The sequence below is a fragment of the Silene latifolia genome, chromosome 10 (genome assembly GCF_048544455.1).
Source record: "Silene latifolia isolate original U9 population chromosome 10, ASM4854445v1, whole genome shotgun sequence".
NCBI classification, from domain to species: Eukaryota; Viridiplantae; Streptophyta; class Magnoliopsida; order Caryophyllales; family Caryophyllaceae; genus Silene; species Silene latifolia.
Window position 1 is genome coordinate 73,118,469 of NC_133535.1, and position 72,089 is coordinate 73,190,557.

The window sequence follows — 72,089 nt, forward strand, 5'->3', positions numbered from 1 at the left end:
TGGAGTGTGTACCCTTAGATTGCTTCCCACTTAGATAATTTCCGCCACTTAGATGAGGAAAGTGGCTACTCTTTTGAAGATGCATCCATTACTTGCTTTTGTGTGCTTAATGATTGGATGCATGTATCGCCATTTTGGCAAGCCCACTTTGCCTTGCAAGAAGACATCTTACCTCATGGGTGTCTTGTTGTGAGTTGAAGGGGCGGAGTGAGACACGCTAATTGTCTCATATCGGCTGTGTTTGTAGGTTAGTTTAAATAAAGGTCATAGTTTTAGTCACCTCTTTACTCGGGACGAGCAAAGGTTCAGTTTGGGGATGTTTGATGTGACTCATATTTGAGCACATTTAGTCCCCGAATTAACCTCGTTCCCATGCTTTCTAGCATCTATTAGGGTCATTTCTTATCTTTAGTTCTCCATTTTGCATATTCTTTGAGGTTTTGTGTCCTTGGTAGGAGAGGATTGTTATCCTTGCATTTATGGAGCAAAATAGAGCTAAATGGATCGCATCTAATGACCAAGCATCGAAGAGGAGACCAACTCTAGAAGCCTAAGAAATAAATAAAGTGAATTGGGCAATGATGAAAGATCCGTGCGTCCCTAAGACAGTCCCCACGGATTGTTAGGGAGCCAAGAACATGAGAAGAACCCTGTCCCAGGATCCGAGTGTCCCAAGGTCAGGACGAGCGTCTCAGGCCAAGGATCCAGGCATCTCGATAGTCAGCCCAAGCGGATCACCTTACAGGACCAAGCATGCTTCAGGCCAGGACGCGCATGTCCCTGGAAAGTTGCTACTCAATCCGCGCATGTCCGTCGGGAGTTGCAAATTATCAAGCTTCTCTTAGGGTCTTAATCATCATTTCAGCCCTTAGTAACCCTAATCCTTGTACTTAACTTTAGTATAAATACCCTATTGTACTACCTAGATTGGGATCTTTTCATAACCACCTCTTAATCAAGTATTAATCTCTCTTAATTTAGTTTTAATCAAAGTTGTAATACACATTTCAATATTAATCACATCTTAGTCTTTCCTTAATTTCTCAATTGTTCTTAGTTTTAGTTGGGTAATTAGAAGATTATTTGGGGTTTATTGGAGGATTGACAACCTTCCATCAATCATCAAGTTTACTTCTATTATTATTTGCTTTATTATTTGGATCATCTCAAGTAGGTATAATCCCTTTTACCTTTGATTAATTATTGTTAATCACATCATTTGTTCATCATGTTTTGCTTTGTTAGTATGATTGACAACCTTATTAGCATGCTAAACTTGATCATGAGTAAGTAGTCCTTTAGCTAGGGTTAATGGGGAATTAAGGAAAACAATCATGGGAATTGATCTATGCTTAATCTAATATGCTTTCATAATCACTTGCTTTCTTGTTGTGATTTCAACCTATGCACATGTTATGTTTGATGAAATGGTAGACTATGAAACCTTGCATTTTTTACCCATCACTTATCTTTTCAATGAGTCTTGTAAGATATAAACCAACTCAAGCCTTGTTAGACCATGCATAGAGTTGAATAGGAAGAGACTAAGTCGACTTATAGGTGTTGTAAAGTCTTGATCGACTCGGCTCCGGGACCTAAATCTTCCTAGGAATTGTAAGATATTCACTAACTCGATTCCATCACAACAATAAGCTCCTTGCATATCTATTTGAGAACATGTTTGTATGATCTATTTCCATGATTCCCTTATGAGCCCATGACACCCTAGTGCTTTTAATCAATTGTTTACAAACCCCTTTAATTGTTTTATTTTGTTTTCATTAATTTACATTCATCTTGTTGATTAGTTTAGATTACATCTCATCTCAACTCATAATTTGTGACACCCTAAGACATAAACTACTTGCAATTAAAATCCTAAATCAATACCCGTCCCTTGGGATCCGACCTTTACTTACCACTCCACTAAAGAGTAGTTTGTAGAGTTAGAAATATTGTTTTGGTTGATAGCGTTAACGACAAGCACGATAAATATCCAGAACCAAAACTGTTTTAACTTGAGATGAATACATGATATTAATGTTATTCCAATTTGAGGTGATAGCTTGTTCTCTTACGATTCTAACGATAGATCGCATGCCCAAAACGATCAAGAAACAAGTGAGATACGATTGCTTTACGAAAACTGGACGGTGTTGAGAACTGCGTAGGGTACTCGATCAAGTACCCCATACTCGATCGAGTATCCCGCACTCGATAGAGTAACCCTAATATTTGATTATGCGTGCTTCTGATGTTCACCTACTCGGTCGAGTAGGCTGTACTCGACCTAGTAACCCTTGTTTTGGCCTTATCCTTATCTTATGACCTTTCTGCATATCATATTTATTTTAAAGACGTTCTTTTGCTTCCTTATGCATTATTTTACATATGTGTTGCTCCTGAGGCGTAAATTACCAGATCATATGACGTGGGGAGTACCACCTTATGATGGGTATGAGCTGATGGGGAGGACATGTGGTAATATGTGGTTGTGATGGATAGTGGAAAGAGGTAGGGAAGATTTATGAGTTTTATTAGGCAAATAGCACTTTTGGTGGGGTATGGTGAGTGATATATTCGTGGGTTTGAGTAGGGTAGTGATAGCCGTACATGGTCAGATGGGTAATGTAAGTCTAAGGAATGTGGAAACGAAACGATTGAAAGGAGGGATGTGAATGGTGGTAACTTGGGATGTGTAAAAATTTATAGAAGGATGGAAAAGAATGCTGTAAATTAAGCTTAGATCGAGTTATGCCGCGACGTGGATTTGTAGATAGTGTCTGAGTTTGGGAATTTGGATTACTAAGAGGTGAACCTAGTGTGTAATGCATTGGGCAATTAACGATATGAAGTGTACTTTAGTTTTCTAAAGATAAGAAAGGAAGATACAACTAATTGAAGAGTAATCGTTGATTGTGTGGACTTGATGGTTGCGAGTGTGAGCGAGTATCATGATGAGAGAGGATCATTGATAAGAAAGAAGGAGAAGATACTGATATGAATTAATGGAATTTGATTTTTGGGAGCAATGAGAAGGTAACTGGATTACTAAAGATTTAGGTAGTAAGAGTAAGGAGATGAATTATTAGTTGGTATTGTTGAGTGTAAAGGGAAAAGAAGGATGAGAGTAAGATGACAGAATGTTGACCAGAGTTGTGGGATATGAAAGTAAGGAATCATGGAGACATATGATACTATCAGGAGGGTGTGAGTTAAGGGTTATAGAAGAATTTCTGGACAACGTGCTAGTCGTGAGTTTTGAGGAACTAAGGGAGTAAGAAGTTGGTAGAGTATTTGTATGATATGCGACCTTGGTGGTGAGCTGAGTGACGATACAATTAAGGACAAAATTGGAACGAATGTTGAGGTAAATTTTGTTGATGGACTGGATGTTGGTTATTCGGGATGGTAACCAAAGATAGGAAAGAAGCTGTTATGTTTAGAGGCGATGGTAAGAGTGTAGTTATATGAAAGATGGTGGTGTCGTGGTGTTGTCACTAGTGGTTAAGGATGATGTCAAATAGGGAAGTTAGCCTTTCTAAAGAGGTTGATTTTGCGGAGGCCTGATTGATATGTATGGTTGTGAGGGAGTATAAGATGTCGATATAGGAGGTGTTTGCTAGTAGTTGGCTACTTATGATATGGTTATGTTTGTCGGGTGGTGATAATTATGCGAATGGGAGAATATGTGATGAAGGGCATCTGAGTTAAACTCGTGTGAGAGATATCCATTATCAAGTGGTAACTTACGTGATCAGGATTGGCTAGTTTGATTTGATTATGGGTCTATGATGTGTGTACGTGATTGTGTGAGGTTCTGACCTCATGAATAGCGGTATTGTATGATATTTATAAAGTTGTTATCTGATTATTCCGTGTAATATGTTGTGTTTAGTGATCTAATAAAGCGGTATTAAGGAAGTTTTCTTTTATCAAGGATGTTGTACTGAGTCAGTAATTATGAGATTGTATAAGTTGCGATAATTAACGATGTCATTGTGGTATCTTAGGTTGCGATCCGAGCACGGTATTCCGTGTTGCAATGCGAGTACCTTCGAACTGCGGTGCGGCTGTTGGTAGTGGTGTTGCGATGCCGTCATCGGGGGTTGATACCCGTCGTTGTGAGTACCAAAAATAATATTTATAATTTCCTATTAAGACTAACCTAGGCTAGTGGTAACAGGGTCGAACCACAGAGAGGCGGGGGAGTTATAGTTGCTTTTGTTTCGATCTATCGAATAACGATTGTGGGGGTTTTGGTTTGAGTTGATTCTAAAACTAATAACATAAAATAAATAAATAAATAAAAGTAAATAAGGATGTAAACAACGATGAAGGGAATGCTAAGACGGTCGGTTCACTATAGCTGCGATGGCACATAATCCTAGGTAAGTCCGAAATACAGTCGTGTAGGATGGGTAAAACAAGTCCTTTCGGTCCAAGTTAACTAGTAGCTCCTTTCGGCCTATGCTACCAGTCCCTAAGTCTCACTAATACTAGCTCTCGCCCTGAAAAGTGATTCTTAAAGCCTAAATTATATTATCTCTCGATCTCAGCAATTTAGTCGTCTTAATTCGTTAATTAATGCCCTTCCCTATCTCTCGATCTATGGGTCGGTCAAAACTAAGCATCTAACAAGTCTCCTCTCGGTCTCATTGCTAAAAAATGCACTTAACGAATCAAACAATGCTAATCAAACACGAAGTCATCGATCGACCGCTACCCCAATGATCGACCAACCCGCTTTCGATCGATCGACTGTTAAGCCATCGATCGACCAAGCCCTAATGCGGGGTCACCTGTTTTATTGCCATCTACGCCATAGATCCCCTACATCTTAGCAATGGTGATTTAGCTACTCATGATATTGACAATAACAGCAATAAACTTAACTAATAAAGCGATCGAATTCATACTTGAATTAATTAAATAAATAATTAACATAAACGAGAAATAGGCTTTGGGATCCTATCTAGCAATTCTAAACTACGGAAGAATTAAAGTAATGAAATTTAACAAAGAAAACAGAAGAATACCGTACGAAGAACTGAAGAGGAAAGAACCAAAGCTTAATGCGAAAAGTAAATTTTATTGTCGAAAGCTAAACTAAACTCATGAATGATAATTAAAAGGTAGGCAGGGGTTACGTTTAAATAAGAGAGTCACGTAAAACCCTACTCGAAAACCTAATTACAATTGGGCTTCTAATCTCGTCTTTAATGTGCGTCAGATTAAAATAGCAGTCGATAGACCACACAGGTCAGTCGATCGACCAACCTCCGCTGTACATTAGCTTCTGATAATCGTGCTCCAGTCGATCGACCAAGGTCATCAGTCGATCGACCAAGGGTGCTGTACAGAATTGCATTCTTTCGATTCCTGCAGCGCGCACCGATCTTAAAACAGCTGCCATTTCTTCGTTACTTGGTCAAATTAAGCGTTCTACACGGCGTTGGAAAGCTAAGAGGATAAGCTTTCACCTCCAATTGGAATCAATCGATTATCTGCTCTAGAACTCGAGATATAGCCATCTGAAGCAGCCTGCAAGGTCGAGAAGTGCTTCTTTGCTTCTTAAACTCGTACGCACCCTTGCTTTTGCTATCTTTAGGCCTTAAAACGCGCACCAAGCTCATTCCTCGAGTCAATACTCCATGTAAAATGCAATGCTAAGTACTTAGGGACGGATTCGGCTTATCTCCCGCTGAAATCTTCATATTCCTACAAAATCGCAAGAAAAGGAAGAAATGCACGAAACAAGGGAAATAGTAGCATAAACTACTCAATTGAGCTCTGAAATGCGTGTAAAATGAGGTGCAAAACATCATATAATAGACACGCATCAAACTTCCCCAAACCAAACCCTTGCTTGTCCCCAAGCAAGAACTAGACTCGATCCTAAAACCTAATGGAACGAGTTCAATCTCAGAGCGAAATGCAACTTGTCAAGCCTAAACCAATTTAATGCAATAACCAACAATCAATTAGCAATGTGAATCATGCAAACGAGTTATGTAGTCGTTAAAAACTGCTGAACCGTCAACTATAGAGACTTATCAAATCGGACTCTCACGGGTCGCTCAAATCACTCAAATAAGCACAGGTGAATATATGTAAAGATAGAAAGAAGCAATTTTGTGAAGACTCTCACCTAACTACGACCTATAAGAACATGCCTGCAGTCTAATATGAAAATAATCTCTACAACCGTACATATGCATTCCAACCAAACAAATGACCATGACACATGCCAAGGTATATATGGATATGTGAGGTAAAGGGTAAGAAGGGGCTAAAATGAATTTGGATATGAGGAGTAATAAGCCAAGCTAGTAACTTCAATCCAAACTATAAGCGAATCCCAACTTCAAACTCAATGTAAATATTACAAAAAGGTGCCAATTCAGGGCACAAAGCTCACAACCTCCATAAAATTGACTCCCCAAAGAATATAGATGATAACATGGGAGTGAAAATCACCAAATCATAATAATTGAAACATGTGATTTTTTCGATTTTTTTTTTTTTCTTTTTCGGGATGCAGTCGATCGACCATAGGGAGCAGTCGATCGACCAGCTTCTACAGTACTCGTCTCTTTTTTCTTTTCTTTCTTTTTTTGAATCATTTTTTTCTTCTTTTTTTTTTTCGATTCTATTTTTTTCTTTCTTTCCTTTTTCCTTCATCTTCCCAACATCATCTCAAAATGAGCTTATAACCAAATCGCAATAAAATATTCCCAAAAATACAAGTACTAGCTCGGATGAGGTAGGCTAATTTTAGACTGTAGTTTATGGGACAAAAGAGGCTAAATTTGGCTATGAGGGGTTCATGGGCAAAATAAGAAAAGGGAAACCTCTACCACATGTGTCAACAAACCACAAACCGAATGCATACAGGTATTAAGCAGATTAAGTTCATATTTATGCACATTTATGTAACATGTCTCATAAGGAGCACTAATCACAATCCTAGTTAAACTGGTCATGAATGTCACCAGTTATAGGCTCTAAATCTCAGAATGTATGATGTAGTTTGCCAATTTTCTAAGTCAAATCTCAAGTTCAGCAAGAATGTAACGAAAACTCGTAGATATGCATTTACGATTCTACTAATAACATGTTAATCTAGCAAGGCTCAGGCAAAACAGGTGCAAATGCAAAATCATCATAGAAATACTACCGTTCCGACTCGACCTATATGCTAAAATAAACGTGCATTTTTTGAAATTTTTGAAAGTTTTCACATTTTTTGGATTTTTGTATATATATAAGAAATGAAAGAAACAATGCAAGACAAAAATGTAAACGTGAATACAAGCAAATGAAATGCAACGCAAAACCCTTCCCCAAACCAAATCGCACAATGTCCCCATTGTGCAAAATCATGTAATGAAAGCAAAAGGAAATGGGATTTTGCGGGAAATAAATAAACAAGACATGAAGAAGAAATCAGGAACTCACAAGACTTTAAGCGCGACAAAAAAGGAAACCTCCCCAAACCAGCGTGAGCTAGGAGGTTTCAGTAGCCAGCAGTGCTACCATAGGTACCTAAAAAGACAAACAAAAGATACCGCGCATAAAACCGAGAAAACAATAATGAAGCGGCAATTATGTGCAAAAATAATAAAAACAAAGAAATCGAAAATTAAGCGGAGAATAAAGTGAAGGGAATACTCCCTTGACTCCGCAAATCGACCAAACACAGCAGGGGAGTGATCGAAAACAGGTACATCAGCTCTGGGCGGTCGATCGACCACATCACTCAGTCGATCGACCAGAGTGAACAGGAACAGAAGCTCCTGGAGATCGCAGCTCAGTCGATCGACCATACTAGCCAGTCGATCGACTGGAATAACTGCTGTAACTTTCTGATTTCGTCTAATTAGCTCAATAAAGAGAGCTAATATGGTCTTCAACCTGCAAAAGCACATAATAACGCGCCCAAAGTTGCGCAAACCCAAAGTAATAGTCTAAAGTATTAAAATCCTAAAAAAACCAATCAAAATGCGAAGTCTCGCGCACACGAAAGCAATAAAAAGTCTAAAAGCAGTAAAGAGTCTTTAAAAAGGTCTAAGAAACGCATAGATCAACGGAAACTGCGGAAAATCTCCGACCAAGGCTTCTGTCTACATGAAGTAGCTTCCGCAGTGCTCATCTCAGAAGCTGGGCTCCACTCTACTCCAACTGGGATGCTCAATGGATCATCTCTAGCATCTTCCCAAGCATGGCCATCATCTAGCTTCTCACACTCGAGATCTGACTCCGAAATTTTGACTGGCTCCTTTTTCTTGGGCTCCTCGTCAGGCTCCTCGTCAGTTGCATAGCTCAGACATCCCAGACCGCCTCTTTGAACAATGGGCTCCTTCACAGCTGGAGCGATTAGCGGTTCCTCCTTCCCCAAACCATTTCCTGCAATACTCAAAACAGAAGAATCTTCCTCCAATTTGCTCCCAATCTGGGGCGGAGGTGTCATAACAGGAATAGGTACAGGCAAGGGAGTAGGAGTGTCGATGTGACGACATAAGACTTACGAGTAGAAATCGCATTACAAGTCACAGGACACATAGCATCTTTCTTCCTATAAGTCTGGGCAAAACTAATGGACTGCTTCCCTACTTTAAAGGTCGGTGTCCCCGAGCCAACATCAATAATCGCACCAGCGAAGTGCAAAAAGGGTCTACCCAAAATGATAGGAATATGAGCATCCTCGGGTATATCTAGTACAACGAAGTCAACAGGGAAGAAAAACTTTCCTATTTGCACAGGAATGTCTTCTAAGACTCCTATACGCTGGACCGCAGAACGATCAGCCATCTGTACTGTCATATTAGTGACCGCAAATCTAGTCAATCCTAATCTCCTAGCAAGACTCAAAGGCATGACACTAATACTAGCCCCTAAATCACATAATGCCTTCTCAATTGAGAAGGTACCAATATTACAAGGGACTGAAAAACTACCCGGGTCAGCTAACTTGTGTGGGGCAGTGTGAGTCAAATAAGAGCTAGATTCTTCAGTCAAATTAACAGACTCGACCCTATCAAGTTTCCGCTTTTTATTTAAAAGCTGCTTCATGAATTTCATGTAAGCGGGAACTTGATTTACCAACTCAAGAAAAGGTACTTGCACATTAAGACCATGAATGACATTTTTAAATTTTTCAAAATATACCTCATCCTTCGTTGGTACTAGCCTCTCTGGATATGGGGCTGTCAGAAGTAGCTTGGCCCTCTCCTCTAGGTCTCTTATACCGGCATCAGTGGATTTAGGCTGAAAATCCACCACCTTCTCTTTGTTGAAGCTCGAACCTTCCTCAGACCGTCTCAGAAATGACCCATTAATCGACATCGGGTCATACTTGGGAACCGAGACTGACCCATCAGTACTCGGGTCTTGCCTCAATGAATTCGGAGTTGTCGTACCCCGAAATAAGTGATCCCTCAAGTTATCCGGGCATTGGAGGACGAAAAGACTCACCTCCTACAAAGCGTCGTCGGTCGATCGACCATGCATGTCAGTCGATCGACTGACTTCTACAGGAACAGTAGCTGCTGTATGTTGCGAACTGGTCGATCGACTGGGTATGTCAGTCGATCGACCGTGATTACTGCTGATCGTCTTTTTCTCGCCCTTTTTCTTCTTCCCTTTTTCAGCAGCTTTCTCGGGTTCATCGAGAGCAGACCCGCTCCTCAGCGTCATTGCATGTACGGTCTCAATACGCTGATTCAGAGAGTGAAACTGACTTGGTATCTCACCTGCATTCGATCCAATGTTGCAATATGAGATATCGGCTTCGCGATTAAGACCGATTCGCCGCATTGCTTTTCTCTCGTACCTCGACCATAAGCAACAGCACTAGACTCGTCAACTCTGCAACTTCGTTTTTCAACTCTTCTCTTGTGACGGAGTGGATGGTGGTGGGGCTTCATTTGGAGGCTCATATGGTTGATGCGGTGAAGTAGGAGCGTAATTATACGAATTGTCGAGCTGAAGTTGATGAAAAGCAAACATCTTCTCCTTAGGGTGCCCGCATGCATCAGATGTGTGTCCCGCTCCACCGCATCTCCCACAAAATGGATCCTGCTACTCCTTAGAATGGAACATGTGTGGATCTTTCTGAAGTGCTGCAGATAAACAACACTAAAGAAGAAGGTAAGAACTGCCTCAAGGTACTCAGTCTTCCCTTGAGGCGAAAAAACAGACTAAAATAAAGAACAACTAAAACTAGCGCTGCCTCCCCGGCAACGGCGCCAAAATTTGATACCCGTCGTTGTGAGTACCAAAAATAATATTTATAATTTCCTATTAAGACTAACCTAGGCTAGTGGTAACGGTCGAACCACGAGAGAGGCGGGGGAGTTATAGTTGCTTTTGTTTCATCTATCGGTATGATTGTGGGGGTTTTGGTTTGAGTTGATTCTAAAACTAATAACATAAAATAAATAAATAAATAAAAGTAAATAAGGATGTAAACAACGATGAAGGGAATGCTAAGACGGTCGGTTCACTATAGCTGCGATGGCACATAATCCTAGGTAAGTCCGAAATACAGTCGTGTAGGATGGGTAAAACAAGTCCTTTCGGTCCAAGTTAACTAGTAGCTCCTTTCGGCCTATGCTACCAGTCCCTAAGTCTCACTAATACTAGCTCTCGCCCTGACAAGTGATTCTTAAAGCCTAAATTACATTATCTCTCGATCTCAAAGAATTTAGTCGTCTTAATTCGTTAATTAATGCCCTTCCCTATCTCTCGATCTATGGGTCGGTCAAAACTAAGCATCTAACAAGTCTCCTCTCGGTCTCATTGCTAAAAATTGCACTTAACGAATCAAACAATGCTAATCAAACACGAAGTCAGTCGATCGACCGGCTACCCCAGTCGATCGACCAACCCGAATTTCGATCGATCGACCGTTAAGCCATCGATCGACCAAGCCCTAATGCGGGGTCACCTGTTTTATTGCCATCTACGCCATAGATCCCCTACATCTTAGCAATGGTGATTTAGCTACTCATGATATTGACAATAACAGCAATAAACTTAACTAATAAAGCGATCGAATTCATACTTGAATTAATTAAATAAATAATTAACATAAACGAGAAATAGGCTTTGGGATCCTATCTAGCAATTCTAAACTACGGAAGAATTAAAGTAATGAAATTTAACAAAGAAAACAGAAGAATACCGTACGAAGAACTGAAGAGGAAAGAACCAAAGCTTAATGCGAAAAGTAAATTTTATTGTCGAAAGCTAAACTAAACTCATGAATGATAATTAAAAGGTAGGCAGGGGTTACGTTTAAATAAGAGAGTCACGTAAAACCCTACTCGAAAACCTAATTACAATTGGGCTTCTAATCTCGTCTTTAATGTGCGTCAGATTAAAATAGCAGTCGATAGACCACACAGGTCAGTCGATCGACCAACCTCCGCTGTACAGTAGCTTCTGATAATCGTGCTCCAGTCGATCGACCAAGGTCATCAGTCGATCGACCAAGGGTGCTGTACAGAATTGCATTTTGTCGATTCCTGCAGCGCGCACCGATCTTAAAACAGCTGCCATTTCTTCGTTACTTGGTCAAATTAAGCGTTCTACACGGCGTTGGAAAGCTAAGAGGATAAGCTTTCACCTCCAATTGGAATCAATCGATTATCTGCTCTAGAACTCCAGATATAGCCATCTGAAGCAGCCTGCAATGTCGAGAAGTGCTTCTTTGCTTCTTAAACTCGTACGCACCCTTGCTTTTGCTATCTTTAGGCCTTAAAACGCGCACCAAGCTCATTCCTCGAGTCAATACTCCATGTAAAATGCAATGCTAAGTACTTAGGGACGGATTCGGCTTATCTCCCGCTGAAATCTTCATATTCCTACAAAATCGCAAGAAAAGGAAGAAATGCACGAAACAAGGGAAATAGTAGCATAAACTACTCAATTGAGCTCTGAAATGCGTGTAAAATGAGGTGCAAAACATCATATAATAGACACGCATCAGGGGTGGAGGAGGAAAAGAAAAGGTTGAGAAACGAATCTCGAGATATTATGTTCTGTTTGTTGTTGACATATAGATTGGGTCGTGTTTTAATAATGTGTTCCTTTAGTTTTAACTGGTGGGTTGTTGGAGTTTTTGTTCTCCACAATAGTGCATGATAATATTATTTTAATCGTTATTACCCGAAATGAATAGGAATATAGATTTGTTTGTAATTAAATACGATCTCGTATCGTCGTTTTGTAATTAATTAATAGTTTTATTTATTTTATTAATTAATGTATAATAGGAATAGCTATGTAATTGAAATCGTAATTGTTATTCTTACCGGCGTTTCCAAAAGACGGATTACATCGAGACGGAGTCTATTTTAGGAAGGTGTTCCAAATCCCGCAAGAAGAAGCCACTTTTGGAATGAAGAGGCAAGGGACCAAGGAGTTGGTTTCCGAAATGTAATAGACTAGTTTTTATTAACTAGGTGGCCATACTAGGATTTATTTATATGCTTACTTATTTGCTTGTTTTATTTTCGCGCATGCCAAAATCGTCATTCACATGCATTTTATCTTCGCGATTATCAATTCACGTCATTTGCATTCACCGACTTAGTTTACTTATAGGGAATTTATGACTAAATTGACAAGATCTCTCACATAACTAAAATTGAGATTAGCCTTACCAATTAGTAACACCTATGAATCTCTTGTTCATTAGAGCCACGCTCGCCCAAGCGGGGTGTTCTCTTTTTACCTTGGGTAAGTAGGGTGGTAAACGGTTATCACACGCTAAAATTGGTTGGACTCAACGGGATATAAGACGGTCTTGTGTTCCGGGGCTAGTAGATGTGTTTAAGGAAATTCGTCGACCAAGAGTTCTAGAGGTAGAAATAGTCAACGTGACTTACCGAATTTACACAATTACGGGATGTTTCGCCCTAGCGATGCTCATTTTGGTGTAATATTTGGGTCTTGAATTCGTTTATATAATTTAGTGGGAGATCATTATATAAATATTAAAACTTGTTAAAGATGTTTCACAAGTAAAATTAAAACATTGAATGTTAATTTTTCCTATTTTTCGTTCATTCTCATAAATGTATGACATCACGCACTACATCCTCCTTTCTCTATTTATTGTTATACTTGTTTCATTCTTTTATAAAAAGCGGTTTCTTTGAAGGAATTAATGATTGGTAACATGATTTACCAATTCACCTACATAAGCTTACAACGATTTTTGCGGTTATAATACAACTTAATTAACGACCATACATATTAAAAAGGGGTTTCATGTTGCAAACTCATATTACGAGTTTAAAAGGAAGTCACATTTTAGCAAGAGAGTCTTGATTTTGAAAGTGACACCTCCGTCATGATGATGACATATTAGTTTTAATTACTCAAGTGTAATTCAAAAGTTTGCGAAAAGAGTTTTCAAAAACACTTATAATACTCCATTATGATACCATCAAATGGCTCACTTCGAGAAAGGCCAAATCGATTGTTTATGCGCTAAAGAGTTTAGGCATATGATAATAATTGAACGGTTAGGTAGTCCAATTTCGCAAGAAATTGAGATTTTGCCACATGTTGCACTCACTTTATAGTAATTCACTCTTACTAAGTGTCTAAAATATCACGAATGACATGAAGAGAGGTCTTCATGAGATTCATTTTTGCTTGATTGAAGCAAAGAGGAATGTGAAAGTGAGTGGGAGTTAAGAAGAATCAACCCTAGATGTATGCGATAGAACAAAAGTTGAAAGAGACATCTACTCAATGGATAGGCTAGTTCCACTATCTTGGTATGAGATACCAAGTACGGGTAATTTCTTTGTAAAGAAGTTTACATGCATTGACAAAATGTAAGACGTCTATTGTAGGACATTTTTGTATCGAAATGCTGCTAGAGTAGCAATGATTTTGAAAAGGACAAATGTACCTAAATTTGGTTTTAAATGAATGTAATATTCTATGTTTATACATAGAATGCATCACTCATGTGATTTAAAACAAAATGTTGTACTTACTCCTATGATAACTTGGTGGTTGGTTTAGACCACTTAAGTTAGATGAATTTTACATTCTTCACGAAAACTAAATGTTATACTATCTTGTAGATTTTAAAGTCTCTAATCTGGTGAACCCAATTGATCAAACCTCAAGTAAATTCGTTCAAACGAATAAACGATAAGCACATCGAACAACCATTTGATTGAGAATCTTATGGTGTGTGTGCATAAATTATGTTTTCTTTTGCAGAAAAGAAACACAATAGTGAGGTGATTGACCATATACATACGGATGTGTAAGGTCGATAGTTGGTTATAAATATACTTCGTTACTTTTACCGTAATGTTAAGTAGATATGAAAACCTCATATTTATTTAATAAGATATAAAAGTGATTTTTGAAACGTGGAATATTTTCAAAATGAAGTAGTAAACCAAAAGCACGTCAAGATCAAGATGTTGATCGGAAGTTTCAAAGTAATGACTTTGAAGATCAAATGGGTAATATCAATTAATGACCTTGATAATCACTAAGAAGATTGTGAACCAGTTCACATAATACCTTCTTCTTGGGACACCATAGAGTATGGTGTAGTCAAGTATATAAACCGAACTTTATGAGATATAGTTTGAGGTTTTTCGCAATTTTTTGTAAGCTATTTTCTCACTAAAAGTTTAAAACCCGACTATAATAGCCTAAATGACTCCATATGAGATATGGATAGGGAGAGTCCCTAACTTGTCTTTTTATACATTTGGGACCATAAATGTTTATGTTCAGAACCAATTTATGTATTTGTGAGGGTTATCCAAAATTGAACCACTTGGTTTTTACTCCTCCAAAACGAGAACAAAGAGTTTGTGGCTCGTAATGCTGTCTTTCCAGAAATATTTTCATTTTCTGGAAGACAGAGTGGGAGAAATTTTGAACTTACGGAAGTCCAAGACCCACAAACTGAGTACAATGCAAGAAGATGTTCTTTATTGAGGCTCAGTGGTGAGTACAATGCAAGAAGACGTTCTTTATTGTGGCTCAGTGGTTATAAGAAGATAATTTTGCGATAATATTGCGTTACTTTTCAAAAGTGACGAATCTTAAACCCTCATCAAAGGCTTTTCTATAGTATGAACTCTATATGATGGTATGTCGCCATGCAATTCGAATTGATCTCCTTGCACACGATGCGATAAGGAAGGAAACACGAGATGTTTTTGAGACTTGATTTAAGGTGAATACTTTGGTTGGTTACCTTGATCTTGTCGTAAAGGTTATATAAGATGTTTAAAATTTGGGCTTGTTATAGAGAGTTTGTGACAACCCAAATATTACCTTTATCAATTTGTATGGTCTTAGCAATATAGCCTCTCATGAGGATGAGTTTAGGCAAAAGGATAACGAAACTTTCTCCTTGAATGTATCTTATGAAGGGAGAAGTTTTGTTGATGTTGTCAATGCTAAGAAGCCTAGCATGCTTGAAAGATCCCTTTTGTGATCTATATACGTCAAAGAGTTGGAACTTTGGGTTCAATCATGTAGTCTATCAAAACGGTATTACTCGAGTGTCGAGATAACATGATGATACATGGAGTTTAGTGGGAGCTAAAGTGAGTTTCTTAGTCTAAAATATGTGCTTGACATATTATTGACTAGAAATGTAGCTAAGGTGATATTTCTTAGTCTAAAATATGTGTTTGACATATTAGTGACTAGAAATATTCTCTGGTGAATACTTGAGAGTAGTATGGCGCATATTAAATATCCGGATCTAATGAGATAGCTCTCTATGGATATTAGCATTATAGTCAAGAGACTTATGTGATAATATTCTTGATTCGTTCAAGTTGTTGAACAATTAATATGATCTCTGCAGGATCTATTAAATATGCTAAAAGCTTCTCTCGTCGGGACTTATCATGTTGAGAATATAAGAAGTCATTACCAATCATTTCCTAGTGAGTGTGACTAGATGATTATCAAGAGCATCCTTGAGTACTTGAGAAGCACTGAGGATTTACTCTTGTAGTTTGGAGGAATTTATGAATTTTGTGTAAAAGGATTACACGGGAATATTCCTACGCTTATAAGATGTTATGGGTCTCGTTAAGGAATGGTTAGCATGTAAAAGTGTTATGTGCATAAAGAATAGTATGTATAAGAAGTTATACATATATGTATAAGGAGTCATACATAAAAGATGTGATATGAAGGATGTGTATATATAAGTGTTATACGTATAAATCATGAAAGAAAGCTAAGTACATTACAATATCCGATATTGTATAAGAGACAGTTGATATCCGGAATTTAATGGGACTAGAGTAGTTCTGTTAGCCGAATATCGTATCCCAAGAGACTGTGAAAACAGTGGGAGTGTTTGACTGGCTTTAGAACCAAAGGACGATTGCATAGAACAAAAGAAAATAGCAATGGAAATTAGAAATGCTCTATGTGTGAAAAAATTGCATAGAACAAAGGAAAATAGCAATAGAAATTAGAGTGATGCAACTGTTACTTATCCTCTAACCAAAGCCGTAGACATGATGGTTATGTCATCTCAATGTGAATTGAGGAGTATACCTTAATTTCTAAAGATCGTTATGTAAATATTGGATAGAGTATTGATATTTACATAAGTGATGATCGCATTCATTGTTAGAGTTTCTTTAAGAACTCAACTATTCAGTTTGACTGAAAACATTGAATACCTTGTTTATCTGAATAAGTTGTGGAGACAATGTTGAACACTATTCAAGTGAATAAGATGAACATTGTATTTTGTCCCTAGTCACTTAATGAGATGACGTCTCGGAGTTACTAGATTGTAAGTCGATTGATGGTTGTTCAACATCATAAGGTCATACGTGATGACTAGTCGATTACATAGGCAGAGTGTGTGACACTTTTCCGGACAGTGACCATTTATAGAGTCCCTAAGTTCTATTATAGACGCCTGGTCGTGGCGGGGATCTGTAAGATGTTCTAATGAGTCGATTCTTTTGACTGGAGACTATTATCTGAGCAAGTGCAGTTTTCGAGTGACTTTGGTTTTTGTCCTAGGTTGTGCTGTGAAAGGAGGCCAAAAGGGCATTTACTAGGTCATGGTGATCTGTATTGTGCAATAGGATAGATAGGGCAGACAGGAATTGTCCACCCACGTTGGGTTTAAACATCTCAAGGCCACTCGAGGAGTTATGACTACAAATGCGTGGCCACGCTCGGAAGTAATCTATGGGAGATTTTTCCGGTCAGGTAGTCACACTCCCGATCGAGAAACCACTCACGATATGTTCATGTACAAGTGCGACCTGAAAGACACCTTGCATTGAGTGGGAGATTGTTGTTAAAACGGACAAGAGAATTGGTAACACGCCCTTGTAGAGTACAAGGAGGATATTGTTGTGATAAGGAGTTATCCACAATTGTGTGTTATAATCATCCCACAACTTGTCTCGGACAAGTGGGAGATTGTTGGAGTTTTTGTCCTCCACAATAGTGCATGATAATATTATTAAATCTCATTAAGGAATATGCATGGGATATTCATTGGCAATACTAGCCAGCTGATCAACGTATATCGGTAACAGTTGGCCAACTAGGGTTTGACGTTACTGTCGTGAGACGGCGGTGTTCAGCTGATCCCTTTCGGTCACACCTAAAGGAACGAACCCCAACATGAAAGCTAATTAATTATATGAGATATAGTTTAAATTAGTCCCTTGATTAAATTGACTAAGAGTTAGTCAATTAAATTGATTTAGAGAGAGATCGAGTTGTGAACTCGAGGTGCGGAAATTATTGTTTAATTATGCGATAATTGAATAATAAATTATTTGAGACGGGAATTAATGATTAAGCAGTTAATTATTAAATTGGTACTAGTTGACTAATGTGATTAGTATTGGTACGTAAATAATACGTGTAGCGGTATACGTGTATTTACGAAGTGTTTTGAACAAAATTAATTTTCGAAGCATTTAAACAAGAAACGATGTTTAAATAAAATTTACACGTATTTGTGCGACAAATATAAGAACCAAAATGGACCCGTAAATGGGACATTGGAGCGTATAAATGGAGTGTAGTGGATGATCATAATCATTTCACTTTACTAGATTTTCTTCCATAAGTTGTCATGTGATCATTATGCATGTTATAATGGATTGGACAAAAATAAGAAAATCACTCCCTCACTCCACCTACTCCCTCCAACCGTGCTCCACTTCCTACAACACTTGTGTGTTGTTTATTTTTACACACTACTTCACTTGTATACTTTTGCATGTGAAAAATAATTTGTCTATCTCTCTAAAAATCATAAGCATCATTTTTACTAAGATTGTTAGTAAAACTAAACAAATACTAAGAGTGTTAGTATTATTCTCATAATATTCAAGGGTTATATGGTTGATTTCTAGTTAAAATTAATCATATGAGTTGGAGGTTTATTCTTGGGTGCAACTTAAAGGAGCTCTTCTAATTTGAAAATTGGATGATCTTGCCATTCTTAATAGTTCAAGAACAACCAAGATGCGTGATCTTGGTTGTGCCCAAATACTACCATTTATCAATGTAAGGAAAATTATTTTGCTCTTCTTTCATTTTTATGCTTTTATATTGCATGCTTGTTACATAGATCATCAAAATGATACATTATGAGATAATTTATTTTTTATTAGAGAGTGTAATATGGATTTATGATCTTTCATGGGTAAGGGAGTAGAGTCTATTATGGATGGGAATTGCACATGTGGTCGTTTTTGTCATAGCTACAGTGATAATCTGTGGAGGGAGCATAATGTGGGAGGTTGTGGGGGTGCTTTCGGTTATAAGTAAGATGAGGTATGTGTTGCCATAGTTGTGATAAGTAATTAGGGGAAATATGAGTTGTATTGAGCAAGAAGCTGCATGTGGTTTATAGTCCTTTATCGGGGCAGTAGGCATGGAATGTTCGGAATTGGCGTCATGTTAAGTTATGGACGAGTTTGGCGACAATAAAAAAAAAAGCGAGAATTTGAGGATCAAGGGGGGAGGCAGGGTGTACAATTTTGATCGTGAGTGATGTTGAGAAGATAGGCACATGAATGGAGATAAATTAGGTTGTGTGGTAATGTTGACGAGTTGAAGTAGTGGTTATGCTATGGATTTTGTGGTATATGTTAGGTGGTGCGCGGAATAATTGGAGGTGTGGAAACTATTAGGGAGAGAGAACTTTGGATTTGGGAATGGTTATCGGTGTTTAGTTTATAGTCGGCTGTCAGTGACATGAGATGGTAATACGCGGAAGGAATAGCTAAGGATCTAGTACTTGTTGGGTTACGAGGATGTAACATCTACCTTAAGAGGAGTAGGATGCGACCAAAAAAGAGTTTCATGTGCTGTGGTATACTTGGAAGTGTTGAGTCTTGGTGTAGAATAAAGGATGGACTTGTGGTTGATATTATTAAAGGTAAAAGTGGTTCTTGTAGTAGTATATATTTTATGTGTATGGTCATGGAGTAAGGTTGTAGGTAGATATGGTTGCGATAGTGTTGGCGATTTCGGGTGGTGATGTTTATGAGTGTGAGTAAACTTCGGGGACGAAGTTCTTTTTAAGGGTCGTAGAATATAATATTTCATTTTGGCTGTTGTGTTTTCTTGGTGATTTATATTAGTACTGGATTGTTAGTGAGTGGTATGTTGGTGAGATCGTGCTAGCAGTGCGTTTGGGTTAGTGTATGGAATGTTATACGATGTTAATAAGTGGACATTGTGAGGGCTAAGTGTGGATGTTTGATCTTGAATGGATAGTTGGGTTGTGAGCGGATGAGGGAAGTTTAAGTCGTATAGGGTAGGTTGAACTTCGGGGATGAAGTTCGTTTTAAGGAGGGAAGACTGTAATACCACAGGTTTCTGACTATGGGTTACTCGGTCTAGTAGGGATTACTCTGCCGAGTATGATGTCTCGTGTCCTGAGTTGGGTTCGGATGCGTTGGAACTCGACCAAGCTTGTTGTTACTCGGTCGAGTAGGGCGTACTTGGTCGAGTATAGTGAGTACTCAGCCGAGTAACCGGTCTGACTGGTTATTTCCGCGGTTTTGTTTATAATAAGTGGAGAAGTATATAAATCATTTCCTAAGTCTCTTGTCAATAGTTGGTGACGATGTTGTATTCTTGTACATTTGTATGATTGGTTGCAGTTATAGCGGATTGCGAAAAGGTAGGTTTTCCCTACTCAGTTGGCTGTATAATTAATTGATTGTTTGTTATTGAGTGTTGGCATGTGATCATTGGTTGGAACTAATGGAGGTTGGTTGGGTGGTATTGTTGGTTGGATGATTGTTGTGGAACTATGTCGGGAGATGCTTCCTTACCCATGTTTGCCCCTTGTGACTCCCGTCACTAAGGGATGTACACATTAATGATCTGGGTTCACTCGTTGCGATGCGCGAGGATTTGGTGGGCAAGGCTGTGGTCTCCCACTGGCGGTGTGGTTTACCTGTTGTGATGCGCAACCTGGCAGGGCTTTACACTTTAGTGTGTAGTTAATGATTGGTGATTGTTAGAGTTGGAGATCGACTGATTGTGTTGCTATATTTGTTTCCGCTGCGTATATTGATTTGGTGATATGGTTGACTGGCCCCGTTTTATGTTTCAAAACCGTGGTGATCCATTCGGGGATGGTGAGCAATTGCCTAGCAAGTGATGGATGTTATGACAGCTCGCGGGACATGGACGGGCACAGTCATCACTAATGTGTCGATTAGTTGTAGCTGAGTTTAGCTTTATGACTTTCGGATTTGGTTGTTTGGTTTTGGAGTTTAAAGACTTGTAACCATTTCTTTATAGTTGTTTTAATTAAGTAGTTTCATTATGGTTTCTATGATGTATACTACCTCGGGTTACCGAGATGGTAGCATCCTTATATGCTAAGGTGGTCCTTGGTAAGGCACTTTGGTATATGGGGGTGTTACACGTATCATCTCCAACTCCCCTCCACCAGCTAGGTTGTCTACCCCCACGTCCTACACTCTGAAGATGTGCCATCTCATGGACATTTCTCATGGTCAAATCATTATTAAGTCGATAGGTGAGCTCCATCACTTGCATACGTTGGTCATGGATATACGGGTGATGAGGGTACTGAGGATATCCCTGAGTGACAGCGGCATCTAAACCTCATGGGTCTCCAACCCGGGTTGGGTAACAGAACGACCCCGAGTCAGCCTCAGCTCCTCCATCTCAATGAGAACTCGGTCGGAGATAAGATAAGACTGTGGTGGGAGGTTTGGTATCTCACTGTCGGGATTCACATTATCAAAATGATCGATAACAAGGAGGTTTGCCCCCATCCGCTAGTATCATCCACTTCTTACTCTTCACCAACCAAGCCAAATGGTCATCCTCCAACCTACGAAGCCACTTGATACGCACCAAGTAATCCTCATCAAGTAAGGGAACATTCTTTGTCAAAGCCTTAAGATCAGTTCCGGGTTCAAAATTATCTACCTTCTCAGCCAAGCGGGTCACAATAACACCACAATTAAGTGATTGGTTACGGGATTTGGCCATATGGGTTAGACTAGCACAGATTACGGCCGACGCACTGAAATATAACGGGTCCTCAAGGAAAGGGTTAAGATAAGAAGCCAAAAGTAACACCTCATGTGAGTTAAGTTTGCTCAAACCCTTCCGTCCATAAAGTAAATAAGTCATCATACGCAGAAAGATTCTCAATGTCCCATGCTGCACATCATTAATCATCATAACACTCACCCTCAGGGAAGCCCTACCAGTAAATAAAGTTAAGAAATGGGTTGCCTTATTGGTAACAGTCACGTTATCTAGCTCACCGTCTGCCCCTTTTTCCAAGCCCAAATACACCGCCATTCTATCTAAAGTCGCGGTATTAGAACTGTTCAACAGACGGAAGTTAACGGTCTCACTCTCCACATCATTGTGATACGAAGAAAATCAAGAGTAAGAAAAGAATACGACATCTTGCGAAGCCGATACAAACCCATAATTCCAATAACCTCAAATATGTGACGGACATCCACCTTAATCTCCAACTCCTCCAACACATCTTTTCCACACAACACGTCGCTTTCATGGGCAATTCTATAACAGCAAGGAATGCGGTCCGTTGATCAAAGACCGCAAATTAAACCATGGGGTACTCCAGTACTGACGGGACAAGAGTCCCGCAGCTTGACTTGCATGTTCGCCTGTCGGAGTTACTCTCGCCCTCATGTTGCCTCTTTGGGGTCTCGTCATTGCTACATAAAGACAGTATACACAGCTTTGTTCTTAAAATTGGAAAAGAAAATTTCCAAACGTTTGTGTAAAATTGCGGTTTTAAGACGTATTTTCATCAATGATAGTCGAAATTAAGCAGTAGATAGTGAAGTATTAACATCAATTGAACCTTTATTGCTTTCTAAGATGGATTAGAGTGACAAAAATAAAATCTTTGGAACAAACCTTAGAAATTTCGGTCTACGAAATGAAGGAATTTGGGGTTTGAAATCAACTTTTCCATACTAGAGAACTATAGTTAAGAAAAGTTTTATCAAATTAACAATACTTAGAACATGATTTTAGGGAATGAAATCAAAAATTTTATATTCAAACAAGAATGTTTCCACTCAAATTATTATAGAAAGTGTAAAGCACTTTACCTTGAGTTTGGGATTAGGATGAATGCAAAGGTGAACAAATTGTTGAATCTAAGGAGTAATTTGCATAAAGATCTCCAAAGTTAAGGTTTCAAAGAGTGTTTGTGCAAGAGAATATAGGGTTTCTGTATTCTTTCGCGAAATTTAGCCTAATTTGGGCACTAGGTCGAGTGCTCTGGTGTACTCGGTCGAGTAGCCTCTAGTCGGTCGAGTTAGCTCGTGTAATCGGTCGAGTAGTCTAATGCAGATTAGAGCTGCAACTGTCCAATTGCCACTCGATCGAGTACACCTCGTGCACGGTCGAGTAATCCTCACGTAATCGATCGAGTACCCATATTTGGTCTGAAATGTTGTTCTATGATTGCCTCGTCGTTCCTGCAGCATAAGAAATTATGTTCGAAATCTAGGACGTACCTAGAACTCTTCACAAGTTAGATACTACACTACCATCTTATCTCTTACGATCTCTTAGTACTCTACTAGTCTCATTCTTCTATCTACTATACACAATGTTACCCAAACATATATTCGACAACTAATTCAAATATGCCTAAGCATACACATACTCAAGTAGCACGTTTACCACATCCACACTTGTACCTTTCTAGAATAATATTTATAGTTCACGTAATAGCAATAACAGACTCAAGCACAGAACCATGCACATGAACCCAAGGAATCATACTCATTCATCCTCGTACCTCAAGATATACATACAACTTCCAAGGAATAGATTACACATCACGCCTAAAGCATACTTAATCTCGCCCACACCTTTATCTTACCATGGAGTTACTGGCTTATGCATGTTAGAGCCGGGATTCTGGAACGAGGGCGCCTTTTCACCTAAAATTAAATATGAGAGGGCTCCCAACACAAATACACCAGCTTCATTTTATTAGACTCTCGACGTTCATTTGGTTCATTGGTTCAGATTCCAAAATCGTCGCTCTGATAACACTTTGTAACACCCCATTTACCAAGGAGCCTTTCGCAGTTTAGTAAGACCTTCGAAGTAAATAAGGGTGCTACCATCTCGGTTGCCCGAGGTAGTTTATATCAAACTAATAATAAAACAACAATTATTAATGTTTATTACAAAGCTTACAACGAAACTACAAAAAGGATACAAGTCAAATACTTATTTACTGAAATACGATTGATGGGATATCACTGATCTCTATAAAATCACATTCCGTGTCACCACGATCTCTCCGACTGACCCAAAAGCCAATCCAGCAATCATGACAGACCTAAAACGTCTCATTGCTCACCATTTTTCGCCAATATCCAATAGATCACCACAATGAAGTAAACGAAAATAAGGAAACCACACAACACCACACAAGGTCAGTAAAAGTGCATGATGAATGTAAAGATGCCACACGAAACACAATGAACAAACCACATAAAATAGTACCATCACCATTACCTTGTACTCTATAGTAACCGGTGTCTGAATCGCACCAATGGTTCCCATCGCAACAGGTAACAAACCTCTGCCGATGCCAGACTGTAGCAGTGGTCATCAAAATTTTCGCTCATCACAACGAGCGAACCCAGATCCTTAATGTTCACAACCCTCTTCTGACGCGAGTTACAAGAGGTGATACATGGTGGTGAAGTCCACCTCCCGACATGGCTTCACTATCAAAATCATCACTCCATCAACATCAATCATCTAACAACAATTAATCACAATAAAATTAACAATCACAACAACACAATTAAATCATACAACTATACTCAGTAGGAAAATCCTACCTCTAGCGAATCCTCTTGCAACCGCAGCCAATAACATATATAAGAATGTGATCCCGACATCATCGCCTACAACAATCAATTAGACTCTATCACGATCTACCATTATCACATGTTAATACTAACGATGATAGAAGCAACATACCTTGCCATGTTAGACTACTTCGATGGTTAAGTCCCGACATGCTAAACTTGTGCTCACTTGCTTGACCGTAAGGTATAGAGTATAAAGTAGATGGAAAGGGAGATGATAGATGGGGAAAAGAGTCTGACTTTTAGGGTTGGAGGAATGAAGGAAATTAGGAAATGAAATAACATAAATCCTGGCTCGCGGTCGTAAAATAACTGTTGAACCACCGACACTCGGTCGAGCATCACCCCCACTCGATCGAGTAAACCCCACTCGGCCAAGTACCACACATACAAGACCGACTATACCCAAATATGTCGAGTAGTCGAAGTTAGGAACGCTAAGTGGCTCTCGAGACATTCCCAAAATGGTTCCTTAGGCACGGAAAGTCATTCCTAAAGTCTTCTAAAAAGGCGAGTATTACAAAATATGCCTCTTTTTCATGTATAATGAGTGCCAAGTATGCCATGTACTCATGTATACCAACAATAAATCCCAATAATACATCAAGATACAATCCCCCCCATTAACATGTTTAAATACAAACCCACAAGCATAACTATCCTTTGAGACACATTTATACAACCACATGTTATAATGCAAGTCTAATTATCATGTACGACTTGCAACAACAAGAATGACATATGTAAAAATATGAGTAAGCATCCATGTTACCAAAATTGAGTAGGGAAACCCTATATTTTAGCAAACTTCGTAAGCAACTCAAGACAACCAAGAATCCGTCTCACAAAACCATCTCATCTTACATAAATCACATAATTATCATCACAACCTATCCTATACTCTTATATTATATAAAACTCTTATTATTACCCCTTAATTACCCATAATACTAAATAAAGCAATAATTAACATTATCCATAAAACCCCCTAAAGGTTAGGGTTTGGTGAAAGCATAAAAAGGTAAGATCTTGACTTACAAGGTGAAAGAAGATATGAGGAATGTGTAAGATCTCAAATCCATGCTCACACACCATAAGAGGAGGCTAAGGAGAGTTCTAAAGAGAAGGGAGAGAATTTGGAGGCTTAAAAAAGAGAGAAGGAAATGATTTAGGGTTAGAGGGATTTTAGGTCCCGACACTATTTATATCACCACTGTACAGGTCCATTCGGTCGAGTGCCCGATCAATCGGCCTGGTGAACCACACTCGGTCTAATGTCCAATCAATCGGCCGAGTGAAACTCACTTGGTCAAGGATCACTCATACTCGGTCGAGTGCAGTCTACTCGGTCCACGAAATCCACACTTCATCTAGCATGACTAATTACTTAGCTCACAAGTAGCCTCTCATCAATCTTAAGGGTCCTTTTACTATTCCCAAGGTTCCTTTAGATGGCTCGAAAGATCTAGGTATTACAGGAATAATCTATTGGTCGCGCCGCCCTGCACCGTGCTAGGTGAGGCAGTCTGCTGTTCTTATTTCCTCATTATTCGGACTCTGGTATGATCCTCCGCAATAGCTCTGGTTGTTGTTGTTTTTATAACCACTCGACTTCTGGTAGGATCCTCCTCCATAAGTCTGATTATTATAGAGGCCCTGGTTATTGTTTTTGTAGCTCCTATGGTTACTCCATTAACCTGAGTAACGATTGCTTCCCATATATGGTGCTAGAATGCAGTATCCTTCTTAATTTCCCCCTCCATTTCTATTTATCGGTCCACTACTACACTCGAAATATTTATGGTCCATTTTATCATAGTTGAAACATCTCCATTCGTGATTTTATCCCTAGCTTTGACTCTCATCTCCACTTTATCCCAATCCTCCTCCATAATTAGACCTACTGGCAGAATAAGACCTAAATGGATTGTAGCAGTGTTTCTTACTAGCTCCTTACCCCTCACTTACTGTCTCAGGCTTCCTCTTTTCACCATTTATTTTCTTTTTCTCTTTCGTCAAATCAACTATTCTCTCAGCATGCCCTACTTCGTGATGTACTTCTTTCACATCAGTTGGCTCCCTAGCTAGTAGCCTCTTCAATATATCTAATGACAACCTTCCTCGCTCAGCTTCAAGTTAGCTACATACTTTGCTAACTCCATAAACTTGTTGCGATATTCCCCAACTATTATCTCTACGGTCATGTTGAACATGTTGAACTCTGACCTCAACTTGCTCCTTATGTATTCAGGTATGAACTTATTTCTTAGTCTGCTCTTGAAAATAGTCCAGTGCACATGAGTCTCATCACTCTCTGTGAAAGCTTCCATAACCATCTCCTTGTTACGGCTCCACTAGAAGCCTGTCTTTCCTTTCATGTAAAAAGTAGCTTGATCCACTTCCATCTCAACTGGGCAGTTTAATAACTCAAATATGTTGTAAAACTCCTAACACCAATCTCCCAACAACGAAGGCTCCCCTTGACCATCATATTTAGTAGGCCCATGACGATTATTTGTTGTACTCATCATCGCAGCATCCACTACCACTTCTTTTGGTTAGTCGAATTTTGCAATTATGATGTCAGTGTTGCATTAATTTCCAACAACGTTTCTATCTCCTCGGTCGACATGTTATGAGCAACTGACAAAGTGGAAAATCCCTTCTTAGGTGGCATCTTATCATTCATTAGCAATAAAAAACATATGCATTATACTTATTAAATGGGTCTACATTAAACAACCACGGAATTTGGATGCTTAAATACAGTTATACATATTCTTACTGAGATTAACACAAACTACTCACGTTATCACATAATATACATATTAGCAAGGCTGAACATGTTGTCATATTGCTAGACATGCAAAACTAAACTCAAATAACATTCGCCAAAATCATTATCTGTCCATTTAGTCGATCAACATGGGTTTTTAGTCAATCGACCAAAACATTATTCGATCGACCACTAACTTTTGTCGATCGACTTATTCAACTTATCCGTCTCTGTCGTCCACCAAAACTTTTCAGTCGACCACTTTTATCAAAAACACAGTTTAGTCGATCGACTGGAGGTTCTGGTCAATCGACTTTTCTTACTTTGGCAATACGGTCAAACAGTTTACGCAAGTATAATAGCTGTCTCAATGTTACATGTAACAATAAACTTTTACAATTTCCACAAGTTATGTAATCCATTTTCATGTTATTATTAGCTTCGGGACATCATACATGTTTGTCGTCATTCATTTCCTAAAACTTTTACACCAACATGAAAATTTCATAAAATACTCCACCAATCTCTTTTTGTTCACATCATCCTCTATCCATCTCACTTCATAACAGGTCCAACCATGGTAAATTCATACTTACATTTACTCTTTAGACCTTCACATACCAAGGAGTAACAAAATAATTAAATCACATAATATCCACTCTATCTACCCACTCTCTTCAATACTCGTCATGGTGATCGGTTCAAGACTATAAGGGCCATAATTAAAGTAAAGGACGTCTCCCTAACCAAGCTAAAGGGGCTCCTAATATTTTCTACCTGGGGTTCATTTTATTAGACACATCCTAGGTTCATTAGGGTTATTGGCTATGCCCTAGGATCGTTCGCACTGATACCACTTTGTAGCACCCCTGTTTACTAAGAGCCTTTAGGAAGACATTCTCAATTAAAAGGGACTGTTATATCCTTCTTCTGCTACAACAAAAACAAATACACCAAAAATAACACAAACACAGAAGAATAAGCAGAAGGAGACTACTTTTGTAGATGCAGGGGTGCAGCAGAGTGCCCAGGCTTCGGGTTCAAAGGGACCTACTTTAGTGGATGTACGACAAACAAAATCGATGGGTGAACTGAATGGGATTCCGGTTTTGAACTTGAATGGGGATATTAGGGAGCATAACTAGTTATGTTGGACGCTGTGTCAAAGAGGACGAAATGTACTAGTTATGGAGATGATTACTTAGGATGAGGAACTTTGTGACTTGCATCAGTTCACTCATGTTGATATTCAGAAAGAGATAGAATTTAAGAATAACTCTATTTATTGTTATATTCTAGGAGCCAACCCTCCTTGGGAGGTCATTGAGGACTTTATTTATAGAATTTGGGCTCATTTTGATGTTGATAGAGTTTCCTTCATGGCTAATGGATTTTCTTAGTTTTGTTTAAGAAATATGAGAATAAGGAAGATGTGTTGAAATATGGTCATTATCTGTTTGACAATAAACCTATGATTGTTAAACCTTGGCATGTGGATGTGGACCTGATTAAGGAGAGGGTGGATGAGGTCCATGTATAGGTGAGGCTTACTGGGATTCCCATTAAATTATAGGGAGACTGTTTGCCCAAAATTACAGGCCTTGTTGGTGAGTACGTCTAGAAAGATAGTGCCCCAAATGAGAAAATTCGATTGAGTTATGCACGAGTGATGGTAGAACTTAAGATAAATCAGAAATTGCCAGAGAATGTGCTTTTCTTGGATGAACAGGTAAGATGGTTGAGGTGCTAGTTGAATATGATTGGATGCATGTTTCATGTGGAGTCTGTAAGGGGATGGGGCATGACAAGGAAAAATGTAGGAAGGCTCCTCTAAAACCTCGGAAGAAGAAAGTGCAGTAGGGATCAAAGCAAAAGCAGGTATGGAAACCTGTTCAGAAGGCAGTAGTTCCATCACCTATTCAAGTACAAACAAGTGCATTATTCACACCTGAATTGTTCCCACATTTGTCTAGGGTCATCAAATCTACCCCTGTCTGGAGGATTATGAGACTTAATAAGTAAAGTGGGGCTCATGTTATAAGGGCAGATAGTAGCACTGGACCATATACTTTTCTGGAGGCTTTGAATAGACTGTCTACTCCTAGGGGGTAGATCAGGGTGGTAAGGATCCCCCTTCCATCATCCCTAATGCATAGTATAGGTTTTTGGAATGTTAGAGGCCTTAATGATGTTAATAAACAGAAAATAGTAAAATAGTTTATGCAGAATAATGGAATAGAATTATTTGGACTATTAGAAACCAAAATAAAACCTAGTAACTTGCTTAATAAAAATACCTCTCTTTTTGATGGATGCAGTGTGTCTAGTAATTGTAGTTGGCATAAAAGAGGGATAATTTAGATCTTGTGAAAACCCGATTGCTTTACTATTCAATTTTTATCACATGGGGCTCAGCATATACACATGAGTGTGGAATGAAGGAGTGATGCTAAGAAGTTCCTTCTCACAATGATTTATGAATATAATGGAGTTAATGAGAGGAATGAACTTTTAATGTTTCATAAAATTAAGGTTTTGAATTGTGATGTTCCCTGGCTTTGGGCAGAGGATTTCAATACTGTATTATCTCCAGTAGAAAGATTTGGTGTAAATACTACTGATGTGGAGATGAAACAATTCTAGTTGTGTGTTTCTTTATTTTTTTGTTATATATATATATATATATATATATATATATATATATATATATATATATATATATATATATATATATATGGTATTCAAGCCACATGCTCCAATAAACAAGTGCATGTGGATAAAGTCTATGGTAGATTAGACAAAGCAATGGGGAATCATGAATGGATTGAGGAATTTGGAGATTACATCGCTAAATTTAACCCTTAAGGCTTGTTTTATCACTGCCTGAAGAGTCTATCGATCCGAAATACTAGGGGGGGGGTGAATTGAGGATTAAAAACTTTACCTGCTTTTTCGACTGTATAAATATAATTAATTATTTAAAGTTTATTGATTAAACTTTAACTAATCAACTAATAAACGAACTAAAACAAAGCGTAAGGAAAACGAAAGAGAAAGAGACACACGGATTTTTGAAGTGGTTTAGTTTCACAAATCGAAACCTAAGTCCACTATTCTCGATTAATAAATTTAGTACATTTCTACGGATTACAAATTTACTAATCCAACTCGTACAACTAACCCTACTTGTAACTCAAGTGAGTATCGCTAAATACTCGAGTGACTAACTTACGATAATAAGAAAGCACTAATGATTCTACTAAAAGTTCACGTTAATGAACGAGTAAGAAATCAATTAAGCACTATTATCTTATGATGATAATGAAAGAACGAATCCACAAGTATAAAACATACGACCTTTTTCGAAAATAAACAAAATGGTTTTCTCGCTTTAAAAACACGATTTTTGCTTTTGAATATAAAATCAAAATTATGCTCAAAGGTCTTATTTTCAAATGTAGCAAAGAGTAAAGTATTTATAGCGAAAGAGGAAGCATAGCACTCGGTTTCACCGAAACCCTAGTGGCCAAAATAATAGATATGTAAACAAATCATATCTTGTTATTTCTTTTCTTAAAATCTTAGAAGATAATAAAGAATAACTAAAAGATAATTTTATCAATTATTCTCCTATTATCTTTTCCTTAAATCATAAGATATGATAAGATTTTTCATAACAAAAATATCCTTATCATATATAACCATATCATGTTAGATATAAAAGATATGTTAAGATAATTCTAGAGAATAAAATCTTAACAATGATCAACTTGTATTGCTAAGTTCACACGAGAGCAACACGGCTCATAGGCCTTGATTTTCGTGAAAACCCTAGCTTGATATTAGGTTAGATTTAGGGTTTAAGAGTATGTAATATTAGAAACCCTAATTAGTAATATGACTCAACTCATAAGTGATTCAACATAATTACTAATTATAAGCTTAAAATAAAACCACACTTAATATGAATATAGACTTCCTTGTTAAATAAATAATTTTTGCTAAAACATTTAAAAGAAACAAAAACATTTTTCAAAAACAATTTGAAAACATTTTAGTCGTGTATTATGTAAACTTGACATCTCAATGTTATAGTAGAAGAGCTATAACATTGAGCTCTTATATAAGACACGTTATAGCTGTGAGGCTATAACTTTACTATTCTAAGAAGTGCATTCTTACGTTACCATTACGAGCTAATCACCTATGCTATTCTAATCTTCTTAGGAGATCTTCAAGTGTAGGCTACTTCGCCATTCAAGCTTGATCAATCTTTAAATGAGCTTCATCTTCACATGAACGCTTGACTAATTCTTTAATAGTCGTAAAACCTTCATCCTTGATTGAGGGCTTCATCATGATATAAACACATCATACTTCCATCACAATTCTTTATTGCTTACGATTAGTAAGTCCAATCTAAAAGACTAAACAAACAATTAAGCGCAACGAGTATATAAAATATCAAGCACTCTTGACATCATCAAAACATAAACATATATATCTATATGGTTCAACACTGCCTTATACAATACTTGATAAAAAGATCTAAATCAATGGTAGAAGGAGTTTCAAATACTTTACTATGTGGGGGCAATCTGAATTGTTTAGAGATTGTGTAGATAGTGTTTGGTAAAGAAGACATAGTGGTCCCAAAATGTTCCATATAGTTAAGAAACTGAAGGAGCTGAAACCAGTGCATAAAAATTTAAAGAAAGGTGATTTTTCTGATATTGAAAATAGCTCTACACTTACTGGTGTTTTACTAGAAAATATTTAGAAGGAGCTGGTTGAGAATAATCCGGAAATTTAGAACTTATTCAACAAGAGCATATGGTGGCCCAGAAGTTCAAGTAATTACTCACTGCTAGGGACAATTTTTTTTGAATTTCCATCTTAAGTTGAAAATTTTATCCCTTAAACGAGTTACTTTGACGAAGATTAAGCAACTTTTTCACCTTGATTATGTTAGATAGCTGAAATAGATGAAGTTAGGTTGAAATGATTTTGCCCCAAAATGATTGGCAAACGGTAGTCTTAGTAGTGTTAAATGGTTAAAATTTACAACTTAAGATGAAAATTCAAAAAATAAATGGATGATATTGTTTTTTATTGGGTTTGGACGAGATTTGTTAGTGTTTTTTTTTTAAAAAAAAACAAACTTACTGGTAGTAGTTTTTAAACGAAAATTATTTTGGTAGTAGTTCTTTAAACAGTGTAGTACCAAGGTAGTAGTTATAAAAAAAACTCTATTTTTTTATATATGTTGGATAATTTTATATTCCACATCCATGACACCATTATTGTGCGAAAAAGCTATGGTTACAGTCAATGTATAAAATTTTCTATACACTGCGAGTACCATATTGACATGGCAATGGTGGGGTATAAGACGGAATTTTTTTAAAGTTTAATTTTATCATATTTTAGGACAATGTACAAAAAAAAATTGAGAGTTTTCGTAAAATATTAATAATTCTTTATGCCAATTTTTTTTTATATTTGGTAAGGTTATAATCATCTCATTCACTACGCCAAATAAAACCTTCAATAACGGTCAAATAATGCAATTAACGTTTTTAAATAGAAACACGGGAACGTTATTGCAACGACTGTTGTTAAATATATACCACGATTGTACAATTAATACGCAACCGTTATATAACATCAATAACGGCTCTATAATATCGTTATCACAACTCAAGAACCGTTATAAAATCTTTTAAAAAACTGTTATTAAATCTTAATAACGGTTTCAAATCCGTTGTCGTAGTTTACGATTGACAACGTTTTATCGTTGCAAAATAGTTGTTAAATATTATATATGATAACGGTTGATTTCGTTATCTTATTTAATTGAATGTCAAAATATAACAACGGCTTTAATGCATGCAAAACCGTTGTTATATTTATCTGTTGACAACGATATGTAACCATTATCTATTTTATTGATGAAATTTTGACAACGGTTTTGCTTAAATAAACCGTTGTAAAAGTTTTGAAGTCGGCAACGGTTATCGTTCGTTATCTTATATTTTTAGCGGTTTGAATGGGAGGAAAAATATGTCAACGGTTATTTATCTAAATAAAACCGTTGTCAAATAATTGTTTGCCCCGCGTTATTTTTAACCGTTATCGGTTTTAATTATTTTTATTAAAAAAAATGATTTTAGCTTGTTCTAGCATCCGCTGAAATGCTATTTTTTCAGTAGCGTTTGTAGCAGCTGCTGAAATGCTTGTAGAGTCTATATAAAGATATACTCAAGAGGGGGGGGGAAATTAAGTATATAAAACTCTTACCCACTTTTTCGATTTATTGATAATTTATTAATTACTCGATGTTTATTAATTAAACTCGACTAATTAATTTATCGTATGTGTGATAATGAAACAATGAATGCGAAAATAAAGAAGACACACGAAATTTTGAAGTGGTTCAGTTTCACAAGTCAAAACCTACGTCCACTATTCTCGATTAATAACTTTAGTACCTTCCTACGGATTACAAAATTATCAATCTAACTCGTACAACTAACTAGAGTTGTAACTGAATTTGAGTATCGTTAAATACTCGATTTCTATCTTACGTTAATAAGAAAGTACTACTAGATTCTACTAGTGTTCACGTTAATGAACGAGTATGAATACAATGAGTACTATAATCCTATTAATGAAATGAACGAGAATGATTGACAAATAAGAGGCACACGTTTTGCTTTAGACACAATTAGGGTTTCGAAAATAATTGCAAAAATGAAAAAATTGAATTCGAAATATGCTTAAGATTTTTGCAAAGGTTTTTCTCAAAATAAGTTTCTTACCTTTTCTAATGAAATACTTTGGTATTTATAGGAGTAGAAAAACCTAAAACTAGGTTAAAGATTCGACACCCTAGCCGACCCCTTAGGTCCGAAAATCCTTGAAGTGGGCTAGGTTAAAACATTTATTTTTATCAACAAAATACCTTATATTTAAAAACCCTAATTACTACTAGGATATTTTCGACTAGAAGGTGATATGTCCACAATCCATTTCACTCTAATTGAAACCCTAAAGTTAATTAGTTTTAAATCATAAAACTAAAATAATATGATTAGAAACCCTAGATTACATAACAACCCATAAGTTGTATAATAAATAAGTAGGATTTATATAATCAATATTACTAATTTCATCCAGAAAAGATATAGTATAAATATCACTTTAATTTTCGAAATAATAAATAAATATAAAGCTTAAATTGTGCTCTCTTATATGTCGTTCATGGTTATAGGTCAAATGGCTATAACCAAGAAATTTGATAGGTAAGGTTAGAGATGAAATAGCTATAACCATACTTTCTCAAAAACCATTTTGTTCATACCATTTATAGAATGAAATCCTATATTCCTAATCTTCATAAGATCTTCAAATATAAGTTCCTTTCTTCATCTTGATCTAGAAACTCTTCATCTTGAGCTTCCATCAAATAATATATTGTTTTGCTTGATTTAGTCTTCTATGGTTATAGACAAAACAACCATAACCAAACTTCATTACCAAGCTCCAATTTCATCATGAGAATTCCATCATATGCTATAACAACAATTAGTCTTCGTAGTAATTGTCAACTAAGATATGCACCATTTAACAAACAATTACAAGCACAAGAGTATAACATATTACAAATCATAATACTTGTCATTATCAAAACTTATATAAATATAGTCCAACAAATTCCCCCTTTTTTATGATGGCAAGTCTCCTATGATTTGTTACTAAGGTCAAGTTCCCCCTTAACATGCTACTACCAAAGTTATAGTAAGTTGATCACAAGAACAAGCTATTTTTATTCAAGGTTATAGCATGGAACCCCTTAAGAGATTAAAGATCTTGACAAGGAGCAAGCTTAGGCAATCATTCAAGTCATACAATTTCTTCCCCCTCTTGACATCATCGAAAAGACAAGAACAAGACATAAAACAACTAGAATAATATAAATTGAGGAAAGAAATAGTCATGCAAATACGAATTAATAAAACGAGAATAGTTAATTGATGTGACCATAATTTGAGCATATTTAGTCCCCGAATTAGCCTTGTTCCCATGCTTTTTAGTGCATATTTGGATCATTTGTTATCTTTAGTCCTTTGTTTTGCATATTCTTTGAGGTTTTGATCCCTTGGTAGGAAATGAGTGCAAACTTTGCATTTTCATGGAAAAATGGAGCTAAATTGATTGAATTCAATGACCAAACATCAAAGAGAAGACAAGACTAGAAGGCCTTTATACATACTATAGTAGATGGGCAATGATGAGATAAAATCCTTGCATCCCCGAGGAAATCCTCAAGGATTTTATGAAGAGAAAGGAAGAAAAGAAGAAAGGAAGAAGCTGATCTACAATCCGAGCGGATTGCCCACAATCCGCCCGTCCAAGACAAGCAATCTGAGCGTCTTCCTCAGAAGGCTGCTCGTCCAAAACCACCACAATCCGCCGTCCACCACCACAATCCGCTCGTCCAACAAGAAGACAATCCGCTCGTCACGTGCTCTGGACACTCGGATTGTGTGACAGCTATTTCGTCTTCTACATGTTTTATGAAGGATGCGCATACTTCGGGAAAGACTAGCAAAAAGGAGACTCGCATATTTTTCTGAGAGGAGCGATTCCTCAAGGATCTAATCGTCATTTAAGACCTTAGTAAACCCTAATTTGTGTACCTAATCACCTCTATAAATACCCCATTAGTCTAATTAGATTATCATATTCTTCTTAGCAATCTCTAGTTTAGCTTATATCAATCTAATCTCTCTTTAATCTTGTAATCAACATTTAATCAAGTCTTAATACAAATCTCATTTCCTTAATCTCTCTTTTGTTCATCTTTCATTTTGGGTAATTGAAGATTATTTGGGTTATTATTGGGAGATTGACAACCTTCTAATCAATCATCAAGTACTTCTATTATTCTTTGCTTTATTATTCGAATCATTAGTAGGTATAATTCTCTTAATCCCTTTTTATTTATTGTTAATCATCTTCATTTATTCATCATGTTTTACTTTGTTGGTATGATTGACAACCTTGCTAGCATGTTCAACATGATAATGAGTGAGTAGTTTTCTTAGCTAGGGTTAATGGGTAATTAGGGGAAACCAACATGGGGGATGATTCATGCTTAAATTAATATGTTTTCATAGTTTATTTGCTTACTTGTTGTGATCTCAACTTATGCACATGTTATGTTTGATGAAATGCGAGCCTATGAATCCTTGCATTTTTTACCCATCACCTATCTTTTCAATGAGACTTGTAAGACATAAACCAACTCGAGTCTCATTAGACCATGCATATAGTCGAGTAGGGAAGATTAAGTCGACTTGTAGGTATTGTACAATCTAATCGATTCGGCTCCGGGACCCAAACTTTCCTAGGATTGTAAGATATAAACCAACTCGATCCATCACAACAATAATTGCTTGCTTATAATTTGAAAATATGTTTGTATGATCTATTCCCATGAATCCCCTATGACCCTAGGACACCCTAGTGCCTTTTATCAATTGTTTACATCCCTTTTTAATCATCTTGTTTGTTTAATTTCATTGCTATTTAGTTTAGTGATCTTCTACTTCAAACCCCAAATTGTGACACCCCTAGACACCGCTAGTTGCAATTGAAAATCTCATCTCAATTCCCGTCCCTTGGGATCCGACCTTTACTTGCCTCTTTACTAATTGTAGAGTTGTTTGTGGAGTTATAAATAGTGTTTTGGTCTAGGTGCTCCTAACGGCAAGTACCGAAAACTAAAGCTCTCAAGAGGGCTCGACCAAAAAATGGCGCCGTTGCCGGGGACGGTGTTAACTTGATTTAGATTTTTTTAGATTGTTATTAGTTGTGTCTTTCTTTGCCTTGGGGAAGTAAAACTCCTCAAGGTTTGTTCTAATTATTTTCAAGTTGTTTGATATTTTGCATGTCTAGAATATCACAAGGTAACTTGTTACCCTTTGATCTTGAAATCGAAAGGACTTTGACAAACAATAGAAGACTTGCTAGAGGAACTTTGAGAGGTATTGGTGAGGTTGTAGATATTCAACCAAACATTATTGAGTTCATCAACCCTTTTTTGCAAGAGAAGGTGAAGAGAACCCAACACAAAATCCAACATAAAATCAACCCACAATGCCTAAATTTTCATCACATTCCGTACCAACCGAGGAGAACCTACCCAATGGTACTCCCACACCACAACACTTAACCGGAAATTTTATTGCCAAATCCGCATTTATCCAATTACTCGAAAGAAGCCAATTTGGGAGGATGTCTAGTGAAGACCCTCACTCTCACATGGAGACTTTTTGTGACTATTGTGATGCGATTTCACAAACCGGTGTAACTCAAGACCAAATTCGATGGGTCTTATTTCCTTTTTCTCTAATTGGCACCGCAAAACAGTGGTTGAAAGGCCTTGATAAGGCTACTCTCGGAATTGACTCTTGGAAGAAATTGGCTCTAGCTTTCTACAAAAAGTTCTACCCACCGGAAAAGACTAACATGCTAAGAGCTCAAATTACGGGCTTTAAGCAAAGAGATGAAGAATCCTTGTATGAAGCTTGGGAGCGATTCAAAGGAATTTGTCGCTCATGTCCTCATCATGGACTTAGCGAGTGGTTCTTGGTACAACAATTCTGGAATGATCTTTATGAAGACTCAAGAAACATTCTCAACATGGGATCAAATGGTATGTTCACCGAAGTTGACGAAAATCAAACTTGGAACAAGATTGAGGAAATGGCGGTCCATAATTCATAATATAGTAGCCCTCGCAAGGCTACTAGAGGAGGAAAGAATGAAGTGGACTCTATTACACAATTGGGTGCTCAACTTAGTGCTCACATTGATACCATCAATTTGAAGTTCGAAAAAGCTATGGCTAGACTTGAAGAAGCCTCAAAATCACCAAAGCAACATGTTAATGCCATGACAGCATCTTCATCAATCCCAAGTGGGATATGTGAAAATTGTGGAACTTTGGGACATGACCAAAGTGAATGTAGGGGAACAAATGAACAAGTGAATGCTTTTCAAGCATATAAGAGTGGTACCCCTTATTCAAATTATAACAATGAAAACACCAAATTCTACCCAAATCTCTCATACAAAAGCCAAAATGTTCAAAACCCTCAACCAACATACACCCCACCTTCCATGAGAAACCAAAATCAAATACCCTTTTACAACCAAATCCAAGGTTTACCAAAATCAAACTCCATACAATAAACAAAATGACCAAGGTTTTGATGTTCAAAAAGCGGTCATCCAAATGCAAAAGAATCAACAAGAGTTTTTCACTCAAATGCAAAAGGATAGTCAAGCAAAGGAAATCACCATCAACAACATCCTAGCCCACACCAAAATGTTGGAAACCCAATTGACTAAACTAGCATCTTCAAGCTCACAAAGACAAAAGGGGCAATTACCACCTCAAAGTAATCCCCCGAGACATGAAACGGTTAGTGCCATTCACTTAAGTAGTGGTACGAGATATGAAGCACTAAAGAAGCAAGTTGAGGATGAAGTGGTGGAAGCTAGTGACAAAGAAGAAGTCGTGCAAAACTCCAAGGATGGAGAACCATCAAAAGAAGAAGTTTCGAAGAAAAATGAAGACAAGGCCAAGGAGAAGGAACCCATTGTGATTAGACTTCCTTTTCCAAGTCTTCAAGCCAAGCCCAAATTTGATGACCAACTTGGAAAATTTATGGAAATTGTGAAGAATTTGGAAGTCTCGATTCCTTTCACGGAATTAATCAATCACGTGCCGGTCTATGCAAAGTACATGAAAGACATCCTTACGAAAAAGAAGTCGATCCGGAAGCTTGAGACTATCGCCTTCACTAAGGTGAGTAGTGCAATCCTTCAAGGGAGTTCACCTCCGATGCTTAAAGATCCGGGAAGCTTCTCAATACCGTGTACCATTGGCGACACAACGATCAACAAAGCCCTATGTGATCTAGGGGCTAGTGTGAGTGTTATGCCGTATTCGGTAAGTAAAAGGTTAGGGATGGGAGAGCTTAAATGTACCAATATCACACTCCAAATGGCCGATAGATCGACGAAGATACCATTAGGGATATTGGAAGATGTTTCCGTAAGAGTTGGGAAATTTTTCATCCCGGTGGACTTTGTCATTGTTGACATGGAGGAAGACTCCAATATTCCAATCATTCTAGGAAGATCTTTCTTGCACACCGCGGGTGCGGTAATAGATGTGAAGCATGGAGAGCTCACTCTAGAAGTGGGAGATGAAAGCATAACTTTCAATCTTGACAAGACCATGAGAGCTCCCCGTTTGCATGAACCATGTTTTATGGTTGATCATTATAACCGGAAGGATGAGAGGAAGAAGTTGGAATTCCAATGGAAGAAGAAACTTGATGATGCTCCATCAAAAAAGCAAGTGAATTGTACAAAGAGAGCTTGAAAAGCTCACCCATGACAAGTGAAAAGGATGGCCTCATTGGCCAAGACAAGAAAGGAGGAGAGTTGTCTCCATCAACTCAAGAGATTTTTAATGATCAAGTAGACGAAGTTTGTGGTCTATGGGACGATGAGTTTGAAGGGATTTTTAATCCCTACATTGGTAATGCTATCGATCAAGACCAACATGAAGGACAACAAGTGCAAAGATCTATTGAGGATCTTTATCATGATAATGAACAAGCTTTTGACTACTTCATTAAGGTGTTGAGTAACATCAACAACACCTTGGACATGCCCCCATGACATCTCTCTAAGGATGAGAGTTTGGTGGAGTCCTCTCCAAACCACCATTTGTAAATATTTCTAACTCCCTAACTTGCATTTTAATTCTTACATTGCATTTTTGTCATTTTTGGATTTTTGTGCCTTGATCAAGATATTCATCATTTTTGAGAGAATTGAGGGAGGGACTAATGATTTTATTGATGTGTAGTGCTTTAACTTAGTGTGGGGATAGCAATTGCCTAGGCTATTCATGCCTTTGTAGTGCCCCTACAATGAAGAACACGGGATTTGAAGAATGAAAATGACACGGGATATGCAAGTGCACGGATGGACTTGAATCCGGGTAGACCAGGAGGAATCCGAGCGTCTTCTGGGTAATCCACTCGTCTTATAGGAATCCGAGCGTCTGTGGGAGAATCTGTCCATCCAAATGAGCTGCAAAATCAAAAATTTTGGTCTATTAGAGAATTCGAGCATCCTAGCTGAGAAGACGCTCGTCTGAAAGAGTCCGCTCGTCTTTGTAAAAAGACGCTCGCCTTTTTGCCAGTGCAGATTTACCAAAGTTCCTGTAAGAGAATCCGCTTGTCTTCACTGAAAGACGCTCGTCTTTAGGCGAGTTTTCCTGAAGCCAAATTGAGCAGAATCCGAGCGCCCCGACAAGAATCCGCTCGTCTTCCCCATGCAGTTTTGAAATTTTCGGGTGTTTTAAATACCCCTTCCCACATTCATTCATTCATTAATTCATTCAAACACTACCCATAAAACCCCAAAACCCTCATCCTCTCCATCACCAAAAACAAAATTTCCTCAACCAAATTCAACAAAATCAAATCCAAACTTCCTTACAACAACAATTAATCACTCCTTTTGCAACGATAATCAATCCAAGTACCAAAATCTTCAACCTTTGAATCGATTTTTGAAATACAAAGACAAATCCTTTCATCTTAAAATCGATTTGGGTATAATTAGAATTGAAGATTTTTAACCTTTTCTTGGTATAATCAACAATGGCAAGGACAAAAGGAGAAACAAAGGCACTCAAGGCAAATGCACTCTCAAAAAGGCAACAAAGCCTTCAAGCAAAGAAAGCTTCAATGGCTATGGTGGTTGCTAATGCAAACTTGGAAGTTCAACAACAACAAGATCCTCCCTAGGAAGTAACAACAACAACAACTCCGGAAATTTCTCAGTTACCCAACTATTCGGAGGTAATTTTCATTTCTAACTCCCATAGGGATACATTTGCCAAGTATGCTAAGAAAGCCATTCTACCCACCAAATTCATATGTGAAGATGCCTTGAACAAATTGGGTGTCCTTGAACAAACAAAAGCCTTCTTTGAAGCCATGGGGTTGGGAAAATTGTTCACTATAAGAGAATTGACATACCCCTCCCTTACCTTGGAATTCTTTTTTTTTTTGGTGTAATGTGAGTATTATATATCATAAAAATTAAGAAATTAAGAGCTACAATAGGTTGAGGGATCGAGTCCCCTTACAAACAAACAAACTAATTCACTCCCCTAAAGGTGCAGGGATCGAATCCCGTCTACAATGTTACCACACTTCAATTTGATTCTTCTTTTTATATCTTCCTCTATCCGTTCTGCTACCCTTTCAGGCCTCATCAGACATTCATTCACTCGTGCGTTGTTCCTTTGATGCCATATAGAGAATGTAAACGCATTAAATAAAGCAGCCTTCACCTTCCATTGGATAGTATCTCTTTTGATTGCTATCAAATTTGCCATCGTAGGGAAGGGACCCCTATACCTTTCCATCAAGCAGGATTGAACTCTGACTGTGTAGACACAGGAGGAAAACAAGTGCTCTACTGTTTCTGACTGCAACTGACAGAGCAGGCAGAGATCATCAGCACAGCACCCCAGTTTTGCTAATTTGCTCTTTACATTCATTCCCTCGTGCATTCGAAGCCATGTGGTCATAGCATGTTTTGGCACATTCCAGTTGCTCCAAACAATTGCAGTCCAGTCAAGTTTTAAGTGATCAGGGGAGAGCCAAGCATGACCTCCCCTAATTGTATACCCTTTAGAATCCCCAGTCCAGCTGCCATTAACAAAGCCTGCCTTAAGTTTCTCTTTTACTTTGCATACCGTCTTCCAAACCCATGTGGCATCTGAAGGAGGAGAATAGGAATGCCAGTCCTGCTCCTTTAGATAGACATCACTTACCCATTTTATCCAAAGCCTATCAGCTTTGCAGTATATCCAGTCCACCAGTTTTCCAACATTGGCTATATTCCAAGTATCAGCTCTTCTTATTCCCAGACCACCTGCTGTTTTTGGCATTGTGACCTTATCCCATGCAACCAGAGGTACCCTATGGTACACAGAGGTACCTGCCCATAAGTAATTCCTGCAAATTGCCATAACGTTGTTAATTATGCTCTTTGGGATGATGAACATCTGTGCCCAATAGTTCTGGAGGGTGTTAAGTACAGCATTGATAAGAGTCACTCTCCCTGCATAGGATAGTTTTTTGGCCCCCAATCCTCTTATCCTGGCAACTAGCTTCTCAGTGAGTGCACTACATTCAGTCTTAGTAAGTCTCCCTGCCTTAATAGGGACTCCCAAGTATCTGAATGGCATTGTACCTTCCCTGAAACCTGTCACCATTTTGATCCCTTCCTTAATTTCATCATCAACTCCATTAAAGAAAATTTCAGACTTTGTTTGATTCAGTACCAGGCCTGAAGCCTTAGAGAAAGAGGAGAATGCCCTCATGAGCAGCCAGATAGATTGAGGTTTTCCTTTACAAAACATCAATAGATCGTCTGCAAACATAAGATGGGTAAGCTTCAAATTCTTGCAAAGTGGGTGATACTGGAATGGCCATCTGTCAGTGGCAAATTTGATTAGCCTGGTAAGGTACTCCATACAGATAGTGAAGAGAAGAGGGGAGATTGGATCTCCCTGTCTCAAACCCCGTTGTCCTTTGAAATAGCCAAAGTTGCTCCCATTTAAAGAAAGAGTGAATGTGGTAGTTCTTACACATTGCATCACCAGCTGAATAAAGTGGCTAGGGAAATTGAGCCCATGGAGCATATTTTCTACAAAGTCCCACTCTATTGTATCATATGCTTTCTGTAAGTCAATCTTGAACAAGCATCTAGGGGTCACTGCTTTCCTTGCATATAGGTGGATAATATCTTGGCAAATAAGAACATTCTCAATGATAGACCTGCCTTTAACAAAAGCTCCTTGATTCTCATGGATAAGATCAGGTAAAACTAGGGCCAGTCTGTTGCAAAGCAATTTAGAGATCACCTTATACACCAAATTGCAGCAAGCAATTGGTCTGAAATGGCTCACATTTGTAGGTCTATCACACTTTGGAATGAGGGTAATATTAGTAGCATTGATCTGAGTAAGCATTCTTCCAGAAGAGAAGAACTCCATGATGGCTTTACAAAATTCACCCCCAACGATGTCCCAGGAATCTCTAAAGAATCCACTAGTAAAACCATCCGGACCTGGGGCTTTATCAATAGGGATGGCAAAGACAACCTCTTTAATTTCTTCTTTAGTTACAGGAGCTAGAAGGTTTGTTCTGTGGCTCTCAGTGCAAGTCTGACCTGTTTGCAGGACCCCTCCCCTCACAAATTCTGTTCTCTTTTGGCTCCCCAGAAGATCCTGGTAATAATTCAGAAAGCTCTCTGGATACTGGTTGTATCGTACACGGGTTGCCTTTCCGATCCTCAATTTGAACTATTTTGTTCCTCAGACATCTAGACTTAATGGCAGAGTGGAAATAAGCAGTGTTGCTATCTCCATCTTTGAGCCATTGAGTCTTAGCTTTCTGCTGCAGAAAGCTATCTCTAGCTTTATTCCAATAATTCACTTCTTTCAGAGCCTGCAGTTCAAGATTAATAAGGTCAGGCCTATCATGATCATTCGCAAGTTGCAGTTGAATAGTTTCCAGGTAGAGATTGGCTTGGCTTGCTCTGGATTCAACATCAGAAAAACAACTTCTGTTCAGATTCTTTAGATCTCCTTTTAGAGCTTTTAATTTCTTCACCATCCTGAACATTGTTGTGCCTATGATTTGCTGGTTCCAAACATGCTTGACAGTCTCAAGGAATTCAGGGGCTTTGCTCCACATATTCATGTACTTAAAGCTCACATTCCTTCTACTATCCAATCTAGTATTCCTAACAATGCACGGGGTATGATCCATAATTCCTTCAGGGTGGAAATGTGCATTCATATCAGGGAACTCATCCAACCACTCTTGGTTGATCAGGAATCTATCAAGCTTGCAATATTTCCTATGGTCAGGGTCTTGTTTATTTGTCCAAGTGAAAAAAGCACCTGTAGCATGGATGTCGATCATCCCACAAATCACCAATGCAGTCAATAAAAGCTTCCATATCCTCCTGTTTTGTTGCAGCCCCTAGTCTCTCTTCTGGTGAGATAACTGTGTTAAAATCACCTGCAATCGCCCAGGGAGTTCCAGGCCTATCAAAGGATCTAAGATTTTCCCACAGAGTCAGTCTCTCAGAACCCTCATTAAAAGCATACACCAAAGTTATCTCACCAGAAGAGAGACTAGGGGCTGCAACAAAACAGGAGGATATGGAAGCTTTTATTGACTGCATTGGTGACTGTGGGATGACTGACATCCATGCTACAGGTGCTTTTTTCACTTGGACAAATAAACAAGACCCTGACCATAGGAAATATTGCAAGCTTGATAGATTCCTGATCAACCAAGAGTGGTTGGATGAGTTCCCTGATATGAATTCTTAAGTTCATTGAAGTTACCTTGGAATTCTTAAGTTACTAAGGTAGAGACTAGAGAATACATCGAGTTTCGCCTTGCCAATGTGAATAGGCGCATCACCTTTGATGTTATGAGTAAAGCATTAGGCCTTAGTGATACACCATATTATCATAAGATGCCCGAAAAGTATGACCCCGCTCCTCTTTGGGAGGCGATTTTCGGGAAGAAATTTGTGATCTTTCATACGTGTCGCGCTCTATTAGTCCACCATCCGGGCATTAGAATGTGGCACAAGGTCATCGGGAAAACTATAATTGCGAGAAAAGGCACTAATCACTTTACAAAGCTCTATTGTGTTCTACTTGAGTCGGCCTTAGATGTTGGAAGGGAATTCAAAAAGCCTTACAATGCTCTAAGGCTTTTGATGGAAAGATGGCTTAATGTTGATTGTGGCATGGAAGGCACCGGTCATATTGTAAATGGAGGTCTAGTTACTCTCTTGGCCAAGCACTTTGACGCAAATTTCAACAAGGATAACACCTATGTGCGATCAAAGGGGGTCATCTCATTGACATGGATGCCATGATTTACAAGTACAAATGGGTCAAGCATAACTCTCTTGACACCAACTATGGGTGGCTAACCAATGATGCTAGATCTTTCACTTTGCCTTCCAAGATATGCCGATTAAGTGCTCATCGAACAAACTACCTTCTTCCACTCTCCAAGGGCGCCGAGTACATCATCCGTCAACAAAGGGGCGAGATTGAAGAGCCCTCCTCCTCCATTGTCACACCACCCTATCCATTCAAATATCAAGAGTTCAAACCCAAAGATGTTGAAGTGGGCAATGACTACATGACTCTACTTATGCAAGAGATGCATAAGCAAGCTTACAATGATCGAGTAGATTCATACTTGGCCCAATATCCACCCCTCCTTCATTTAGCTAGGCAAGGACTACTTGATCCTTCATGTCCTTTCCCTAGTTGGGCGGATAGGAAAGTCTTCTTTCCAAGCACATCTAGGGGTGAATGACCGGGTGAAGATGAGAATGTCGATGATGAGGTTGTTGCTAATGAGGGTGTTGATGAAGAGGTAGATGAAGAAGAAGAAGGGGCTAATGAAGATAATGAAGGAAGTGAGCAAGGAAATGGAAGTGAAGATGAGAGTGGAGATGAGTCCGCTTCTATGGAGTAAAATGATGACAATGATGATATGGTGGAGGACTAGCAAACTTTGGAGGCTCCTGCCCTCTTGAGGTTTGTCTACTTCTTTCTTTGTTTTCTTTATTCTTATCTTGATCATAGTTGGAGAGTCCTAGCAACATGAGGACTAACACCTCGGCCCCATTGAGGTGTTCTTTTATTGTTCCCACATGGAAAATCCAAAATGACAATATATAGTTTCATGCATTGCATCTTGTGTGCATGAACTACCCCATAATTTAAGACATTAGAAATAATGTCTATCTCGGTTTAGGGAAGTACATGCATACGTAACGGGAGGTAATCTAAATTACGCTCTCCGTTATAAACAAAAACTCATGCATCATGTAGTGTAGATTAGTGTAGCTTGCATTTAGTATAGAATTCATGCATCATACTTGCATAATTTCCTATCATATTGGCCATTGAGGACAATGCCCATATTAGTGTGGAGATGGGAAATTCTAACATAAATTTTATTCAAAAAAACCCAAAAAAAATCAAAAAAATTTCGAAAAATCAAAAAATTTGAAAAAATTTAAAATCCAAAAACAAGTTCATTTCCTTTGTAGTGTAGACTTGTATATATTGTTTGTATATATTTTGTTTGTCTATCCTTGTTCACATTGATCGACTACGCCACATCCGAGACATGAGGATACTGAAGACCGCATGGTATGATCTTTCCAATCTCCTTTTTCCTCTTTATGTTAATGACTATGTGGCTTTATTTTGATTGATGCGGTATAAACAATGTGAATTTAGGACTTGCATTTAGATTATTTGGCATATTAGTTGGTAGAATCATATGCATTAGGATGTATATATGATAGTTTCATCATGGCATGTAGTTGCATGTTAGAAAATTTTGCGGAACCATCTACTTGGGAAGTTTGACAAGTGTATATAGGCCCTAGTAGATTCTTTTTCTTCTTAAAACTTTGTTTGTTAGAATACTTGTAAAACACCCTAGGATGTGCCATGCTAGTATCCTTTGACCCATGGATTAAGGCCTAGTCAAGAGTACCCTGTGGTGTGATAACTCCTTGGCTACCGTTTATTCCAAGGTGACTCTTAAAACCATGCATCCTTCATCCATGTTCTACCATATTTTTATCATCAAAGGGAATGGGCACAAAAAGAAATTGATTTGAGTTCAATGAAATGAAAAGTGAAAGAAAGTTTGCAAAATGCATCAAATGAAAAGAGGAGCAAAAATAGACCCCTAAAGCTTCAAATATAAGGCACCCTCACTACATATGGGGTGACTTTGAAAATGGTCAAAAAGAAATGCAAAAAGTTGAAAAGTTGTCAAGTGTTGAAATGCCAAAAATCAAAAGAAATGGCAAGAAAGTGTTCTCAAATGTTATATGCCACAAGAAATTGGGGGGAAAAAAAACAACAAAGCAAACTCCCAAATGAAACTCAAACTCTATCGATCCTTTCATCCATCGTATCCATTTTTGTGCATGGTAGAGAGGGGACGACCCTTCTTCTTGTCTAGGCAAGAGGGGGAATTCCGCGATCCTCCAGTGTTTCTAACACCATAGGGAGTCTAATCTTGACAAAAGCATTTAACTATTGAGGACAAAGGTACCCTAGCTTGACACAACTTGGAGGTGATTTATTGGTATCCTTCTAGGCTTAGTAGTTTGAAGAAATTGCATCCATGAAGGATTGTGTACCCTTGAATTGCTTCCCTTGTAGATAATTTCCGCCACTTAGATGAGGAAAGTGGCTATTCTTTTGTAGATGCATCCATTACTTGATTTTGTGTGCTTTAATGCTTGGATGTGTCGCCATTTTGGCAAGACCCACCTTGCCTTGCAAGAAGGCATCCTACCTCATGGTTGTCTTGTTGTGAGTTGAAGGGGCAGAGTGAGACCCGCTATTTATCTCATATCGGCTATGCTATTAGGTTAGTTTAAATAACGGTCCTAGTCTTTGTCACCTCTTTACTCGGGACGAGCAAAGGTTCGGTTTGGGGATATTTGATGTGACCATAATTTGAGCATATTTAGTCCCCGAATTAGCCTTGTTCCCATGCTTTTTAGTGCATATTTGGGTCATTTATTATCTTTAGTCCTTTGTTTTGCATATTCTTTGAGGTTTTGATCCCTTGGAAGGAAAGGAGTGCAAACCTTGCATTTTCATGGCAAAATGGAGCTAAATTGATTGAATTCAATGACCAAGCATCAAAGAGAAGACAAGACTAGAAGGCCTTTGTACATACTATAGTAGATGGGCAATGATGAGAAAAGATCCTTGCATCCCCGAGGAAATCCTCAAGGATTTTATGAAGAGAAAGGAAGAAAAGAAGAAAGGAAGAAGCTGATCTACAATCCCAGCGGAGTGCCCCCAATCCGCCCGTCCAAGACAAGCAATCCGAGCGTCTTCCTCAGAAGGCCGCTCGTCCAAAACCACCACAATCCGCCCGTCCACCACCACAATCCGCTCGTCCAACAAGAAGACAATCCGTTCGTCCCGTGCTCTGGACGCTCGAATTGTGTGACAGCTATTTCGTCTTCTACATGTTTTATGAAGGATGTGCATACCTGGGGAAAGACTAGCAAAAAGGAGACTCGCATATTTTTCTGAGAGGATCGATTCCTCAAGGACTTAATCGTCATTTAAGCCCTTAGTAAACCCTAATATGTGTACCTAATCCCCACTATAAATACCCCATTAGTCTAATTAGATTATCATGTTCTTCTTAGCAATCTCTAGTGTAGTTTATATCAATCTAATCTCTCTTTAATCTTGTAATGAACATTTAATCAAGTCTTAATACAAATCTCATTTCTTTAATCTCTTATTTGTTCATCTTTCATTTTGGGTAATTGAAGATTATTTGGGTTATTATTAGGAGATTGACAACCTTCCAATCAATCATCAAGTACTTCTATTATTCTTTGCTTTATTATTGGAATCATTAGTAGATATAATTCTCTTAATCCCTTTTTAATTATTGTTAATCATCTTCATTTATTCATCATGTTTTACTTTGTTGGTATGATTGACAACCCTGCTAGCATGTTCAACATGATAATGAGTGAGTAGTTTCCTTAGCTAGGGTTAATGGGTAATTAGGGGAAACCAACATGGGGGATGATTCATGCTTAAATTAATATGTGTTCATAGTTTATTTGCTTGCTTGTTGTGATCTCAACTTATGCACATGTTATGTTTGATGAAATGCGAGTCTATGAATCCTTGCATTTTTTACCCATCACCTATCTTTCCAATGAGACTTGTAAGACATAAACCAACTCGAGTCTCATTAGACCATGCATATAGTTGAGTAGGGAAGATTAAGTCGACTTGTAGGTGTTGTACAGTCTAATCGATACGGCTCCGGGACCCAAACTTTCCTAGGATTGTAAGATATAAACCAACTCGATCCATCACAACAATAATTGCTTGCTTATAATTTGAAAATATGTTTGTATGATCAATTCCCATGAATCCCCTATGACCCTATGACACCCTAGTGCCTTTTATCAATTGTTTACATCCCTTTTTAATCATCCTTCTTGTTTACTTTCATTGCTATTTAATTTAGTGATCTTCTACTTCAAACCCCAAATTGTGACACCCCTAGACACAGCTAGTTGCAATTGAAAATCTCATCTCAATTCCCGTCCCTTGGGATCCGACCTTTACTTGCCTCTTTACTAATTGTAGAGTTGTTTGTGGAGTTATAAATATTGTTTTGGTCTAGGTGCTCCTAACGACAAGTACCGAAAACTAAACCTCTCAAGAGAGTCCGACCATTAATCTAAGCACACAACATAAAATTATCCAAGAACAAACCATATGGTCCGAATATAGAATAGCCACATGGGCCGAATAGACAAAAGCCAAAATGGGCCGAATGGAATGTTATGCAAACTAAAGTACTAAGCCTAGAAAAACAAGGAAAGGGAGACGGGCTTATGGGTGTTGGATTTGGGTAGGGTCAACATAACCGGGTCGAGTCCGATACTCAAGAGAATCATGACGATCAAGGCATGAGCGCACATTATTTGCTTGAGCCACCAAACAAATGTCGAAGTTAGTAATTTTTAAGGTCAAGGCCCGAGTAGCTTCATAAATTTGGCCCGTTTCTTCTCTCATCTCACGACCAATTTGCAACAAAGCTCCGCCTTGAGTTGCAAAATCCGCAACCGTGTTTGACTGGCGATCCGTAGCTTTGAGAGTCACGGCCAATTTTGCCTCAAAGGCCTTAAGTCGAGCAATCAATTATTCATTACTAACACCCGAGCTAGACGATCCGATACCTTTCCCCGTCGCCATACCCGAGACCAAGCTCTCAACCAACTTAGATTGAGCCTCTAGTTTCTCATTAACCGACACCATAATAGCATCGAGCTTTTTCTCCATGGCCTCTAAACCCTCCGATTTATCATCCGAGTTACCCTTGGTTTGAAATACCAATTCCGGACCACAAGCTGAAATTTTCATCAATTTGAAATGAGTATCACTCATCTCATCCTTAGCACTCACACCATAACTTGTAGGACTAACCACCCCCTTATGCTCCAAAAACCAAGACACCCACATACCGTAAGGCAAGTTTATAGTGGTATAGACCTTGTCCTCGGTTACTAGCATTGCGGTTTGTATGATACGGTGAAAAACTAACAATGGAAGACTAACTTTATTTCCCTCCATCCAATTATAAACCACAACCATCGACTTACCACAACCATCTCATAAGTCGACAATTTGTCTCGACCACCACGGCGAGGCACAATAGTGTTCCATTAAAAATTAAGGAAGAACTTCAATTTTGGCGATAAATTGCCCGCCAAAAAACTACTACCACCCTTAGCATCAATCTCAAAATAATTCTTAACAACCTCCTTATCACCCTCGGTCAAGGTACCCCATTCTGCACTCGGGTTAATTTCGGCCCCATCATCAGGAACCGAAAACAGAGCACAAAAATCATCAATGGAGACCTTGACTTCGGTCCCACTCACAACCGCACGCAAACATCCATCCTTAATCGACACAGTGGCATAAAATTGAATGACTTCAATAGGGTAAACAGGACCCGAAAACTCACTGATTATAACCCACCCTTGAAAATTCAAGAAAGTATCAAAGAACTTTAAAGCTTCATACTTACCATACCACTTTTTGGGATACGAACGCCCGGCATGACTGTCGTAACCGGACACATGATGAATCAGTTCCCGTTCCTCCTTGGTAAGACGAAGACGATCAAGACCCATAATACTAGCTTTCGACATTGAGTGTCGAAACAGAGTCCTCTTAGCACCGTCACGAGCGATTATTTCTTGAATTTATTCCACATCATCCTCCTCAACATGTGCCTTATTTTTACCCTTACTTAATCATATTTTCTTGCTCTCGACCTCTGGCGGACTCCGGTTAGGGTTGGGATTGTTTGGATTCGGGTTGGCAGAGGGAGATGGGTGAGGGGATGGTGCATTGGAGGTGTTGCATGTGGGTTTGGATGAGTGTGTTTTGGTGTTTGATCGAGTTGTGGGTCTCATGATTGATGATGGTGATGACCGAAAAGAGGAAGGTGAAGGTTGAGTGTTTTGGTATTTGGGAAAAGTGATGGTTATGTGAGATGAGGTAGGTGAGGTCTTTTATAAGATTTGATGAATAAGAGTTTTGGTAGGTTATAATGATTAAGGTGCTGTGTAAAATTGGTTTGTTTCCTTTTTTTTTTATTTGAAAGGAAATATGGTAAAGGAATCTAGGTTTAGGTAAAAATATGATAATGTAAATCTTTTGATGAGGATATGGTAAGATATTGTGAGATTTACCAAGTCACAAGATAGAAGATATTTGGCTAAAGGAATATGCTTGTTTTTTTTTTCCAGCCAAAAATAAACAGAGAAATATTGTGGCGATATTTTATGGTTTGCATAAGGATAAAAATATATTACACACAAAGATAGAAGATTCACGTAATATAATAAGATATTTAACATAAATGTCCTTGCAACAAAATATACGGAAACAGTCATACAATCTTGTCTATTTCTAGTCAGTCATTTGAGATAATAAAATAGTTATGACGAATTTAACTGTCACCGATTAAACCAATTTCCAATCGTAAAATCTAAAAATGTTTTCTAGCTAAAGCCTTTGTCAAAATATCCGCCCATTGATTTTATGTACTACAAAATTCTAGTTTTATGTTGCCTTTATCAACATGGTCGCGTAGAAAATGGTGTCTAATATCAATATGTTTGGTACGAGAGTGTTGTACGGGGTTTTTAGATATAATAATAGCACTCGTATTATCACATAAAATAGGAATATATCCTACATCTATACCATAATCACATAATTGTTGCTTAAGCCATAATAATTGAGATACCAGTCCAACAGCAATATATTCAGCTTCGGGAGTAGACAAGGCAACTGAATTTTGTTTCTTTGAACCCCATGTTATAATACAAGGTCCAACAAATGTAGCGAATCCTGACGTACTTTTCCTATCTAGAGAACATCCTGCATAATTTGCGTCTGAATATCCAATTAAGGTGAAATTGCAATCGAGTGGATACCATAAATATAGATTTTGTGTACCAATTAAATATCTTAAAATTCTTTTAACTGCAACCATATGTGATTCTTTGGGACATGACTGAAATCGTGCACACACACATACACTAAACATTATATCCGGACGACTTGCAGTTAAATAGAGAAGTGAGCCAATCATACCTTGGTAAGTGGTTTCATCCTCACACTTACCATCTTTATCCAAGGTTAGTTTCTTATCAGTAACCATTGGAGTATCCATGGGATTGGCATCTTGCATTCCAAATTTCTTGATTAATTCTTTGATGTACTTTTGTTGATGTATCATGATGCCTTCATCTGTTTGTTGAATCTGAAGTCCTAAAAAGAACTTTAATTCACCCATCATGCTCATCTCAAATTCTGATGTCATTAAATCTAAAAAATACTTACAAAGTTTGTTGTTAGTTGAACAAAAAATGATATCATCAACATAGATTTGAACAACTAATAAATCAGAACCTTCTGACTTTAGAAACAAGATTTTATCGATTGACCCTCTTTTAAAATTACTTTGAAGCAAAAATTTGTATAGTCTATCGTACCAAGCCCTTGGGGCTTGTTTCAAACCATATAAAGCTTTGTCAAGCTTGTATACATGATTTTGAAACTTGTGATCTAGAAAGCCAGGAGGTTGCTCTACAAAAAGCTCCTCATTCAAATAACCATTAAGAAACGCAGTCTTAACGTCCATTTGAAATAACTTCATCTTCTTATGTGCTGCAAACACAATTAAGAGACGAATTGCTTCTAGCCTTGCCACTGGAGCAAATGTCTCATAATAGTCGATTCCTTTTTGTTGGTTGTAACCTTGTACCACCAATCTGGCTTTATTTCGAACTATGACTCCTGTATCATCCAATTTGTTTCTGAAAACCCATCTGGTTCCAATAATTGAACGATTTTTAGGTCTTGGCACTAAATGCCAGACTTTATTACGTTCAAATTGTTGAAGTTCTTCTTGCATTGCTATAACCCAGTCAGGTTCTGCAAAAGCTTCTTTAATATTGGAAGGTTCAATGGTATATAGGTAGGAATAGAATGAACAAAAATTGTTTAACTTTCTTCGAGTTTGAATTCCTTGGTTCAAACTTCCAAGTATACTTTCCATAGGGTGAGATCCCCTGTATTTCCACTTTTTGGAATTTTCAGGTACATCATCATGTGAACTTCGTTCTCCTTCTTCAAATGAGTTAGAATTGGTTACCCCTGAATTCAACCCTTGGGTTATAGTTGATTCAGTTGTAACCATGGGATCTATATTTGTTGTTATAGCTTCATTAGTTATAACCGTAGATTCCAATTTTTCTTTTTGAGAAGAATTAATAGTATCATCAACTATTGTTTCAGTTCTCTTATTTTTCTCATTTGAAGGATTCCCTAATTCATCATTTGTACCTTCGATTTCTTTTTCTTCTTCTTCTTATAACTCTGGAGGATCATCTCTAGAAAGATGGAAGTTAGGTTCATTCATATCTTCTTCCTCATCATGTCCAGCCTTATCAAACATGTTACTTTCATCAAAAAATAACATGTTCGCTTTCTTCTATGCAAAGCGTTCTTTTGTTGAAAACTTTGTATGCCTTGCTATGATTAGAGTAACCAACAAATATCGCTTCATTGCTTCTAGGATCAAATTTATTTAAACGATTTCTGCCATTATTATGGACATAACATTTGCTCCCAAAGCAACGAAGATGTGATATATTTGGCTTACATCCTCTGAGTAATTCATAAGAGGTTTTCTTAATGATTGGTCTAATCATAGCACGGTTGTGTACGTAACATGCAGTACTAACAGCTTCTGCCCAAAAGTTTCTAGGTAAACCACTACATAATAACATGGTTCGTGCCATATCTTCCAGTATTCTATTCATACGTTCAACAACACCATTTTGTTGTGGGGTTCGTGGTGCAGAAAAATTGTGTTCTACTCCATTCTCCCTATAATATTCAATAAATGCTTTGTTATCAAATTTAGTGCCATGATCTGTACGAATAGAACCCAGATTATGTTTATATTTGTTTTGAGCAAGCTTCATTAGTACAACGAATTCATCAAAAGTCTCATCTTTAGAGCTTAAGAAGATAGGCTAAACGTACCTTGAGTAATCATCTACCAAGACAAATACGTACCTCGATCCACATAGATCCATGTGCACCAGTTCCAAAGGATTGTTTGTGCTAATCACCCTTTTAGGCTTAAAAGATGATCTTACATGTTTACAATGAGCAGAAGAGTCACATATGCTCTCTTGATCGAACTTGATTGTGGGTAATCCCTCTACCAAGTCCCATCTTTTGAGTTTGTTTAAAATGGTTGAACTTATGTGTGCAAACCTCTTATGCCATAACCATGGATCATCTAAAGTTACTTTCATACATGTAAAAGAGTTAGTAGGAATAACATTTAAATCAATCAGGTATACATTTCTCTTTCTTTGTCCTTCAAGGATAACACTACTAGTTCCCTCAATTATGATTCGACAACCATATGAATGAAATACGACTTTGTTGCCTTTATCATATAATTGTAAGATACTTAGTAAGTTATGTTTTAGACCCTCTACAAGGTATACTTCACTAATTGCGTGAGAAGGAGAAATACCTATTTTGCCAATTCCTACTACTTTACCTTTCTTATTGTCTCCATAGGTAACCTTGGTCTCCAGTCATATGTCTTGAGCATCCGCTGTCAAGATACCACTGATTATTTTCTTTCACCACAATCTGCAAAATAATTCAAAGGCAATTTTTAGGTACCCAAGCTAGGTTGGGTCCTTTGATGTTAGTTTCTCTATAAACTAAGTCTTTCCGAACCAAAATTTGTCTAACGATCCTTTTCTTTTGAGGTGTTCTATGGTAAGGTCTAAACTTCTTAATGTTATTCGTTTGAGTTTTAGATGTTTCATTTGTGTTTTGTTTAAGAACATTCTTTTTGCTTTCAAAATCAAAACTCATATCATAAAACCATTGAAACTCATTATTTCGTTCTTCATTATCGTTTGGTTCATCAACAGTAGAATAATCGTCTTCAACTACAACTTCACATGCTTTGTGGGTTTCAACATTCTTTCAAATATCGTGTGCATGTTTTACACAATTAACCTTAATATGACCTTTATCACCATAGTAAGTACAAATTAAGTACTCAGGTAAATCGGCGTACTTTCGTTTTCTAAAATCTCGATCCGAGGGAGTAGCTTTGCATTTAGAATGATCCCTGTGACCATAGCATTCATGCCCTAATCCCATTTTCATGTTGTTATCGGATTGTTCTGTTAAGAAGTTGAATACCTTTGTACTTCCTTCCCATTTATCGTGAATCTTACGAGCATGAAGAAGTAGTTCTCTTAAAGATTGAATTTCTTCATTGCATTTTGTATGATCATTCTTAATTTCCGTAGAGGAACTACCTTCACGGAGATTATTTAATTGCTTATTTAACTTAGCAATTCTCTCTTCATATTGTTTTGAGATATTTGCTTGATTAATCTTCTTTTCATTTAGTTGTTTATAAGAAAATCAATTTCCTTTTTATGATCTGATATTGTACCATTCTTGGCTGAAATCTCGGTTTTTTGAAGTTCATTAAGTTTCTTCAATTCAATGGTTATAGCTTCATTAGATATAACCTTGGCTTGAAGTTGCTTAATGTTGAGTTTCTGCTCTTTGGTTATCGCTTCATTAGATATAACCTTAGCTTCAAGAGCCTTCTTCTCATTTGCCATTGAATTCAAAGCTTCAATATCATCAATGGTAGCTTTAGAATTCAATTTCTTGGCTTTTGCTTTAAGCAATTGATTTTCTTCAGCAATGTCCATTATTTGCTCTTTTAAATTTTTTAACTCTAGACTTTGCTCATGACAATGATCCAACGATTGTTCAAAATACTTAACTAAAGCGCTTTTGGATAAGTTCTTAACTTGTTTCTTAAGTTCAAGATAACTTACCTCATCTTCATCTTCATCAGATTCGGATTCTCCCATGAAACAGAATTCTGAACTTGAATCATTATTAATATCTAAACTTATATTGCTTAAGCATAGATTTGCGACTTCTTCATCTTCGGACTCCTCATCATCGTCTGTATCTAGATCTCCCTAGCATGAAGCCATCATGACTTGCTTGAATTCCTTCTTTGTTTTGTCTCTCTGGGTTTTGTCTTTTATTTTCTTCCATGTGGGGCAATCTTTGATCATGTGATCAGAATCACCACACTTGAAGCAACCTCTATTTGCAAAAGAATTTTTCGAATCAGAAGATTTTTTGTTAGAAGACTTATTGTTGTTGAGCGTTTTATTTTGTTTAAAATTGAAAAATTTCTTTCTAAAACGCTTGGCAAACAACACAGTTTCATCCTCTAGATCGGACTCATTGTTTTCACTTGCGAGAGCCATACTCTTTCGAGTGCTCGTTTCTGCTTCATCAGTATTTAAAGCGAGTTCATGAGCCATTAGGGCTCCAATGAGTTCTTGATATGAGAGGTTAGTGAGGTCACGACATTCCTCCATAATAGTGACCTTAGGACGCCATTTTTTTGTTAAGCTCCTAAGAACTTTTCTAGCTATGTCTTCAGTCGGAAAAGTGCGACCTAGATTTTTTAGTTCATTTATGATACTTAAAAACCGTGTTGACATGCTATCAAGTGTCTCATTAGGCTCCATAGAAAATAGTTCGTATTTTTGTATCAAAAGATCAATACGTTTTTTCTTAACAATGGACGTTCCTTCATAGGCCAATTCCAACCCATCCCATATCTCCTTGGCAGTCGTACAAGAAGAAAAGCGATCAAATTCAGTTGATGTCATACCATTTTGTAATAAACTTATCGCTTTTGAATTCTTTTCTGCCTTCTTGTAGTCAGCCTCGATATAGTCTTCTTCCTTTTTCTCATAGGAAGGACTTTCAGTTGTTCCTACCAAAATTTTGATAGGACCATTCTGAACAATTCCCTAACATTCCCAATCAATACCTTTAATGTAGTATGTCATCATGTTTTTCCATAAACCATAATCCTTCCCATCAAAGACGGGACATTTGAGGTATTTGGAATCCATTTCACATGTATATAGCAGCGGAAAAAAAAAGTAAAGAAACGAAAAAGTAGATCAACCCCTAGCTATTAGGCTATCAAGAGCACGAGGTTCTGATACCAATTGTAGAGTCTATATAAATATATACTCAAGAGAGAGGGGGGGGGGGGGGGAGGAGTTGGTGAATTGAGTATATAGAGCTCTTGCCCACTTTTTCGATTTATCGATAATTTATTAATTACTCGATCTTTATTAATTAAACTCGACTAAATAATTTATGTATGTGTGATAATAAAACAATGAATGCGAAAATAAAGAAGACACACGAAATTTTGAAGTGGTTCAGTTTCACAAGTCGAAACCTACATCCACTATTCTCGATTAATAACTTTAGTACCTTCCTACAGATTACAAAATTATCAATCTAACTCATACAACTAAATATAGTTGTAAATCAATTTGAGTATCGTTAAATACTCGATTTCTATCTTACGTTAATAAGAAAGTACTACTAGATTCTACTAGTGTTCACGTTAATGAACGAGTATGAATATAATGAGTACTATAATCCTATTAATGAAATGAACGAGAATGATTGACAAATAAGAGGCACCCGTTTTGCTTTAGACACAATTAGGGTTTCGAAAATAATTGCAAAAATGAAGAAATTGAATTCGAAATATGCTTAAGATTTTTGCAAAGGTTTTTCTCAAAATAAGTGTCTTACCTTTTCTAATGAAATACTTTGGTATTTATAGGAGTAGAAAAACCTAAAACTAGGTTAAAGATTCGAAACCCTAGCCGCCCCCTTAGGTCCGAAAATCCTTGAAGTCGGCTAGGTTAAAACTTTTATTTTTATCTACAAAATACCTTATATTTAAAAACCCTAATTACTACTAGGATATTTTTTACTAGAAGGTGATATAGCCATAATCCATTTCACTCTAATTGAAACCCTAATGATAATTAGTTTTAAATCATAAAACTAAGCTAATATGATTAGAAACCTTAGATTACATAACAACCCATAAGTTGTATGATAAATCAGTAGGATTTATATAATCAATATTACTAATTTCATCCAGAAAATATATAGTATAAATATCACTTTGATTTTCGAAATAATAAATAAATCAAAAGCTTAAATTGTGCTCTCTTATACGTCATTCATGGTTATAGGTCAAATGGCTATAACCAAGAAATTTGATATGTAAGCTTAGAGATGAAATAGCTATAACCATACTTTCTCAAAAACCATTTTGTTCATACCATTTATAGAATGAAATCCTATATTCCTAATCTTCATAAGATCTTCAAATATAGGTTCCTTTCTTCAGCTTGATCTAGAAACTCTTCATCTTGAGCTTCCATCAAATAATATATTGTTTTGCTTGATTTAGTCTTCTATGGTTATAGACAAAACAACCATAACCAAACTTGATTACCAAGCTCCAATTTCATCATGAGAATTCCATCATATGCTATAACCACAATTAGTCTTCGTGGTAATTTTCAACTAAGATATGCACCATTTAACAAACAATTACAAGCACAAGAGTATAACATATTACAAATCATAAAACTTGTCATTATCAAAACTTATATAAATATAGTCGAACAATGCTATTTTCTCAGCTGCTGCTGAAAAATAGCATTCCAGCAGCTGTGCACTGCTAAAATTCAATCCTGCATCAAAATATTACAACCCGTGATCAATTAAACCCAGTTTAAAAATAGTACAAACAAGTAGGGTTGAGCAAAAAATCTGACTATCGAAACTGATCCGATATCCGATCCGAATATTTGGATATTCGATGCGAAAGTTAAGTTTGGTTTGGGTATCTGATCCAAAATCTTTTGTTTTGGTTTGGATATGGATATTAGAATTAAAACATTTGGATATCCGATCCGATCCGAAACGAAACAATGACCAAAGTGTACCAATAAAACAAATTCTAAGGTACGGGAAATGCCAAATACCTTTTGATCTTGCCAGATAAATTAGTCGGATTCTCGCGGATTCGCTCATGCACTCATAAGTATGAGTTATTTATATGTGAAGATAGAAAGAAGTAGAAACAATCACTGAACTTATGAAACATGCATGCTATCTAATGTGATAGAGATTTCCCCAACTAGTATGCATCCAATATGTAGAAAAAGTACATGTATCAAGGACAATAAGGGTGGCAAATGGGTTAAAGAGATAGAAATGGTTTGGGCCAAAGCACGTTATGGATATGTGGAGCTAAGACGGTAGTCGAAGCGCTAAACCAAAACCAAAATCAAAACCAAATCTATAATAACAAATGAACCCAACTTAGAGAAATAATCTCAACTTTACAACACGTGAGAGCGAATGAAGTACTCTCCAAATATGCATTAAACTCTAACGACCATCCTTTTGATCCTTGACAAAACCAAATGAAGCAATCAATTTCTTTTGTTCTTTTCAATAGTCTTCTTTTTTTTTTCTTTTTCTTTTTATTTTCTTTTCTTTTGCTTCATATTTTTTTCTTTTTCCAACAGAAGGTTACAACACAATTGCTAAAAAGAAATTTTTCCATACCCACATGACAATAAGTCCCAATCCCAACCATAATAGAAAAATAGACATGATAAATAAGCAACTGCGACTGTCCCGATAAGGTAGGCAAATTTTAGGATTGTAGCTTCATAGGATGTAATTTAAAGTTGACTACAAGGGTTCAAACGGGCTAAACAAAAGGTAATGTAAGGCTTATTTGAATAATAAGAACCGCCTATCCACATGTACTTAGTCAAATGAAAGCAATAAAAGTATCAAGAAATCAATGTCAAACTTATGTAGTTTGATATTACACATTCCACAAGGAGAAACCACACTCAAGCCTAAATAACAAATGAGACCAGTTTATTGATGTTCCTGGCCTAGGAAGCTCTATAGACCTCTGAATTTAAGTAGTTTACCAATATAATTGTGTCAAATCTAATTAGCGTGTCAATACGGTCAAGACTTGAATTATGAGCTTTGTTTTTATAAATAACGGGTCAAAACAATTGATGTCACCATAATTGGCGCATATTTAGCCCCCGAATTAGCCTTGTTTCCATGCTTTTTAGTGCTTATTTGGGTCATTTCTTATCTTTAGTTCTTTGTTTTGCATATTCTTTGAGATTTTGATCCCTTGGTAGGAAAGGAGTAAGAATCTTGCATTCTCATGGCAAAACGAGACTAAATTGATCGAATTCAATGACCAAGCATCAAGGAGAGACAAGATTAGAAGGCCTTTGTACATATCATAGTAGAAGAGCAATGTTGAGGAAAGATCCTTGAGTCCCCAAGGAAATCCCCAAGGAATTTATGAAGAAAAGGGAAGAAAAGAAGAAGTTACTATGCTGACTGACAATCCGAGCGGATTGTCAACAATCCGCCCGTCCAGCCTCTGCACAATCCGAGCGTCCCACCTCAGAATCCGTCCGGATTCCCCCTCAACAATCCGTCCGGATTCCTCAGAATCCGCTCGGATTCCACCGCCCAAATCCGTCCGTCCCGACCTTATTCCGCCCGGATTTCTTCACAGCACGGATTGTCTTCTTCAAGCTACGAAAAGCGAAGCCCTTCTCTCAGAAAATACCGGGTCCTCCTTGCTCAACTTAAAAAGTGTAATTACTAGTTTAGCCCTTAGTTAACCCTAATGCATCCTCCCTAATTTTCACTATAAATACCCCATTAGGCTAATTAGAGGAGCATGTTCTTCTTATCAATAATTCGTGTAGTTAATATCAATCAAATCTCTCTTTAATATTGTAATCAAGTATAAATCAAGTTTTAATCCAAGTTCTGGTTCTTTAATCTCTCTTTTGTTCATCCTTTATTTTGGGTAATTGAAGATTATTTGGGTTATTATTGGGAGATTGACAACCTCTCAATCTAGCATTCAAGTACTTCTATTATTCTTGCTTTATTATTGGAATCATTAGTAGGTATAATCTCTTAATCCCTTTTTAATTATTGTTAATTACTTTCATTTATTCATCATGTTTCATATTGTTGGTATGATTGACAACCTTGCTAGCATGATCAACATGATAATGAGTGAGTAGTCTCTTAGCTAGGGTTAATGGGTGATTAGGGGAAACCAACATGGGGAATGATTCATGCTTAAATTAATATGCTTTCATGTTTTATCTGCTTGCTTGTTTTGATCTCAACTCATGCACATGTTATATTTGATGAAATGCTAAGCCTATGAATCCTTGCATTTACTATCATCTTCTATCTTTTCAATGAGACTTGTAAGACATAACCCAACTCGAGTCTCATTAGACCATGCATGTTGTTGAGTAGGGAAGATTAAGTCGACTTGTAGGTGTTGTACAATCTAATCGATTCGGCTCCGGGACCCAAACTTTCCTAGGATTCTAAGATATAACCCAACTCAATCCATCACAACAATAATTGCTTGCTTATAATTTGAGAACATGTTTGTATGATCATATCCCATGATTCCCCTATGATCCCATGACACCCTAGTGCCTTTAATCAATTGTTTACACCCCCTTTAATTCATCTTGCTTGTTTATTTTCATTGTTATTCTAGTTTAGTAACCTTCTATATCAACCCAATTTGTGACACCCCTTAGACACCGCTAGTTGCAATAGAAATCTCATTTCAACTCCCGTCCCTTGGGATCCGACCTTTACTTGCCTCTTTACTAATTGTAGAGTTGCTTGTTAAGCTATTAATTGTGTTTTGATTCGACCGTGACCAACGACCACATCTTAATTTGTGAACACTTAGCGGGATCGCATCAAAAATGGCGCCGTTGCCGGGGACGGTGTTTGTTTGACTTAGATTTCCTTTTTGTTATTAGTTGTGTCTTTCTTCGCCTTGAGGAAGTAAAACTCCTCAAGGTTTGTTCTAATTGTTTTTGAGTTGTTTGATATTTTGCATGTCTAGAAGGTTACAAGGTGATTTGTTACCTTTTGACCGTGAAATCGAAAGAACCTTGACGAACAATAGGAGACTTGTTAGGAGGAATTTGAGAGGTGTTAGTGAAGTTGTTCAACCCACTAGTGAGTTTGTCAATCCTTTCGCAATAGAAGGAGAAGAAAACCCATTACACAATACCCCACAAAATCCACCTACAATGCCAAAATTCTCGTCACACTCCGTACCCACCGAGGAGAATCTACCAAATGGTACTCCTACACCGCAAAATCTCACCGGAAATTTTATTGCCAAGTCCGCCTTCATCCAACTAGTTGAGAGGAGCCAATTCGGGGGAATGCCTAGTGAGGACCCTCATTCTCATATGGAAACCTTTTGCGACTATTGTGATGCTATCTCTCAAACGGGCGTGACTCAAGACCAAATTAGATGGGTCTTATTTCCTTTTTCCTTAATCGGCACCACAAAGCAATGGTTGAAGGGCCTTGATAAGGCCACCCTTGGAATAGATTCTTGGAAGAAGTTAGCTCTAGCTTTCTACAAAAAATTCTACCCACCGGAAAAGACCAACATGCTAAGAGCTCAAATTACGGGTTTTAAGCAAAGGGATGAAGAGTCTTTGTATGAAGCTTGGGAGCGGTTTAAAGGTATTTGTCGCTCATGTCCTCACCATGGACTTAGCGAATGGTTTTTGGTACAACAATTTTGGAATGGTTTATATGAAGATTCTAGGAACATTCTCAATATGGGATCAAATGGAATGTTCACCGAAGTTGATGACAATCAAACATGGAACAAGATTGAGGAAATGGCGGTCCATAACTCACAATATAGTAGACCTCGCAAGGCTACTAGAGGAGGAAGGCATGAAGTGGACTCCGTTACTCAATTGGGTGCTCAACTTAGTGCTCACATTGACACAATCAACTTGAAGTTTGAACAAGCTATGGCTAGACTTGAGGAAAACTCAAAATCATCGAAGCATCATGTTAATGCCATGACGGCATCCTCATCAATCCCAAGTGGGATATGTGGAATTGTGGAACTTTGGGACATGACCAAAATGAATGTAGGGGAACAAATGAACAAGTGAATGCTTTCCAAGCATAAAAGAGTGGTACCCCTTATTCCAACTTTTACAATGAAAACACCAAATTCCATCCAAATCTCTCATACAAAATCCAAAATGTTCAAAACCCTCAAACAACATACACTCCACCACCCATGAGAAACCAAAATCAAAGACCCTTTTACAATCAAAACCAAGGTTATCAAAATCAAAATCCATACAATCACCAAAATGACCAAGGCTTTGATGTCCAAAAAGCGGTCCTCCAAATGCAAAAGAACCAACAAGAATTTTTCACCCAAATGCAAAAAGATAGCCAAGCAAAGGAAACCACCATCAACAACATTCTAGCTCACACCAAGATGTTGGAAACACAATTGACTCAACTAGCATCTTCAAGCTCACAAAGACAAAAGGGGCAATTACCACCTCAAAGTAATCCCCCTAGACATGAAACGGTTAGTGCCACTCACTTGAGAAGTGGTACAAGGTATGAAGCACCGAAGAAGCAAGTTGAGGATGAAGTTGTGGAAGCTAGTGAAAAGGAAGAAATTGTGCAAAACTCCAAAGATGGAGGATCATCAAAAGAAGAAAGTTCAAAGAAAAATGAAGACAAGGCCAAAGAGAAGGAGCCCATTGTGATTAGACTTCCTTTTCCAAGTCGTCAAGCCAAGCCCAAATTTGATAATCAACTTGGAAAGTTCATGGAAATTGTGAAGAATTTAGAAGTCTCAATTCCTTTCACGGAATTAATCAATCACGTTCCAGCCTATGCAAAGTACATGAAAGATATCCTCACAAAGAAGAAGTCGATCCGGAAACTTGAGACTATCGCCTTTACTAAGGTGAGTAGTGCAATACTTCAAGGGAGTTCACCTCCAAAGTTAAAGGATCCGGGAAGCTTCTCAATACCGTGTACCATTGGCGACACGACGATCAACAAAGCCTTATGTGATCTAGGGGCTAGTGTGAGTGTCATGCCGTACTCGGTGAGTAAAAGGTTGGGGATGGGAGAGCTTAAATGCACCAACATCACACTCAAAATGGCCGATAGATCAACGAAGACACCATTAGGGATATGGGAAGATGTCCCCGTGCGAATTGGGAAGTTTTTCATCCCGGTGGACTTTGTCATTGTTGATATGGAGGAAGATTCCAACATTCCAATCATCCTAGGAAGACCTTTCCTACACACCGCCGGTGCGGTAATTGATGTGAAACATGGAGAGCTCACTCTAGAAGTGGGAGATGAAAGCATAACTTTTAATCTTGACAAAACCATGAGAGCTCCTCGTTTGCATGAGCCATGTTTCATGATTGATCATTATAGCCGAAAAGATGAAAGGAAGAAATCGGAACTCCAATGGAAGAAGAAAGTTGAAGATGCTCCATTCAATGAGCAAGTAAATTGTGACAAGGAGAGCTTGCAAAGCTCATCAAAATCAACCAAGGAAGAAGAAGATGGCCTCATTGGCCAAGAGAAGAAATTGGGAGAGTTGTCTCCATCTAAGCAAGAGATTTTCAATGATCAACTCAATGAAGTTTGTGGTCTTTAGGACGACGAATTTGAAGGGATTTTTAATCCCTACATTGGGCATGCCATCGATCATGATCAACAACAAAGGCCACGGTCTATTGAGGACCTCTACCATGATAATGAACAAGCTTTTGATTACTTCTTCAAGGTGTTGAGCAACATCAACAACACCTTGAACATGCCCCCTTGACATCTCATCAAGAATGAGAGTTTGGTGGAGTCCTTCCTAAACCACCACTTGTAAATATTTCTAACTCCCTAACTTGCATTTCAATTCTTGTATTGCAATTTTTGTCATTTTTGGATTTGTATTTACTTTGATCAAAATAATTGTCATGTAAGAGAGAAGTGAGGGAGGGACTAACAATTTCAATTGATGTGTAGTGCTTTACCTTAGTGTGGGGATGACAATTGCCTAGGCTATCCATGCCTTAGTAGTGCCCCCACAATGAAGAACACAAGACTTGAAGAAAGAATGGAAGAATGATAAAGGAAATGCGCTGTGCACGGGTGGAACTGAATCCGTGTACACAGGGGAAGAATCCGAGCGGATTCCCAAGAATCCGCCCGTCTTATGCAATCCGAGCGTCCTGCAGAAAAGACGCCCGTCCTGAACTGAGCTGAATTTTGAAATTTTCTTGACTGCTAAAGAATCCGAGCGGATTTCTGAAAATCCGCCCGTCTTGAAGAATTCGTCCGTCCAGGGAGAAAGACGTCCGTCTTTGCAGCTGAGGAAAACAAGCAAATTTCTCTGGACAGAAATACGTCCGTCTTTCTGAAAATCCGCCCGTCCCGTGTTCAGCAAATCCGAGCGGATTGTTAAGAATCCGCCCGTCTTTAGGATAGTTTTTGCAAAGATAGAAGAAGCAGAATCCGCACGGATTGGGCCTAATCCGCACGGATTGCCCCTGCAGTTTCGAAATTTTCGGCTTCTTTAAAACCCCTCCCACCTTCATTCATTCATTCATTCATTCATAAACACTACCCACAACATCAAAACCCTCATCCTCTCCATCACAAAAACAAAAACCCTCAACAACATTCACCAAAATCAAATCAAACCATCCTTCAAACAACAAATCAATCACTCCATCTTCAATAAAAATCAAAACCAAGCACAAAATCTTCAACCTTTGAGTCGATTTTTGTTTTCATAAAGGCAAAGCCTTTCACCTTCAAATCGATTTGGGCATACTACAAATTGAAGATTTTTCATTCTTTTCTTGGTTAGTTCATCAATGGCAAGGACTAAGGGAGCAACAAAGGCAACAAAGGCACCAAAGGCTAAGGCACTCTCACAAAGGCAAAAGGCTCTTCAAACAAAGAAAGCTTTGGCTATGGTGGTAGCAACACCAAACTTGGAAGTGCAACAACAACAACAACCTTCTATGGGAGCATCACCTTCTACTCCGGTAATTAATCAACCTTTTGCATTATCCGGAGGTAACTTTTATTTCCGATACCCATAGAAATACCTTTGTCAAGTTTGCTATGAAGTCATTACAATCCACCAAATTCATATGTGAAGATACCTTAGAAAAATTGGGTGTTCTTGAACAAACAAAAGCCTTTTTCAAAGCCATGGGGTTGAAGAAATTGTTTGAAACAAAGGAATTGACATACCCCTCCCTTGTCTTGGAATTTTTAAGTTCTTTGAAAGTCACCAAAGTTGAAGATAGGGAAAATCTCGAGTTTCGTCTAGCTAATGTTAGTAGACGCATTACCTTTAAGGAATTAGGTGAAATTTTGGGTCTTAGTGATGAATCGCGTTATCTTAAGCATTATGGAAAGTATGACCCCGAGCCTCTTTGGGAGGCAATCTCCGGGAAGAAATTTGAGGATTTTCATGCATGTCGTGCCCTTTTGGTCCATCATCCGGGCATAAGAGTATGGCACAAGGTTGTGGGAAATACAATAATTGCTAGGAAAGACACCAATCATTTCACAAGACTTGATTTTATTCTCCTTGAATCGGCTTTGAATATTGGAAGAATTCACACCAAGCCTTACAATTCTTTGAGGCTATTGGTTGATAGATGGCTCAATGTTGATAGTGGGAAGAAGGGCACGACCGTTATTGTCAATGGCGGCCTAGTCACGGTCCTAGCTAAGCACTTTGATCCTAATTTCAATAAGGATAAGAAGTACAAAGCAAAGGAAGGTGACCATCTTATTGATATGTATACCATGATTCACAAGTTCAAGTGGGTTGCCCAAAACCCACTTGACACTAAGTATGGATGGCTAACTAGTGAAGCTAGATCGTTTACCTTGCCCTTGAAGATTTGTCGCCTAAGCGTCCACCGGACCAATTATCTACTTCCCCTTTTCGAAGAAGCCGAGTATATCATTCAACAACAAAAGGGTGATCTTGAAGCTCCCTCCTCTTCCATTGTCATACCACCTTACCCCTTTGAGTATGAAGAGTTCAAACCGGAAGGAATTGAAATTGGGAAAGACTTTGTGACTCTTCTCATGCAAGCAATGCACAAGCAAGCCTATGAAGATCGGAAAAATGCTTATTTGGCTCAATATCCACCCCTCCTACATTTAGCTAGGCAAGGACTCCTTGATCCATCTTGTCCTTTGCCTAGTTGGGCGGATAGAGAAGTCTTATTTCCGGGTGCATCTAGGGACGTTGTGGGAGACAATGAGGTTGTTGGAAATGATGAAGAAGATGATAATATTGAGGAAGATGCAAGTGAAGATGGAGAAAGAAATGGTGAAGATGATGATGAGCAAGATGAGGAAGAAAGTGAAGAAGCAAATGACAAGGAAAGTGGCAATGTGACCACTTCTCATGAGGGAAGTGATGATGGTGATAGCATGATGGAAGAATAGCAAGCCTTGGAAACTCCTACACTCCCATGGTTTGTCTATATCTCTTTGTATTTTATTTCATTTTGATCATTGTTGGAGTAGTCCTAGCCCCATCAAAGGACTCACACCTCGGTACCATTGAGGTGTTCTTATTTTATTGTTCCCATTTGTAAAATCCAAAATGACAAATTAGTTTCATGCATAGCATAGTGTATGCATGAACTATACCCATCCTTGAACATTAGCAATAGTGTCTCACTCGGTTTGGGGAAGTTAATGCATACGCAACGGGAGGTAATCTAAATTATCCTCTCCGTCATAACAAAAACCATGCATCATGTAGTGTAGCTTAGTATAGATTGCATTTAGTATAGAAATCATGCATCATCTTTGCATAATTTCCATCATTTTGGCCATTGAGGACAATGCCCATATTAGTGTGGGGATGGGAATTCTAACATTTAACTCTTATTCAAAAAACTCATAAAAATTGAAAACCCAAAAACAAGTTCATTTCCTTTGTATATATTTGTCTTGTATATATTGTGTTTGTTTTATCCTTGTTCACATTGATTGACTACGCCACATCCGAGACATGAGGATATTGAAGACCGCATGGTATGATCTTTCCAATCCCCTTTTTCCTCTTTATGTTAATGACTATGTGGCTTTATTTTGATTGATGCGGTATAACAATGTGAATTTAGGACTTACATTTAGTTTATATGGCATATTAGTTGGTAGAATCATTTGCATTAGGATATTTATATGTTAGTTGCATCATGGCATGTAGTTGCATGTTAGAAAAATTTTGCGAAACCGTCTACTTGGGAAGCTTGACAAGTGTATATAGGCCCTAGTAGATGCCTTTTGTTCTTAAGACTTTGCTTGTTAGAATACTTGTAAAACACCCTAGGATGTGTCAGCTAGTATCATTTGACCCATGGTTTAAAGCCTAGTCAAGAGTACCTTGTGGTGTGATAACTCCTTGGCTACCGTTTATTCCAAGGTGACCCATGGTTTAAAGCCTAGTCAAGAGTACCATGCATCCAACCATCCATCATCCATGTTCTACCATACATTTTGTCAACAAAAGGGAATGGGCACAAAAACAAATCAATTTGAGTTCAATGAAATGAAAAGTGAAAGAAAGTTTGCAAAAATGCATCAAATGAAAAGAGGAGCAAAAATAGACTCCTAAAGCTTCAAATACAAGGCACCCTCGTTACTAATTGGGGTGACTTTGAAAATGTTCAAAAAGAAATGCAAAAAGTTGTCAAGTATTGAAATGCCAAAAATAAAAAAGAAATGGCAAGAAAGTGTTCTCAAATGTTATATGCCACGAGAAATTGGGGGGAAAAACAAAAACAAAAGCAAACTCCCAAAAGTGAAACTCAAATATCTATTGATACCTTTATCCATCGTATCCATTTTTGTGCATGGTAGAGAGGGGACGACCCTTCTTCTTGTCTAGGCAAGAGGGGGAATTCCGCGATCCTCCAGTGTTTCTAACACCATAGGGAGTCTACTCTTGACAAAAGCATTTAACGATTGAGGACAAAGGTACCCTAGTTTGACACAACTTGGAGGTGATTTATTGGTATCCTTCTAGGCTTAGTGGTTTCAACAAATTGCATCTATGAAGGATTGTGTACCCTTGAATAGCTTCCCTTGTAGATAATTTCCGCCGCTTGATGAGGGAGTGGCTATTCTTTTTGTAGATGCATCCATTATGTGTTTTTGTGTGCTTAATGATTGGATGTGTCGCCATTTTGGCAAGACCCACCTTGCCTTGCAAGAAGGCATCCTACCTCATGGTTGTCTTGTTGTGAGTTGAAGGGGCGGAGTGAGACCCGCTAATTGTCTCATATCGGCTATATTATTAGGATAGGTTAGTTTTGGTCCTAGTCTTTGTCACCTCTTTACTCGGGACGAGCAAAGGTTCTGTTTGGGGATATTTGATGTGACCATAATTGGCGCATATTTAGCCCCCGAATTAGCCTTGTTTCCATGCTTTTTAGTGCTTATTTGGGTCATTTCTTATCTTTAGTTCTTTGTTTTGCATATTTTTTGAGATTTTGATCCCTTGGTAGGAAAGGAGTAAGAATATTGCATTCTCATGGCAAAACGAGACTAAATTGATCGAATTCAATGACCAAGCATCAAGGAGAGACAAGATTAGAAGGCCTTTGTACATATCATAGTAGAAGAGCAATGTTGAGGAAAGATCCTTGAGTCCCCAAGGAAATCCCCAAGGAATTTATGAAGAAAAGGGAAGAAAAGAAGAAGTTACTATCTTTGATGACAATCCGAGCGGATTGTCAACAATCCGCCCGTCCAGCCTCTGCACAATCCGAGCGTCCCACCTCAGAATCCGCTCGGATTCCCCCTCAACAATCCGTCCGGATTCCTCAGAATCCGCTCGGATTCCACCGCCCAAATCCGTCCGTCCCGACCTTATTCCGCCCGGATTTCTTCACAAAGACGGATTGTCTTCTTCAAGCTACGAAAAGAGAAGCCCTTCTCTCAGAAAATACCGGGTCCTCCTTGCTCAACTTAAAAAGTGTAATTACTAGTTTAGCCCTTAGTTAACCCTAGTGCATCCTCCCTAATTTTCACTATAAATACCCCATTAGGCTAATTAGAGGAGCATGTTCTTCTTATCAATAATTAGTGTAGTTAATATCAATCAAATCTCTCTTTAATATTGTAATCAAGTATTAATCAAGTTTTAATCCAAGTTCTAGTTCTTTAATCTCTCTTTTGTTCATCCTTTATTTTGGGTAATTGAAGATTATTTGGGTTATTATTGGGAGATTGACAACCTCTCAATCTAGCATTCAAGTACTTCTATTATTCTTGCTTTATTATTGGAATCATTAGTAGGTATAATCTCTTAATCCCTTTTTAATTATTGTTAATTACTTTCATTTATTCATCATGTTTCATATTGTTGGTATGATTGACAACCTTGCTAGCATGATCAACATGATAATGAGTGAGTAGTCTCTTAGCTAGGGTTAATGGGTGATTAGGGGAAACCAACATGGGGAATGATTCATGCTTAAATTAATATGCTTTCATGTTTTATTCGCTTGCTTGTTTTGATCTCAACTCATGCACATGTTATATTTGATGAAATGCTAAGCCTATGAATCCTTGCATTTACTATCATCTTCTATCTTTTCAATGAGACTTGTAAGACATAACCCAACTCGAGTCTCATTAGACCATGCATGTTGTTGAGTAGGGAAGATTAAGTCGACTTGTAGGTGTTGTACAATCTAATCGATTCGGCTCCGGGACCCAAACTTTCCTAGGATTCTAAGATATAACCCAACTCAATCCATCACAACAATAATTGCTTGCTTATAATTTGAGAACATGTTTGTATGATCATATCCCATGATTCCCCTATGATCCCATGACACCCTAGTGCCTTTAATCAATTGTTTACACCCCCTTTAATTCATCTTGCTTGTTTATTTTCATTGTTATTCTAGTTTAGTAACCTTCTACATCAACCCAATTTGTGACACCCCTTAGACACCGCTAGTTGCAATAGAAATCTCATTTCAACTCCCGTCCCTTGGGATCCGACCTTTACTTGCCTCTTTACTAATTGTAGAGTTGCTTGTTAAGCTATAAATTGTGTTTTGATTCGACCGTGACCAACGACCACATCTTAATTTATGAACACTTAACGGGATCGCATCAACAATGTTCATAGACAACTAAATAGGATTCAAATGATAAAACAATGCAATTTAACATCATTGTTATTTAATTCACCAAGACTCGACCTAAAACAAAGGAAAAACATGTTTTTGGATTTTAAAGTTTTCTAATTTTTATGGGATTTTTGATATAAATGAATACAACAATAAGTAAATCACACAACATAATTAAACTCCTCCCCCAAACCTAAATGTCACAGTGTCCTCATTGTGACGCCTACAGCATAGCAATCACACACAAATTTCCAGCAATCTAAACGACACACTTAAAAAAAGGAATGGGAAAAAAACAAGAGATAATACAATACAAGTAAATACAAGGGAAGAGAATACCGGGTAAGAGCGTAAGAGTTCCCCCAAACCAGCTGCAAAAATAGGGGAGAAATAACCAACCGCGCAATTCCACATCATCAGGCTACAATTCTGACCCAAAACACTTGGGTACTCAATCGAGTCCA

At 37.8% G+C, this 72,089-nt stretch overlaps 1 protein-coding gene, 1 long non-coding RNA gene and 2 other non-coding genes across 4 annotated transcripts; all 4 read right to left on the minus strand.

Moving 5' to 3' along the window:
- Window positions 1-23,675: 23,675 nt before the first annotated feature.
- Window positions 23,676-29,882, minus strand: LOC141609033 (uncharacterized). The gene is made up of 3 exons (XR_012527150.1): window positions 29,526-29,882; window positions 24,423-27,095; window positions 23,676-24,339 (listed from the first exon to the last, which is right to left on the minus strand). It is a non-coding gene; the product is annotated as an uncharacterized LOC141609033 (long non-coding RNA).
- Window positions 29,883-37,764: 7,882 nt separating this feature from the next.
- LOC141610400 (small nucleolar RNA R71) lies at window positions 37,765-37,871 on the minus strand. Its single transcript, XR_012528311.1, has one exon. It is a non-coding gene; the product is annotated as a small nucleolar RNA R71 (small nucleolar RNA).
- Window positions 37,872-43,556: 5,685 nt separating this feature from the next.
- On the minus strand, window positions 43,557-44,330 carry LOC141607766 (uncharacterized). The gene has a single exon (XM_074427116.1). The coding sequence runs from the start codon at window positions 44,328-44,330 to the stop codon at window positions 43,557-43,559; it is 774 nt and encodes a 257-aa protein (XP_074283217.1).
- An 18,709-nt stretch (window positions 44,331-63,039) lies between these two features.
- LOC141610127 (small nucleolar RNA R71) lies at window positions 63,040-63,146 on the minus strand. Its single transcript, XR_012528023.1, has one exon. It is a non-coding gene; the product is annotated as a small nucleolar RNA R71 (small nucleolar RNA).
- Window positions 63,147-72,089: the final 8,943 nt, after the last annotated feature.

Coding starts and splice junctions, on each gene's coding strand:
- LOC141607766 (XM_074427116.1), bottom strand. CDS start 44,330: ATGATCGACATCCATGCTACAGGTGCTTTTTTCACTTGGACAAATAAA.